The sequence below is a fragment of the Anolis sagrei genome, chromosome 3 (assembly GCF_037176765.1).
Source record: "Anolis sagrei isolate rAnoSag1 chromosome 3, rAnoSag1.mat, whole genome shotgun sequence".
NCBI lineage: Eukaryota > Metazoa > Chordata > Lepidosauria > Squamata > Dactyloidae > Anolis > Anolis sagrei.
Genome location: NC_090023.1, coordinates 78,909,118 through 78,981,206, shown reverse-complemented (window position 1 = coordinate 78,981,206; position 72,089 = coordinate 78,909,118). Strand labels below are relative to the sequence as shown.

Sequence of the window (72,089 nt, the reverse complement as noted above, 5' to 3'; positions counted from 1 at the left end):
ATTTTAACCAACACAGAATCCTTCATTTCTCACAGTTTTGCAACACTTATTGCATGGCAAATAGCCCTTTAGAAGTTACTGGGATCCAATATAGTGCAACCAGACAGGATACAAATCTGAAATTTATCTGCAAAATACTGCAAGCCAATATACTCTCACGCATTCATTCGTCCATCCTCCCCCATCTATACATGCATACACAACTTTCTCTGTTTTGTTTCCAACTGATATTTAACAGATCATCGTTCCTAGGGGGCACTTAGCATAATCAGTCCCATTTGGACCATTCTAATATTTTATATTCAGAGAAAGAGAGAGAACAATGAGGATTCATCAGCAGTCAACTGAAAGCCAGGACAGAACTACGCAGTTGTGATGAAAAATGTTTTGATTTTTGATTCATTGCCCCCTTGTGCCGAGCTCTCTGTGATCAAGGTACATCTGAATATGGCTCTTGTCCATCTGCACAGCACTCCTTGCAGGCAGATGCACACTGCAGATGTGCATCTGCATGTAATCAGCACTCTCTCCATTGAGCAACAAGATGTGCCTGGGTTAGATGATCCAAAGTGTGTGTTTCCTTTGTGCTCTTTCACAAAAGAAGGGAAACAATTTATTGTGTGTATGTTTTCTAAATGTAATACAGTGCATGCAATGTACTTCCAAATTAGGGGAAATTATTTAGGGTCCAGATCATGTTTGAAGCTGGTGGTAAGTTTCACCAGTATCCCCAGTTCAGATCTGGGCACTAGAGGAGGAGGAGGATGAAGACAATGACCCTGGCATTGGTGCAAGTGAACTTCACTGCACACCTCTGTAACCTACCTGGGGCCTTTTGAGTCAAGGGGCAGAACTATGCCCAGGTGGCATTTGGCAACTGTTGTAGCGACAAGCAAAGCCATTGCAACAATTAGACACGTTAGAGAAAGTGGGCCAATTTCACGAATGTAAAACTGCAAAAGGATTGTAGCCTTAATCTGCTTTTGGGGATGCTTTGTCTATAATTGGAAACCTATCCCAGAGACAAGAGTAGAGCCAAACGAGAGCACAAGTCTGACATTCACACAGGAAGAGTCTAAGCTCCCCTCTTGGTAAGATTTATTAAACTCATTCTATTTCATCCTGCCTTTCACCCATTGAGCTCAAGGCAGTCTAAATGGCTCTCATGTGTAACTGTAACCTCATAACAACCCAGCAAAGTAGAATCAGGTTGAGAGAAAGAGTCTGGACTAAGGTCATCCAGTGAATTTCATTTCCTTAGTGAGGATTGAAACTTGGCCCTCCTGAGGAGCTGGGAGATAAAGTTGGAAGCGTTCACTTTACGGTCACAGCTAGAATGTTTCATTTGATATGCTATAGCCAGATGTGAAGGGAATCTGGAATACCATTTCACTCTATGAATGTCGATGAGACTTCAAGTCACCTGTTGACTTTATCACAATCCCGTGGATTTTGTAGGATTATCTTAGATATGAGTATTCAGGTGTGGTTTTGCAGTTCCTTTCTCTGTAATATATCTTACAACACCTGGTATTCATTAGTAGTCCCCTATCCAAAAACAGAGCGCCCGGTGGCACAGCAAGTTAAACCACTGAGCTGCTGACCAAAAGGTCGGCGGTTCAAATCTGGGGAGTGGGGTGAGCTTCCACTGTTAGCACCAGCTTCTGCCAACCATGCAAATGTGAGTAGATCAATAGGTACCACTTCTGCAGGAAGGTAACAGCGAGTCATGCCAGCCATATGACCTTGGAGGTGTCTACAGACAACACTGTCTCTTCAGCTTAGAAATTGAGAGAAGCACCAACTCCCAGAGTCGGACACAACTAGACTTAATGTCAGGGAAAAACCTTTACCTTTACCTATCCAAAAACTCATCAGGGCTGACTATGCTTAGCCTCCAAAGTCTGATGGAATCTGGTATCTTTAAGGCAGAGATCTCCAAACTAAGGCCCGTGGGCTGGGTGCAGCTCTCCAAGGTCATTTACCCGCCCCCCTCTCTAAACTTAAGACCTAAGTCTGAAATGACTTGAAGGAACACAACAACAATCGTAATTTACTTGACTATCTCATCAGTCAAAAGCAGGCCCACACTTGCCATTGAAATACTGGTTTGTTTATGTTGGTTAGAATTGTTCATAGGTTTCAATATTGTACTGTTCTTTCAAAAAATGGCACTACAATTAAGATATGTGCAGTGTGCATAGGAATTCATTCATGTTTTTTTCAAACTATAGTCCAGCCCCCCAACAGTCTTAAGAGACTGTGAACCAGCCTTCTGCTTAAAAAGTTTGAGTATCCCTGCTTTAAGGGATAGAAGTAAATCCTATTTCACTATATACAATGGAGGTGGGGGGATGCATTCCTTGAGAATATCTAGGCTGGAGAAAAGAAAGAGAATAGACATCAGATGGAGATAATGTATCTGTACAAAGGACTGCAAGCTTGTTGGTTCCAAAACGCCCCTGTTAGCCAGCGCTGTTAGAGCTATCATCACTGCTCTTGCTGTGCCCCCCTCCCAATACTAGTACATCTCAAGAAGAAAGTCATTATCACTGGAGGAATCAGCACACCTCCCCTGAGGGTTGCTGCTAGCAGGTACGCTAGCATGTTGGCATACAGGGCTGGCTGCAAATGCAGCAGGACAATTGCTCAAGAAAGACAATTTTAGATGCAGCCTTAACACCAAACACACAGCAAAACACATTCAGGGGAACTGGAAGAGGACATCAAGCAGAACCTTGGGAATCATAAGAAGTGAAAACTAAAGGGGACAATGACATTATTCTCCCACCCCACTCCGTTCCTTGTTTTCCCTACGTTTGGTCACAGTTACTTAGTTAGGCGATTCCTCGTAGCCCGAGGATGATGGTCCTCTAAGTGTAGTGTCTTGGTGGTGGGTCCATAGGTAGCTGTGGGGACTGATTCTTGATCTGCATGTTCTTACACAATGAAGACATTGCTTTCCAGGTGGAAGGTGGTCCCAGTCAGGGTTAGCTGGATGCACCTTCTTCCTGGCATATTTCTCCCTTTTGCCCTCCATTCATGCCTTTTCTAATTCTGCAGCACTGCTGGTTACAGCTGACCTCCAGTTAGAGCGCTCAAGGGCCATGGCTTCCCAGTTCTCTGTGTCTATGCCACAATTCTTAAAGTTGGCTTTAAGCCCATCTTTAAATGTATCCCGTTCTTGAGTTGGGAGTATAGTAACTGCTTTGGGAGACAGTGATTGGGCATTCGGACAACGTGGCCAGTCCAGTAGAGTTGAAGGTGTCGGAGCATCACTTCAATGATGGTAGTCTTTGCTTCTTCCAGCATACGGACATTTGTCTGCCTGTCTTCCCAAGAGATTTGCAGGATTTTTCAGAGGCAACGCTGGTGGACTCATTCCAGGAGTTGAGTGTAGGCCATATTTTCCAGGCGTATAGCAGGGTTTGTGTGTGTGTGTGTGTGTGTGTGTGTGTGTGTGTGTGTGTATATATATATATATATATATATATATATATATATATATATATATATGCTCTGTGCATAATGAGTACCTTAAAAACAAAAGAACCAATGAACAAAACATCTCACAACACAAGGAGTGACCATCACTCAAAAAATGTGATTTTGTCATTTGGGAGTTGTAGTTGCTGGGATTTATAGTTCACCTACAATCAAAGGGCATTCTGAACCCTACCAACAATGGAATTGAACCAACATGACATACAGGACTCCCATGACCAACAGAAAATACTAGAGGGTTTGGTGGACATTGACCTTGGGTTAGGGAGTTGTAGTTCACCTACATCCAGAGAGCACTGTGGACTCAAACAATGATAGATCTGGACCAAACTTGGCACAAATATTCCATATGCCCAAATATGAACACAGATTGAGTTTGGGGGGAATAGACCTTGACATTTGGGAGTTGTAGTTACTGGGATTTATAGTTCACCTACAATAAAAGAGCATTCTGAATCCCACGAACGAGAGAATTGGGGAAAACTTCCCACACAGAACCCCCAAGACCAACAGAAAACCATCCAGTCCAACTCCCTTCACCAGGGCATGAAAACGTAATCAAAGCCTTCCTGACAAAGAGTCATCCAGCCATATAGATAGATAGAGATAGATAGATAGATAGATAGATATGATTCACACCCAGGGAGATATAGTATCATAGATCTGAAAGGGACCCCTAAAGAAGGACAATTATGTGTTGCATGTTCCAGAGTAGTAATGAGAACACTGACAAAGAAACAGCAAGAAATACTGTTTACCCACAAGCATAAAGAAATTACATATATCAGAAACCAACACTTTCTCGTTACTTTATTTTCACCTGACTGGGCCACAGCAACGCGTGGTGAGGGACAGCTAGTAGCTTTATAAATAAGCACCTTGGTATCTCTACAGATGCCCCAGTCCTCAAACACTCTCTCACAAAGAGTAGGGAGGTGACTTTTCCCAGCAACAACACATTGCTTCATCCTATCCCTGTGACTATGGGAAGCTGTCATGATGTAGCAGTTTGAGTGCCGAACTAGTAACCTGGAAAAATTCAAATCCCCACTAAAGAAACCCACTGAATAACATTGAGTTGGCCATGTATTCTCTCAGCCTCATAAGATTGCAGTTCCAAATACTCTCCGAATAAACCCTGCATAGCAAACTCAATAGTGTCTCCATCAGTCCAAGTGGACTTGACAACACACAGCAACATGTAATTATACAAGGTGTTTTGGGTGGTTTGGTTTGAATGGCCAATTAATTTAACAAAGGACCCATTCCTGTTGAAGGTTAAAACTGTTAGAACTGTGCTGTTGACATGGATCAATGCAACTGCCTGCATTTTGGATTCACCAGGAAGTGGGCCTATGGGGACTGCCGTAATTAACACCTGCACTTCAAATGTTGCCACTACAGCACTGATTGGGGCTGGAGGTCAAAATGTTAGTCAGATGCTACGACATGCACATTAAATGTGCTATATCCAGAGATGGGGGCAATTTGGAATACAATTTCAGCACAATCGGCCCTCTGTGTCTACGGATTCAGTATGCACTAATTCAAGCATTCATGCCTTGAAACGTTTTTTAAAAAATCCAAAAAGGAAACTGTGCAATTTTATATGGAGGTGGAATACCACTTACTAAGGCATTGTATGTAATGAGACTTGAGCATCCATGTATTTTGATATCCATGGCGTCCCGGAATTCAAAGATGTCACATACACTAAAGTAATTTGTGACCCTTGTAGATTAATTTTAAACTCTTTCCTTCCATGCTTCTCTACAATTCCTAAAATAATCAGTTTTAGTTGTTTTTTAAAGAAGCATCTGAATGCTACAAACCACTGCCTTAGTAAAAAAAAAAAAATACTGTTTTTACATTCACCTCAATATTACCTCGATGCATATGCAGCACAGCACTTGAACCATGTGCTATTCCTTCTCCATTAATTACTGAAGCCATACCACTGAAATTATGGGCATTACAAATTAAGTTACACTACAGAGTGATTTCATTCCATATTACCCATATATATTCAGGTATAAGCTGATCTAAATATAAGCCGAGGCACATAATTTTACCACAAATCACTGGGAAAACGTACTGACTCAAGTATAAGCCCAGGTGGGGAATGCAGTAACTACTGGTAAATTTCAAAAATAAAAATAAAAATAGATACCCATAAAATTACATTAATTGAGGCATCAGTAGCTTAAATGGTTTTGAATATTTACATAAAACTGTAATTTAAGATAAGACTGTCCAGCGCTGATTAAACCATTATTCTAACCTTTAGGGGTCCTCCTGGATTCTTCACTTACGTTTGAGGCTCAGGCGTCGGTGGTGGCCGGGAGGGCCTTTGCACAATTAAGACTCGTGCGCCAACTGCGACCGTACCTCGGGAAGGCGGATCTGGCAAAAATGGTCCACGCCTTAGTCACCTCTAGACTGGATTACTGCAATGCACTCTATGTGGGGCTGCCCTTGAAAATGGCCCGGAAATTTCAGATGATCCAACGGGCGGCAGCCAGGTTGTTAACTGGGGCTCCTTACAGGGAGTGGTCAACCCTCCTGTTCAAGGAGCTTCACTGGCTGCCATTCATCTACCGGACCCAATTCAAGGTGCAGGTTCTTACCTACAAAGCCCTGAACAGTTTGGGACCCGCCTACCTGCGTAACCGCATCTCTGTATACGAACCCACACGATCTCTTCGTTCATCTGGAGAGGCCCTGCTCTTGATCCCACCAGCATCGCAAGCGTGATTGGTGGGGACAAGAGAGAGGGCCTTTTCGGTGGTGGCCCCTCGACTCTGGAATTCATTCCCTAAGGACATCAGGCAGGCCCCAACCCTGGCAGTCTTTAGGAGGAGATTGAAGCCATGGTTGTTCCAGTGTGCCTTCCCGGAATAATGATCCCATAGCACAGGTCTTGTCACTTGGATGGCATAATGATCACAATCTTCACATACACAAAACAGTAGTGTCTTGAATGTTTTCTAAAATCCGTAGAGGGAATTATGCTTCTAAGGGGGGAAATCAGTAGCTGGTGGAAAACGCAATGTCATAACAATGATTTCTTAACTACTGTGCTTAGTGGCGAAGCTTTATGAAAGAAGGAGCCCCAAAATAGCATTAAACGGCTATCTTCCTTAGATGCCATGGGAATGGAATATTTTTGCCCATCTTGTTCCCTCTGCTCCCATGCCTTAAACTTAAATGACTGCCCAGCTAACTGGTTTTCTTGTTTTTGCCGCAGCTAACAAAAACTATCTCCAGCAAAGGATCACCGCCTTGTTGTGGCACTGGAGCTTGAGCACCTCAATGATGTCATGAGCAAAACCGTGAAGGGCCACCCAAGACGGGACGGTCGTGGCAGAGAGGTCAGACCAAGCGTGATCCCTGGGGAAAGCAATGGCAAACCACCCCAGTATCCTTGCCAAGAAAACTAAATGGACCAGTACAACCAGAGATATGTCGGTATGCCATTGGAAGATGGGACTCCCAGGTCGGAAGATGGCCAAAATGCTACTGGGGAGGAGCAGAGGATAAGTTCAACTAGCCCCAGATGTGATGACGCAGCTAGCTCAAAGCCGAAAGGAAGGCTAGCGGCCGACGGTACTGGAGGTGAACGACGAATCCGATGCTCTAAAGATCAACACACCATAGGAACCTGGAATGTAAGATCTATGAGCCAGGGCAAATTGGATGTTGTTATTGGTGAGATGTCAAGACTAAAGATAGACATTCTGGGGATCAGCGAACTGAAATGGACTGGAATGGGCCACTTCTCATCAGATGACCACCAGATCTACTACTGCGGACAAGAGGAACATCGAAGAAATGGAGTAGCCTTCATAATTAATAAGAAATTCGCTAAAGCAGTCTTGGATACAACCCAAAAAATGACAGAATGATCTCAATTCGAGTGCAAGGAAAGCCTTTCAACATCACAGTGATCCAAATATACGCCCCAACCACAACTGCTGAAGAAGCAGAAGTAGATCAGTTCTATGAGGATCTGCAGGACCTACTGGATAATACACCAAAAAGAGACATTATTTTCATTACAGGAGACTGGAATGCCAAGGTGGGAAGTCAAATGACAACTGGGATCACAGGCAAGCATGGTCTGGGAGAACAAAATGAAGCGGGACGCAGGCTGATAGAATTAACAAACACTCTCTTCCAACAACCTAAAAGACGGCTTTATACATGGACTTCACCAGATGGTCAACACCGAAATCAGATTGACTACATCCTTTGCAGCCAAAGGTGGCGGACATCCATCCAGTCGGTGAAAACAAGACCTGGGGCTGACTGTAGCTCAGATCACGAACTTCTTATTGCTCAATTTAGAATAAAACTAAAGAGATCAGGGAAAATACACAGACCAGTTAGATATGATCTCACTAACATTCCTAGCGAATATACAGTGGAAGTGAAGAACAGATTTGAAGGACTAGATTTAGTAAACAGAGTCCCAGAAGAACTATGGACAGAAGTCCGCGACATTGTTCAGGAGCTGGCAACAAAGTACGTCCCAAAGAAAAAGAAAACCAAGAAGGCAAAATGGTTGTCTGCTGAGACACTGGAAGTAGCCCAAGAAAGGAGGAAAGCAAAAGGAAACAGGGATAAGGGGAGATATGCCCAGTTAAATGCGCAATTCCAGAGGTTAGCCAGAAGAGATAAGGAACTATTTTTAAATAAGCAATGCATGGAAGTGGAAGAAGACAACAGAATAGGAAGGACAAGAGACCTCTTCCAGAAAATTAGAAACATTGGAGGTAAATTTCAGGCAAAAAATGGTATGATAAGAAACAAAGATGGCAGGGACCTAACAGAAGCTGAAGAGATCAAGAGAAGGTGGCGAGACTATACAGAAGATCTGTATAGGAAGGATAATAATATCGGGGATAGTTTTGACGGTGTGGTGAATGAATTAGAACCAGACATCCTGAGGAGTGAGGTGGAATGGGCCTTAAGAAGCATTGCTAACAACAAGGCAGCAGGAGACAATGGGATCCCAGCTGAACTGTTTAAAATCTTAAAAGATGATGCTGTCAAGGTGATGCATGCCATATGCCAGCAAATATGAAAAACACAAGAATGGCCATCAGACTGGAAAAAATCAACTTATATCCCCATACCAAAAAAGGGAGATGAGAAAGACTGCTCAAACGTCCGTACAGTGGCCCTTATTTCTCATGCCAGTAAGGTAATGCTCAAGATCCTGCAAGGAAGACTCCAGCAATACATGGAGCGAGAGTTGCCAGATGTTCAAGCTGGGTTTAGAAAAGGCAGAGGAACGAGAGACCAGACTGCCAATATCTGCTGGATAATGGAGAAAGGCAGGGAGTTTCAGAAAAACATCTATTTCTGCTTCATTGACTATTCTAAAGCTTTTGACTGTGTGGATCATAATAAATTGTGGCAAGTTCTTGGTGTGATGGGCATACCAAACCACCTTGTCTCTCTCCTGAGGAATCTGTACAAGGACCAAGTACCAACAGTAAGAACTGACCACGGAACAACAGACTGGTTCAAGATTGGGAAAGGCGTACGGCAAGGCTGCATCCTCTCACCCAACCTTTTTAACGTGTATGCAGAACACATCATGCGATGTGCGGGGCTTGAGGAATGCAAAGCTGGGGTTAAGATTGCTGGAAGAAACATTAACAACCTCAGATATGCAGATGACACCACCCTGATGGCCGAAAGCGAGGAGGAGCTGAGGAGCCTTCTAATCAAGGTGAAAGAAGAAAGTACAAAAGCTGGGTTGCAGCTAAACATCAAAAAACCAAGATTATGGCAACAAGAACGATTGACAACTGGGAAATAGAGGGAGAAAATGTGGAGGCCGTGACAGACTTTGTATTTCTAGGTGCAAAGATTACTGCAGATGCAGACTGTGGCCAGGAAATCAGAAGACGCTTACTTCTTGGGAGGAGAGCAATGTCCAGTCTCGATAAAATAGTAAAGAGCAGAGACATCAGACTGGCAACAAAGATCCGCCTAGTCAAAGCCATGGTATTCCCTGTAGTCACCTACGGATGTGAGAGCTGGACCTTAGGGAAGGCTGAGCGAAGGAAGATGCTTTTGAGCTGTGGTGTTGGAGGAAAGTTCTGAGAGTGCCTTGGACTGCGAGAAGATCCAACCAGTCCATCCTCCAGGAAATAAAGCCCGACTGCTCATTGGAGGGAAGAATACTAGAGACAAAGTTGAAGTACTTTGGCCACATCACGAGGAGACAGCAAAGCCTAGAGAAGACAATTATGCTGGGGAAAGTCGAAGGTAAAAGGAAGAGGGGCCGACCAAGGGTAAGATGGATGGATGGCATCCTTGAAGTGACTGGACTGACCTTGAAGGAGCTGGGGGTGGTGACGGCCGACAGGGAGCTCTGGCGTGGGCTGGTCCATGAGGTCACGAAGAGTCGGAGATGACTGAATGAATGAACAACAACAACAAACAAACAAAAACTATGCTCCTTAATTACTGTGCAAATGACTTGATGTGGGAAAATCAACAATGCAAGTCATGTAGTTCTATACATTGTCTTATCTAATAACGGGGCAGTCTTTAAACAATACTATCATTATGTATCATCTGGTAAAGATATGCTTCTAGCACAGGAGATGGAATTGTTTGACCCACCAGATGTTGTTTCATGGTAACTTCCATGAGCTATGCTGGATAAGTTGTAAGCTAAAAACATCTGGGTAGCTGCACTAAAATTTCTTTTGTCTTTTTCTTTATATTCTAACTAGCTGTACGCGGCGGCACGTTGCTGTGGCTCAGTCTGTTAAATGGAAAAAGAAGAAAGTGGTGGTTTCTAATATATGTAATTTCATAATGCTTGTGGGTATACAATATTTTTGTTGTTCCATTGTCTGTGAAATAATAATAATAATAATAATAATGGTGTAAATAATAATACTAGCCTATATAATCTATTATATATATGATATTGGTCTATATAATAATGATCAGTGTGTTTCTTTCTCTCCTATCCATCTCTTCCTTCCTACCAGTCAATCCTTTTTTCCTTCTGAGCCTCCAGTCTTCCTGGAGGTGCAGGCATGAGGCGGTACTGGGCAAAGCTGGGCAGGGCATGAGGCTATGGGAGCCCGGGGCTTGGGCTGGGCATACCTCCTTGCCTGCCTCCTTCCCTCTCTCCCCTGGGCCTGTGCCCAACCACACCTGGTTCTGCTCCGGCGGGAGGCAGGGTCAGTAGGGGTGATCAGGCCATGGATCCCAAATGGTGGCTCCAGCTGGACTTGAAGGCAGGGGTAGGGTGGCGGGAACTGGGGATGGAGGTTCAGAGGAGGAGAGCCAAGGACCAAGCACAGATGGCTTTAAAAAGAGCCAAGCTTACCATTCAAACCTTCCTTCCTTCTGAGCCTCCAGTCTTCCTGGAAGCATGGGTGTGAGGCAGTGCCGGGAAAGGCCAGGCAAGGTGTGAGGTTACAGGAGCCCGGGACTTGGGCTGGGCCTACCTCCTTGCCTGCCTGCCTGCCTCCCTCCCTTGGACCCATGCCATGCCCCTCTCTCCAGCCTGGATTTCCCTACCATCCAGCAGATGGCGCTGTTTTTGATGGCAAGCATGTTTTTACCTGTCACAGGTGTAACATCTATATAATAGTAGGTATGTGAATATATAAAAACTCTCGCGTGTTCGAATGCTTTGTTGTGTCCAAATTTTGAAGCAATTGGTGAAGTATTTTGGAAGATTTGAGGTTATTCTTAAACAGACATTTACATTTTTTATTTATAGTAGAGTCTTGCTCATCCAACCTCCACTCATCCAACATTCTGTATTATCCAACGCAGTCTGCCTCCCTCCCAGATCCACAACTGCTTCAATACATTGTGATGTTTGGGTGCTAAATTTGTAAAGATGGGAAGTTCATGACAACCTTCCAAAGTTTAAAATAACTTGTTGCTCATTGCTGGAGAGTGCAAATCCAAAAAAGTTGGCATATGTAATAACATGAAAGCAATCCCTTACTTCAACTTCAGTTGTGCTTGACTACAACTCCCATAAGCACCAAGGTGTATGTGGAGGAATGGGAGTTATAGTGCAGCATGCATCAAAGCTGCCCAATTAGTTTCATAGCTCAATTGGGACTACAACCTGGATGCCACAAGTCCAGCACTCTACCCTCTACTCCATAGTGGCTGAATAGAGAATACTCATCTGATCCATAATTTTAAAAAGAAAGAAAATGATGAGTAAAAGAGGAAGGCCTTTTCCAGATACTCCCTGACTCTGATCCGGCAGTTTTCGCAACAAGGAAGAATTATTAAGGCCTCATTTCAGAAGGAGCCTCCAAGAGATGGATTACCTGAACAAGAAATCGGGCCTCCCAGGCACATCTGTCTAAAGCCATTAGCAGGGCAGACACAAGCGTGCAGAGAACATTCGGCGCAGTTTGAGCCAATCTGCAGAGGCTGCGCTGTCAGGAAATGGGTCTTGTCATGCAGAACACACCGTCCAGGGCAGGTTCCTGAAATGGCCTCAAGGCTACATAAGGCTAGACAGGGCAAGGCTGAAATCAAAAGTCAAATATTCAAGTCCTATCGGGGAGAAGCAGATCCCGGAGGTGGAATTCGAGCCACGTTTGGAAGACGGTATGTCAAGCCAGGGAAGAAATGAACAAGATGGGACAAAGGAGAGCTGCTAAGCTGATCCCTGAACAATAGACAAAGACAGGGAGCTGGAGAGAGGGAACAAAGACAGGCAAGAGAGAAAGGGTGCTGGTTTCACAGCTGATGCAAGAGAGCATTTAGTAGAGGGAAAAACTTCCTGCCTAGAAGCCTGTCAGATGAAAGTGAAAGATAGGCAGGCAACTGCCACTCTGATTTGGGCAATAGATAAAAAGTGGAGAATGTAGAATGGGGAGCCAAAAAGGTATAGTAGGTAAGAGTTGGGCCCCATCTTTACTGCCATCCAATGCCATTTCAGACTGCTGTTTAACTGCACTGAACTGGATTATATGTGTCTCCACAATGCAACTGTATTCTGAAATTGCATTATATGGCAATGTAGATGGGGCCTTGGGGTATGACTTAGGATACCAGGGTTTGAAAATCTACTCAGCCATGGAAACTGACTGAGCGACCTTCGCCGGATCACATTCCCAGCCTAAAGACAAATGGCTGGAATACTCTGTGATAGGCTTGCCGTAATCAGAAATGACTTGAAGGCACACAACAGAAATAGGACTCTCTGGATGATAGTGAACTCCAACTCTTAACAGCCCTTGCCAGGAGACTGTGGCAAGGGATGATGGGAATCCCAGTCTAAAGCATGTTGAGAGCCACACATTCTTGTTACAATTTCACTTTTCAGATATGGTTGAACTGCAACCTTCAGCGGTCTTGTGCCAACATAAGCTAATGAGGCAGTGTAGGGAGCTTCAGTTCAGCAACATCTAGAAAGCCCTCAATTCCCACTATTCATCTGGATCAGCTTTTCCCTAATGTTTCAAGGGCCCTGGTTGAGAAACTCTGCTTTTGTTTTTGTTGTTTTGTTTTGTGTTGGTTTTATGTTGTTTTTGTTTTTTTGTTTTTGTTGTTTTGTTTTTGTTTTTCTTGGGTTTTTTTGTTTTGTGTTGTTTTGTCTTTGTTTTGGTTTTTTGTGTTGTGTTGTTTTATATTGTTTTCATGTTGTTTGTGTTGTTTTGGTGTTGTGTTTTGTTTTGTTTTTGGAAAATGGCATTCATAAACTTTTGGAAAAGGTCTTTTAAAGAAGAGCCAAAAACTCTTTAGAGTAGAATCTTCTCTTATGGTATACAACCAGATATAAGTATGCAAGGCAATGGTTTCAGTTGTTAGACTGATTAATCTGTTATCTCTGAGGTGTTAGGCAAACAGAGATTTGCCAGTGCATAAAATAGCATAGTTTTAGAAGTGTTTTTCAGTTGCCCAAAAAATATATTCTCCCATAAAACAACTTGATTTATATAATGCACTCAGGAGACAAAAATGAAGGAGACTTGGATTAAAATAACATATTTGGTTTACTCACAACCTTGATGTGTTCAGCATACACAGATGCAAAACTTATCTGTCCATTTCAGATATATTTGAGATAATTCTCTGTGCCATCTGGCCAGGGCATCTCTTATAACAAAACAGCTATCAACAGGTTACATAGGAACCATCCAGTAAAGGAAGCTACATAGCAGACCATACATACAGGAAATAGTGAGCAACAGGATCATGGATAAACATTACTAGAGAAGGCTTGAAGATGCCTGTCATTTTCAACAGGTTTAGATGCTCAAGAATTTTATTGATGGCAAGTGCTCTTTCCTTCCAGTTTTTAAACTGCTATTTCTTAATGTTTATATTATCATGTAATTTTAATTGTATGAAGTGATAATGGTTTATTGTTGTCTTTTTGTCTATTGGTTATATCATTTTCTGTATCTGTTGATTGTTGTAAGCCACCCCGAGTCCCTTTGGGGAGAGAGGCTGGGCTATAAATAAAAATTAGTAGTAGTAGTAGTAGTAGTCATACTGTAAACCATACAATCTTAGCACTCCCTTCTGTGGAATTCTAGGGATTATAGTTTTTAAGGTTTTTGAAATTCTGTAGTACAGTCCCCTAAAATGCAGTGTTGGAACTCTTTGCCAGAGAAATGTAAATAATAAATACCCCATGAAATTAAACCGCAAAATTCCATAGTATGGTGGCAGTGGCAATCAAAGTGGTATCAAACTGTTTTAATTGTGGGGTAGGTAAAGGTAAAGGTTTTCCCCTGACATTAAGTCCAGTTGTGTCTGACTCTGGGGTGTGGTGCTCATTTCCATTTCTAAGCCAAAGAGCTGGCATTGTCCGTAGACACCTCCAAGGTCATGTGGCCGGCATGACTGCATGGAGCACCGTTACCTTCCTGCTGGAGTGGTACCTATTTGTCTACTCACATTTGCATGTTTTTGAACTGCTAGGTTGGCAGAAGCTGAGGCTAACAGTGGAAGCTCATGCCACTCCCCGGATTTGAACCTGGGACCTTTTTGGTCAACAACTCAACAGCTCAGTGGTTTAACTCACTGCGCCACTAAGGGCTCCAAATGTGAGCTATGTATGCACCAATAATCAAGATACTCCTGGCGTGTGACTCTTGCTTTTCCCAGGACCAAGGGTAGTTGCAACAGTGGCCTCATCCCATTCTCTCCCTATCACCAACCCACTTTGCCCAAGAGAGCAAAAACAAAACCCTGTAAATTTGCCGAAGGTAGCTCTGGGAAGAACAAAGCCACATCCAAACATGCCTTCCTAATTCCCTTCATGTGTGTAGTAAGGTCGCTATTGCAACCTCTTTTTTTCCGTGTCAGGAGCGATTTGAGAAACTGCAAGTCACTTCTGGTGTGAGAAAACTGGCCGCCTGCAAGGACGTTACCCAGGGGACGCCCGGATATTTTGATGTTTTACCATCCTTGTGGGAGGCTTCTCTCATATCCCTGCATGGGGAGCTGGAGCTGACAGAGGGAGCTCGTCCGTGCTCTCCCCGGATTGGGACCTGCAGTCCTGCAAGCACAAGGGTTTAACCTTTGCAACCTCTGCAAGCTGGGGAAAACCTTCAGACCAAAGTGGGCGTTTGCCAGGAAGGATAAGGAAAGAAAGAAGCTCTTTTACGCCTCCATGCCTGCACTATCCGAATCCCCGGGTAAGCAGCATGGACTGGCCAGAGGAGAGGCTGATTTGGGGGGAGGGAGGGATCCAGCAGGCATGTGTTGAAAGCAGCGGCGGCGGGGGCTTCGCACCGACCCTCTTCTCGGCCGCGATGCTGCGGCTCCCGCCCCGCCCTGGGCGGACGGAGGGGGCTGCGCCGAGCGGCTGACACAGAGCCGGAAATCCATCAGAAGTAATTGAAAGAGAAGAGCCTCTCTGCAATCAACCAATTAGGACGCTGGAGCCACCAGGGGAAGGGGCGCCTTCTCAAGGCACAAGGGCCGGAGCTGCCGCCTGGATGGATGGATGGAGGGATGGGCGGACGAGGAGATGACATATCCAGAGGAAGACAGAGACGTGGCTGGCTCTGAGAAATGGAAGCACCTTCTCCTTATCCTCTGCCAGAGCCTCCGAGAGAAATTTGGCCAGGCGGAACTAGAATGCATTGGGACCCCAGGGTTGGAAGGAGACTCCTCTCAAAACTGAGCTTGAATAAAGATAATGATAGAACATGAACGTTGTATATGCCTTATGATACAACATGAACAAAGGTGTAACATGAACTTTGTATTTTTTTTCTCTCCTGGAAAGATATGGTTATGACAAAATATGAAGAAATTGGGCAGCTTTTAGTGCCAACACTTCACTCCTTGGCTTTCTAGATCCATGGACTCTTGGAACACTATTTATTTATTTACAATATTTATATACTTCCTCCCTCAACCAGAGGCAACTCAAGGCGGTTTACAGTCAGCAGTCAATGCCCCCAAACAACATAAATACAGTTAAAAACATTACATATAATATAAACCATATAAAAGCAATAAAACCATAAAAACCAAGTCCTCAGCGTCTCATCACTAAAATCATTTTTCTGTCGCATCGTCCAATCATTCCATGGATCTCAATTAGTCTGTTACATTGCATCTGCAAATGCCTGCTCAAACAGCCAGGTTTTGACTCTCTTTCGAAATGTTAGGAGGGAGGGGGCCGATCTAATATCCCTAGGGAGGGTGTTCCATAGTCGTGGGGCCACCGCTGAGAAGGCCCTGTCTCTTGTTCCTGCCAATCGCATCTGCGAAGGGGGCAGGACCAAGAGCAGGGCCTCAACAGATGCCCAGAAGTGCCTAGATCACTGGTTCTCAACCTGGGATCCCCAGATGTTTTTGGCCTACAACTCCCAGAAATCCCAACCAGTTTACCAGCTGTTAGGATTTCTGGGAGTTGAAGGCCAAAAACATCTGGGGACCCCAGGTTGAGAACCACTGCCCTAAATGGTTCATATGGAGAGATGCGTTCAGACAGGTAAACTGGGTCAGAACCATTTAGGGCTTTAAAGGCTAAAGCTAGCACATTGAATTGTGCCCAGTAGCAAGCTGGCAACCAGTGGAGTTGGCATAACAGAGGAGTTGTATGCTCTCTGAGTGCCGCTCCTGTTAACAACCTGGACCATTTGAAATTTCCGAACAGTCTTCAAAGGCAGCCCCACATAGAGCGTGTTGCAGAAGTCTATACAGGATGTAACCAGAGCATGGACTACCATGGCCAAGTCAGACTTATCAAGGTACGTGAGCAGCTGGCGCTCAAGTTTTAACTGTGCAAATGCTCCCCTGGTGACCACTGAAACCTGGGGTTCCAGGCTCAGCGATGAGTCCAGGATCACTCCCAAACTGCGAACCAGCATCTTCAGAGGGAGTGTAACCCCATCCAACACAGGCTGTAACCCTATTTTTCTCAGCCTTGGGTTGTTGTAGGTTTTTCGGGCTTTATGGCCATGTTCTAGAAACATTCTTTCCTGACATTTCTATGGCAAGCATCCTCAGAGGTTGTGAGGTCTCAGCCTTGTTGTTGTGTGCCTTCACTTCCAACTTATGGAGACCATATTACCTTGTCTCCATAAGTTTTTTGGGGGGGGGGGGGGGTCCATTGAGGGCCTTTCCACACAGCCCTATATCCCAGAATATCAAGGCAGGAAATCCCACATTTTCTGAGTGTGGACTCAGATCACCCAGTTCAAAGCAGATACTGTGGGATTTTCTGCCTTGATATAGGGTTGTGTGGAAGGGCCCTTGGTAAGATTTGCTTTTTCCTTTGAGGCCGAGAAAGCATGCCTGGCCCAAGTTCACACTGTAGAATCTATACTGTTTGACACCACTTGCAAAGCCATGGCTCCATCCATGCTATGCCATCGTGGGAGTTGTAGTCTTACTGGATCTTTAGCTATCAACGTGTATTAATGCCTCACTAAACTGTCAATACAATTAACCGGTACTTATGGGGTATGAGCTCCCGCTGTCAGGCCCAGCTTCTGCCAATTTAGCAGTTTGAAAACATGCAAATGTGAGTAGATCAATAGGTACCACTCCGGCGAGAAGGTAACGGCACTCCATGCAATCATGCTGGCCACATGACCTTGGAGGTGTCTACAGATAATGCCGGCTCTTCGGCTTAGAAATGGAGATGAGCACCAACCCCCTGAGTTGGACACAACTGGACTTAATGTTAGGGGAAAACCTTTACCTTTTACCTTATGGGGATTGTAGTCTGCCTGCTTGAGTGTTACTAGTAAAAATAGGCTTAATACTATACTCCATACTATACCATAGCAGAAACTCTGTTTTGACTTGATTGTAATATTGAAATTCAGTAACTGAAAGCTAATAAATACAAAAACAAACGTAACCGCCTTTTTTACAAAAAGACTATTTCGGTTTATTGCTAATTGCTTCATAGTCCAGTCAACTAAGAGTCTGTCTACAGAACAATCACCCCACGCCATTAAGTCAGGGCACTTAAAACTGGTGTCAAACTCCATTCATTCCATACACCCCCCCCCCCCCCCAAAATGGGTGTCTTTGGCTCATCGGGGATTCAGACCCAGATTGCCGAGCCATTTGCCAAACGCTGAAACCACTAGGCCACGCTGCCTCGGGCAGGCTCCATTTGCTTGTGTGTCTCATGTCTGAGAGGGGCACGTTTCGCATCCCATTGATGGAGAGGGGCTGAATGGGGTGCGTATATGGAAAAGCAGCATCGCCTGATGGGCTCTCCTTCCCTTTGGCCAAGCCGTGGAGGGAAAAGGCCTGGGCGGGAGGCTTGGTTTGCTGAGCTCGCCTCTTCCCACCGCCACCCCCAGGTTCCTCCCCCACCGCTTTGCAGGCCAACTGAGCGAGGGATCTGGCTCTCCCTCCCTCCCCCGCCCCACTTCGGCTCCTCCGGCCGCGCGCCCTTGCAACAAATCAGCTTGTCCACAAGCCAAGCCTGGGAGCCAATCCGGAGAGGGATGTGGGAAGCCGGCCTTGCTCAGGAAAGCAGGGAGGGGAAGGCATTTTGGGCCCGCTAATCGTTCGGGTCCGCCCGGCTCCTTCCCCTCCCTCCCTCCCTCCCTCGCCGCTGCTCCACAACCTTGTAGCTCTGCGCCTTCAAGGGGATTTACGCGGGAGACCTTAAATATTTCATCTCCATCATTAGGGCAGGGAAAGCAGCAGCAGCAGCAGCATTAAAGGTGGTCTGGAGGGAAACTTGGCCCGCCGTTGCTCCACCTTACCATAAGGGGCTTCCTCTCAGGATACCGCCAGCCCTCCTTACCCGCGGATCCGACCGTTCACGGCATGGGAAAATCCTCAAAAGAATCGCTTTTGCCATTTTATAGAAGGGACACCATTTTGCTATGCCATTGCATCTACTGGAACTTGGCCATCAGTATCCACGGGGTTCATTCTGAAGGTGTATATGCACTATACAATTATGTATCGCTTTAAGACAGGCATGGGCCAACTTGGGCCCTCCAGGTGTTTTGGATTGCAACTCCCACCATTCCTAACAGCCTCAGGCCCCTTCCTTTGCCCCCTCAGCCGCTTAAGCTGTAGTCCAAAACACCTGGAGGGTCCAACTTTAGCCATGCCTGCCTTTAAGGCCATTGGCCTGGCTTTATCCAATGATATCTTGAAATTTGTTGAACCAGAGAGGTCTACTGACACCCTGTGTTGGTGTCACTGGTTACACACAGCCCCAAGGTTCATCAAAACAGCTAAACATCTCTCAACAAAGGATTCCCCCAGGCAGTAAGAAGCCACACCTTGAAAACCACTAGGCCATTAAATGCTAATCAAGGTGGCCAGTTGCTAGATCCACACCTACCTCCAACAGATAGGAGTTCTTTCTCCCACCCTGGACATTATTCCACATGTATATAACCCTCACTTGTTTAGTGTCCCTGAGTAGCAACCACTGTTAAACCACTGAGCTGCTGAACTTGCCGACCGAAAGATTGTCTCCATGAATAAACTCTTGAATATGTTTTTGTCTTTTCTTTCTTTCTTTCTTTCTTTCTTTCTTTCTTTCTTTCTGTCTTTCTTTCTTTCTATCTGTCTTTCTTTCTTTTGGATCACTGAGCAATCTTCAGTTGTCAGGAACACTTTAAATTAGGACCTCCATAACTCATTTGTCCAGCTCTAGACAGTTTGCGGCCTGAAATTTCACAGTGTATCCAAATAGTAGTTGGAAGCCTATACAGTTATTTGAATGCTGTTGCCATTTATACCATTGTTCGCCTTTCAAAATGGTCACACAAATTATCTTCAGCAATAGCAGTTTGAACATTAAAAATAGAGAATCTTTGGCTTTTCACTTATTTTGAGATTCTTTTCAACCCCACCCAGTAGAAGAAGGGATTGTGAGAGCTGTTTTCCAAAACATCTGGAAGGCCAAATGTTCCTCACCTCTGACGCATACCGTCAAAACTGTTCATTCTCAAAGTCATCAAAGCACAGTGGCCAAGAAAATAGTGTTTGGCTAACTGGCAGACGCTGGAAAAGGAAATCCAGATCTTGGAAAGAAAAGTCAGCTCAGAATGTACACAGTGGATACTAACTTCTAGTACCTCTGTGGAAAGGATGGAAAGTGTGCTGTTTTGTGCCCTTTCATAATATTGTCACAGACTCTGCCTGGGAACAACTTTCTGCTGAGCTGCCAACACAAATACTGTGCCTGATCCTTTCCTGAAACTCTTTCAGAGGTTTGATTTGAGCTGGAGCATATTCTTCTTATTTTTCTCTAATGGTATGGAAATGTATTTTCCTGTGTGCCTTGAACCTGTTTTTTAAATCATGGCTCTCAGTAGCTGCAGCTTTAAACTGTGGATCCTCAAGGTTGCTCAATCAACTTCTCTTTGTCTATCAGAATCAAGGATTATGCTTGGTGTGTGTGTGTGTGTGTGTGTGATACAGCTATAGGCAAGGACCTGCTCTCCAAATGTGTAATAGTGCAACTCCCATGTATGATCCTTGTCACAGAAATTGGGGCATGTATTTCCTGCAGTCCAAAAAAAAACCTGGTGCATAGCTGTTTTCCTATTTTGGTGTAGCATGTGTTTATTACCAGAGTTATATTTATAGAGGCTGTCAAATATTAATATGAATAGGGGAAAAACTTAGCTGACATCATGAAGAACGTTGAGTGCTCTTTCATAATCTTTACCAAAATATTCCAGTTTTGTGACCACGTTTACCCCAATTATGCACATATATAGACTTCCTTCCATTCCAGCAACTGGCCTGACTAAATGTCTTGAAGGACATGTAGAACCTTTCCATGTGGAGCAAACATATGGAACCTCTGCCTTCCAAATATTGTTGGACCCATAAACTCTAGCTGGCATTCCTAGCCATCAGAGGTGTTAGAAGGTGTAGTCCTGTGACATCTGGCAGGAAACCTCTGTCCCACGATAACTAACATCTGTTCCAAACATATATGTAGACTTTGCTAAAGACTCCTGTCTCCTTTTTTCAGTTTTTAGGTTGCATTGCTTATAACCCTTAAAGCTACCAATATACATTTGGAGGTGGTAGTATAGGCAAGAGCAAATTTCACCCTTCCAGGTGTTTTGGACTTCAACTCCCATAATTCCTAACAGCTGGAGGGCCAAGGTTTGCCCATGCCTGAGGTAGCAGAAACATCTGCCACAGTTCTCAATTTGTCTGTCCCCACTTCCAGATCTGTCCGCATAATATATATAAAAAGACAGGAAGGAGGATCTTTGAGAAAGATTTTTCTGCCACTGTAAAAGTTCTTGATGTTACCATCATCTTTTGTTATAACAATTGCAGCATTAGATTATTGCTTGATCTTCCTGCTTCTTTTCTGAAATGTCTTTCATTTGTTTTGAACTCTTTTACTTGCTGGATCTATCATTCTCACAAGTTTGATCCCCCTTCTTCTCTTCTTTTGTTCGTTCCACTGGATTTCTCTTTCTTCTTACATTTTCCTTTTATTTTTGTTTCCCCAGCACCATGTGTTCTTATCTGTAGAATCACCTCTTTCATAGCTTGGTTGTGCCCTTTTTAAACCACTCCCTGTCTACCAGCAATGCAGGCAGAAAACACATATGGATTCTCATTTCAAGAGCTTCCTTTCTTCATATTGAAGCAAGATCTTAGATTTAAAGCACACCTAGAATAATAGAATCATAGAGTTGGAAGAGCCTTTGTGGGCCATCCAGTCCAACCCCTGCCAAGGAAAATCACATTCAAAGCACCCGGACAGATGGCCATCCAGCCTCTGTTTAAAAGTCTCCAAAGAAGGAGCCTCCACCACACTCCAAGGAAGAGAGTTCCACTGCTGCCCCTAAAGAATGAATCCTGTTCCACAAACAAGGAGCCAAGGAATTCATTTGTCTGTGTCCCTCTAAACAAGAAACATCTGGCCATACAAATACTTCTGGCGGGGACAAGAGACAGGGCCTTCTCGGCTATAGACCCCCGCCTGTGGAACTCGCTTCATCCCTCCTTTCTTTTAGGAAGGAATTGAAGTCATGGTTCTGGGACCAGGCTTTTGGACAGCAGGCATAAATAGAGCTTTGGATATGGAATTTGACTAGAATGGTGATGTGGCGGTTAATACTGTTTTTATTGTTTTAATTAATGTTCTATTTATTGTTTTAATTGTTGTTATACTGTTTTGTTATATTTAATGGCATCAAATTGTGCCAAATGTAAGCCGTCCTGAGTCCCCCTTAGAAGGTTGAGAATGACGAGGTACAAATGCTGGAAATAAATAAATAAAATAAAAGACAGTAATAGGGTGGAGTCAGGACTCACAGCATTAAAGACCCAGAACTTATCAATCAAGATTTTAGCTGCTTTTAACCACAATAGATGAGATGGAAATGAATGTTCCTGGCAATGGTATGTTATGAGTGATCCCTTATGTAATCCTGGTCTTGGATGGACAAGAGTTGTTAGCTTTCCAAAGAACACCACTAATGCTATAGTAGTTGGAGAAATAAATCTGAGAGGATGAGGTTTCTTGCACTTGTCTCCATCTTGATGCCACTGTTAATGCAGAGTCAAGGGATATTTCGTGATCACTATCCAGCCAGGTTTTAGAGCAGTGATTTCCTAACTTTGGTCCTTCAAGTGCTTTGGGCTTCAGCTTCCAGAAGTCCTACCTGAATCAGCCAACATTCAGGTATTCTGGAAGCTGAAGTCTAAAACATCTGTAGAACCAAAGTTTGGGAATCACTGTTCTAGGATCCTCTCCAGCTGATGTAGCGTGAGGTTGTAGGTAGGATGCTTGCACAGTGGACACATGTTGGTTTTGTTCAGTGTGCCCACTCTACTAGGGACTAAAATATGAAACTACAACCAAGAAAGCAGCAGGTCAGAGAAGACAAGAAGTAGCATCCAAGGGAACTCTGTCTTCATGTCTCCACCTCTCCTGTAGCTCCATAGCAGCTTGTACATATAAGGAAAACACCTTTCTGTAGGAGGAATACATTTCTCTTCCCTTTTAATAAGACCAACCTTCATTTTCATAGTCCACGAAGGAATGACTGACTTTTCACAATGACTGGATGCAGTGACAGCTGCCAACAGGAGCAAATTCTTGGCAGATTGTTGTGATCTGCCATGAATTCGGCTGCTCATTGTGATCGATATATTGGCTCTGCAATACCAAAGGTAACATGCTTCTAAGTGTCATTTCTTTCAGAGCATAGGTGGGTGGGGAGTGTCTCTTGTCTGGCTTGTGGGCTTTCCATGGTGTACTGGTTGTTAGTTCATCATGTGAATTCTGCATTAGATGGGCCTTTGTTTTGCACTGGCGCAGATTTTGTACAAAGCATCTGAGAGCTGAATGTGAGCAGAGAAATAAAAATGGTAGTGGGGTAGGATGGGGTAGACATTAATGTTGTTGTTTATTCATTCAGTCGCTTCCAACTCATGGACCAGCCCACGCCAGAGCTTCCTGCCAGCCATGGCCACACCCAGCTCCTTCAGAGTCAAGCCAGTCACTTCAAGGATGCCATCCATCCATCTTGCCCTTAGTCGGCCCCTCTTCCTTTTTCCTTCCATTTTTCCAAGCACCATTGTCTTCTCTAAGCTTTCCTGTCTTCTCATTGTGTGGCCAAAGTACTTCAACTTTGCCTCTAATATCCTTCCCTCCAATGAGCAGTCGGGCTTTATTTCCTGAAATATGGACTGACTGGATCTTCCCACAGTCCAAGACACTCTCAGAATTTTCCTCCAACACCACAATTCAAAAGCATATATCTTCCTTCTCTCAGTCTTCCTTATGGTTCAGCTCTCACTGCCGTAGGTTACTTCTGATTTCCTGGCTGCAGTTCTGTGACTGCAGTAATCTTCGTGCCTAGAAATGCAAAGTCTGTCACTGCCTCCACGTTTTCTCTCTCTATTTGTCAGTTATCAATCAGTCCGGTTGCCAGAATCTTGTTTTATGTTTAACCGCAATCCAGCTTTTGCACTTTCTTCTTTCACCTTGATTAGAATAAAATGGGTAAAATGGGGTGGGGGGAGGGAGAAAAACAGTGGCTACAAAAAACTGTCTGTCCCTAAGAGCTTACAGTCTTTTTTAACCGTTAAGAAAGCAAAGGACGGCAAAAAGAGGTGAGAGAGGGGAGAGATAAGTGTAACATATTGGTGAAAATTGTAGAGGCTGCAATTTCCTATCCGCCGAAATGCTCTGATGTTTTACTGGCAAATATGGTGTGTTCAATACTTGCTGCAATCTAATAGTGCAGGGAGTGGTTTTATTTTTTGTAGATGATTTTCTAACAGGCCACAGACTAGAACTCGTAGTCATGAGTTCAAGATAAGGTGGGTATCCCTTTGTCCTTGGGCCACCTGGTCCCAGCAGCAGGCGTGACATTTAGCTGCAGTAACACTGATGATGGAAGAGGGCAGACTGCTTGTACGTTTCCATCCTCAGTAAATTAACTAAGGAGCAAGACTGATGGAACTGAGGGCAGGAGAGATAGGAGCGATGCCTAAGCCAGCTATTCTGGCTGATATAGAACTGTGGCTGGTGAGCTGCAGGACAAATAATAGGGAGGGGGACATATATATGGCAGGGGCATAGGAGGAGAAATCAGCATTGGTATTGTATTTGCAGTTTCATGTTTGCCTAGATTCACATCTTTTCAAGTTGGGGGAGGGAGTGTTCTATGCAGTCTCTGTTGATATGCTGCCATCACCACCATCTATATTACCACTGCCTTTCTCTGCCTTTTAATAGTGAAATGCCTTTCTCCAATCTATCGTGCAGCAAGACTGAAGATGGGGAAAGAGAAGGGGAAGGGAGAGGGAGAGGCCATGCATGGCAGGGGCTAATCAGCCAGAGATGACTCCTATTTACACCAATGAAACCACTGTGTTATTTTTCATACTTTTTTCTGACCTTAAAGATCAGAGAGTCCTAACCATGCTGTTTTACCAAGGGAGTAAAAGCACTAGACCTGCTGGACTGGCATACTTGGAAAAGGAGGGAGGGAGGGAGGGAGAGAGAACCACAGACACTGGGAAGGGAGCTGTCAGCCTTCATTATTAATATCCCACTGTTAATATTTAATGTCATAAAACTGCAGCTCCCTCCGCAGCAGAATCATCAGACATGCAGGGGTCATACCAACCGAAATTCTTTAGACAGAAGATTCAGTGTCCCTGTTCGTGCTTCATGCCAGGACTGCTAAAGATGTTCGAGATGGCGATGATATGGTGGAAAGCTTAATCACGCCTTTCAAAATATATACATGTATTTAAAAACATAAAAGGGGGAGGGGAAAAGAGGTTATGTTATGTTTGCAGGAAATGAGCGCTCTGAACTCAGCATTCATTCTGTGAATCATTATAATCATTTGTCATCGTAGCTACGCTTTTCTGTAGACAGAGTGCTTTACAATTATTATCCCATTTGAAATCACTGCACCCTGGGAGGTAGATGAAGGCTGAACCTCAAGACACATAAACCTAGGGCCAAAGGGACTTGCACATTTTCAAGCATCATTGGTGATATTCTGATGTTGGTTCCCTTTTCTCTGCAGTTTGCCCACCTCACTGCTGCCTCCTTTGTTATCCTACTGTTGTTGAGGTGAGAATTCAAGTCGCTTCTGACTTTACAGAAACCCTAAGGTGAGTCTGTCATGGCTTTTTCTTGCTAAGATTTATTCAGAATGGACTTGAGGCTGAGAGAATGTGATTTGCTTGAACTCACCGAGGGATTGCCATGCCCCAAGATTCAAACCCTGATCTCCAGAATCATAGTGCCAGACCTCAGACTAATATACCGCACTGAGCCTCATCCTTATCTTTGATTAAATGGATAAAGAGCGAGAACTCTTAGAACCACCAGTTCCTTTTTCCCTCACCTTCTCTGGCCTGCAGCAAAATGTTAGTCTCCAGAAGATATTTGAAATATGTGTCAGTTTTGACTTTGTCAGGGTCTTCTTGTTGTTTTAATCTGTTATGAGTATGTACAGCAGATATGGTTACCAGGGGAAAAAATAGGAAAAAATCAAACAAATTAGGTCTTTCTATATTGGCAAGGTTTTCTAGAACTTTGTCAACGGTGCTGGGCTTGAGAGAGGTGGGAGAGAAAGACTGAAGGACAGTGTGTAAAAATGCTTTCCGGTTTGAAAAGACAGAAATTTAGTGAAACAACCATGCCTATTCTTGGAGGTCAAAGAGATACTTTGTGCAGAATGTATGGAAAACCATTCACACACAAATGCACATACAATAGGAGGGGGATGGAGGACCAAACTTCTGCTACCAACATACATCTGTTCAGATACAATTGAGAAATATATCAGCTGTTGAAACACCATTAAATATCCACCTTCTGGCATGCCCATCAGTAAGCCTCTTGATAGAGGTACATATGAAACCCATCACCATGCTGGCGGTCTTCTTTACCATATGCAAGAATAGCACATAGATTGATGTTGCAGAAAAGTATTAAAAACATCAGGGCAGCACTAACATAGTCAGGCACTTCCAGATTACAATCCAATATCCATTGCATTGAGCAGTGGGTCCCAACCTTTTTTTGATCAGGGACCACTTCACCAGGGACTACTTGACTGGGACCACTTTGACCACGGATCACTCTCCAACATTAGTCCCAAAAGGGTTACGAATCAGTTTTTGGTCAACTTTAGATTTGGGCTGGGGTCCTGATTCAGATAATTACATTGGATAGACCACATCAGCTCTAGTTTCTGATTCAGAACATATGCCATGGTCAGTGACAGGGGAGGAGGGACTAGTGGCATGAAAGGAGCAGAAATTAATTAAATAAAATATTTATTTATTTACGTTATTTGTATACCGCACTCTCTCAGCCCATAAGCGAAATATAATAAAATAAAGAGGAAGGAGGCTGGCGGACCAAATTTTCATCCTCGTGGTCCACTGGTGGTCTGTGGCCCACAGGTTAAGAACCACTAGCATAGAGCAACATTTTCAAACCAGCCCTGCAAAGCTTTGAAATGTTCTGAAGCCAAAGTCGGTGGCCCGCATCGCAAAGTTGGAAAAGGCAAAAGCCAAGGAATTGGCCACAAAGCTCAGGTAGAGGCAGCCGAGTGGACCTTCATTGTGTTTTTTTCTGTACTTACAAATAAAAAACCTGGACAGAAAAAAAAGGAAAATAGCTATGCTGTGGAGTGCCATAGTGTAGCAAAAATGTGACACAGACAAGGATGCATTTTTTAAGCCTCATTCATGCATTGTTTTGTCCCGAAGTTGAGCACAACCAAATAGAAAGCCAATCCTTTTATTTTGCAGGCAGGGAAGGGAAGGGAATGCCCTTGATTCTCCCTGGATGGATGCAGGAGTGAAGGGTTCTGCTTCAGAGAAAGGTCACATACACAAAAGTGCTGTTCCTGCAGGCTAGGTTGCATGCCTTTAGCTAGGAGACTGAGCAGCGCATCACCTTACTTGGCTTTCTGCCCGGGATGGAGACCAAGTCCACCTCACGGTATTGACTCTTCCTCCTTGCAGCATGCCGTGCTTTTGCCAATGTGCTACTAAGCTACCTGGCAGTGCTCATTCTTTTCAAATGTCTTCTCACTCCTTTGAGGGCAGAGATACAGCCTCCACTCCAAGAGTGTGCATAGTTGTTAGGGAGGGGATTGCTAAATGGCATATAAGCAGAGTGATGTTTTTAATAGAAATCAAGCATGTTCCTGTCCGCATCTGTTTCCCTACCACCAATTCCCTGTAAGGAGAGCAAAAGGCAATTCTTGGACTAGATCCAGATTTGGAGGGGGGGGGGCTCTGAAGGAGAAGATAAAACAGAATTATTATTTGGGGGATAGCATCCTCATTTTGCCTCTTTTGTCCCTGTAGTTACACCTCTGATTCCACTCTACCTCGCACCAAAGCCTATTCCATTCACTTGAGAAAATGCATTTTTCTGAATTGTAATTCTTGAGGATCTCCCAGCCACCATGGCCGGGGACTTCCTGATCCTCTGTGTAGCATGTGAGGGTGTGAGGTGGGAAAACACTGCTAGGACTAATAGAAAGAGGCAGTTGTGTGCTGCTAAATCAATACAGCAACTTACTACATGTTTTGTATTATTTTAATACCTCGCCTATATTAATTAGTGGCTTGTGCCCTGCTCCTGAGCTTCCTGTATATCCTAAATGAGCCTCTCTTGGAACTAACCTTTGGACTCATCTAGCAAAAAAGGAAAAGGACATTTTCAATGTATTTATTTTTTAGTGCTTTGCCATTCATATAGTGATGGTTTCCAGTGGTTCTCAACCAATGGATCCCCAGGTGTTTTGGCTGTCAATTCCCAGAAATTCTAACAGCTGGTAAACTGGCTGGGATTTCTGGGAGTTGTAGGCCAAAACACCTGGGAATCATAGGTTGAGAACCACTTATCAAGTTTTTATTCATGAATTCTCCCAGTTTTAAGTCTAGGGAGCCAAGTTTGTGAACCAAAGAATTGGCCAATGGCTATTCATTACACAGACAAGGTTAAACTTTTAGTGTTACTTTGAAAGAGAGGTGAAGAGAATTTGGTTTCAGGTTCTCTAGGATGAAATCCAGCATCATTATCCCACTGAGTCATTTTGCCTAGTGGGATAATGTCTACACTGTAAGCAAGATGAAATGTGTGTGTTGGCAGGCACAAAAACTGTGTCTGTATTAAAAGGGAATGTCCCTGTTTCGTGATCTTCAAGATAAATACATTCTTTCTCTAACTTTCACTCATACACATATACCCAAACCCTGATTAGAAACTGTTAATCTGAAAGTATCTTAACTTAGGGAAAGCAGCAACTTCTGAGTAGGACTCCAAAGTAGGCCAATAGGAGTACTTCACCAGTTAATTATAGTAAATATTTACATAATGGCAGGGCTCCTCGAATTTAGCAAGAAGAGTTAATGCAAGGACGTGCCCTTTAACTATCCCATTTTATTGCCTGAACCACTAGGGAGCCCAACACACTAAGATTTGCAAATGAAGTGTTTGATATTGGCTGAGACATTAAATTACTTATCCAGTGCTATAAAATGCATAGGTGTAGTATATCATCCCTGCGCAGAAATTTCATTTCGACATTTCCCAGTTAACTCTTCCCTGGCATTTCACACAAAGTTCCAAAACTTGGAGGAAGAGTGTGAAAAAACTCTGAGAAATCATCTCAGGCTTATTTCCAATGTGACTGATTTTGTTTTTGCATCTTGTTATGTGGTGAAATGGAAGTGCTTTTTTAGTAGTAACATCCATCTTGTGATATTTCCTGAAAGGTTGTCTGTCATCCTTCAGGAGACACAAAAATAGGTTTCAAAATTTCACGTCAGAAGCAACTTGAGAAACTGCAAGTCGCTTCTGGTGTGAGAGAATTGGCCAGCTGCAAGGACACCCTGGATGTTTTATCATCCCGTGGGAGGCTTCTCTTGTGTCCCCACATGGAAAGCTGGAGATGACAATAGGTAAATAAATGTATCTTTATATCAACTTGTACAGGAGTTGATATAAAGATGTAAGATCTGTTTTTCAGTATCTGAAAAGCCTTCAAGGTGTTATGCATTTTTTACTGGGAACCATTTCTGGTTACAGTGATGCAGTGGTCATTGCTTAAACTCTGAATCAGTTAAGTTCCTTTTAAGAAGGGCCAGCAATTTTATGGATTCAGGCAACTTAGAACCCTTACAGAGCTCTGCCATTTTTGGATGCCCCATGAAAACTTCAGTTTCATAACTACCACACAATATGCCCTTGTTGCAGTTGTTGTTGATATTCAGCTGTGACCATGACCAATCTCTATGGTGCAGGATGATGCTACAGTGTCTTCCTCTACCATAGAGTCCTTTGTTACGCTGTAGGGCAACGCATCATTTTCCCTTCCTAAAGTGACAAGAAGGGCAAGTAAGGATTCCAGCAATAGGGTTACCAAATATTTATTTATTTATTTATTTATTTATTTATTTGCTGCATTTATATATCACTTTTTTCACCCCAAAAGGACTCAAAGCAGTTTCCAACATAATGCTGGCAAAATTCAATGCCATATATACATATGAAAACCAAAAACATAATTTCTGCACGATGTTGTTATTGTTCATTTGTTCAGTTGTTTCCGACTCTTTGTCACCTCCTGGACCAGCCCTCGCCAGAGGTCCCTGTCAGCCGTCACCTCCCCCAGCTCCTTTAGAGTCAAGCCAGTCACTTCAAGGATGCCATCCATCCATCTTGCCCTTGGTCGGCCCTTCTTCCTTTTTCCTTCCACACCTATATAAATAATAATATAATGTTCATTTCTGGGATTAACATAACTCAAAACCCAATGGACAAATTGACACCAAATTTGGACACAATACATCTATCAAGCCAACAAGTGACCATCACTCATAAAACTCTGAAAAACACAGCAGAAGAGACTTGAAAAGCCAAAAAAACCAAAAAAATCACAACATATATGCAAAACCATACACACACACACAAATATACACAAATATATACACACACAAAACACATATACACACTGGGCCACAGCAACACGTGGCAGGGGACAGCTAGTATACCATAAATCAAGACCCATGAGTCTGGTTTGGCCAGGCTTTTCCTATACCCTAGACAGGATATTTGGTTCCTGTCTGCACCATTATCTGGCCCCAAAATAAAGTCTCTAGCCCTGGTAGGAGCAAAGATATGTAAGAATTGAGGAGGCACTCTTCTATGAAATTTTTAAGAAATAAATAAGTCCACCTTGGCTCTCAAACCTAAGGGATGGTTAGGTGAGCTCTGCAGGTGGTAGAGGAATACATTGCAAGGGCACGAGATAAGGTAAAAGGTAGCAAATGAAGGAAGGGGGAGGGGTGACGTCAGTGATGGAGTGCAAGAACAAAATAAGAGATATACTCAGAGGAAAATAATGGCAAACAACTTCTGAGCAAATCTTGCCAAGAAAACCCCATGATGTGGTACCTTAGAGCCGCCGCAAACTAGGCTCCTGCGGGAGCAAACCTTGCCAGCACGTCCCTGACGTCATGAGGCTGCACCTCTCGCCCCGCCCCTTTCTCCGCCTCTTTCTCCATGCCAGAGTGGTTTTTCCTTTGCTAGGGCAGCATTGCCAGCGTGCTCTCTCAGTTGGCAGAATTCAACTGAGAGAGAACGCTGGCAATGCTGCCCTAGCAAAGGAAAAACCACTCTGGCACGGAGAAAGAGGCGGAGAAAGGGGCGGGATGAGAGGCGGAGTCTCAAGACGTCAGGGACGTGCTGGCAAGGTTTGCTCCCACAGGAGCCTAGTTTGCGACGGGTCTTAAGGTCATCAGATGTGTGATGGCGCGAGTGGCGCCACCTATGTGTAGAACTGTTAGTTGCAAGATTTAAACTGTTGTATCATGCTTAATTCTGCCTTTTTACCCTGCTTATGGATAGTTGGATTGATTGGTTATTTATAGCTGTCAATCAGTGTTGTTTGCACCAGTTGAATTGCTTTCTCAAGCTCAATTGTTTAGCTCCACCTCTTCCTGGAGAAGGGGAGTGCTTCCCTTTTTTCATTCTGCCATCAGAGTGTCTATCAGATGGACATGAGTAAGAGACTTGACTCTAAAAGCCCCTGATTAAATTACCTCTCAGCACCAATTCTGAGGTTTTTTACCCTTGGGACTCATGCTTCATGTCCAGATCGTCCTGGACAACATTGAGGAGACCCAAGCGCCTTCAAACCGGTTCTTTTGGCACCAGAGGAAGGTCTTGTCCCTTCAACATAGGCCACTGGACTGGATTGTATTTATTCCCATATTCACAGCCATTGAGGAAAGAGGACACAGCAAAAGCTTCTCAGCTGCAAACTCCTTGGACTTCAGAGATTGTAAAGTATATTTCCTTTATCCCTGTGGAAACATCAAGCTTATGCCTGAGAAAGATAACTAATTGTGAACAATAAATACCATTTTGAGTTATCTGTTGTGTTTTGGTTTTTGGGAGTTCCAGTTTCCTATAGAAGGGCAAGAAGCAATCCCCTGGGGAAAGATGCCACATCCATGCCTCTTTCACAAAGAGCTATAGCCCCAGACACGACAGCACAAGATGTCAGAAGTGACTTGAAGACACCCAATAGCAACATTAACTGTGAGATCATAAAGGGAGGGAGAGTGAGTGGTGCAAATGACAGAGTGCAAGAAGCATGGGAGGGATGCCCTGCAAGGACAGCAGGGTGAAGCAAGCAAATGAAGAAAGAGAGCATGCAGGAGCAAAGGCAGGGTGCATTACAAGGGCACAGGTGGGGCAAGTGACAAGGCAGAGGGAACAGCACAGGCCAGAGTGCAAGAAGCAAGGGAGGGGCCTGTAATATAGGCTTCCTGAAATGTAAAGGTGGCTGGAGGTCACAGGGCAAATTCCATGACCAAAAAGGTTTGAATTTGGGTCTGCCCATTTGAAGTCCGGCACTTTAAATGCAATTCCATACTGCTTCTCTCAAGACAAGTGTAAAAAATGTTACAAAAGTTGAAACACAGTAGGGAAAAATTCAACAATTAATGTGCTGAATTAGCACCATTAGATTCCAAATTACAGTAATTTGTATAATAAGAATAATTTATATAGTATGCAAATTATATACCCAGGTTTGATGAAGTGGAGGGTGGCAGCCATGTGTGGATGTCAATGACAAGAGGGACAAATTGATGTGGGGGCCATGCGCAACCCCCGGCGGATGTGTTGCCCACCCCACCTAAGAGCTTAAGCAGCTCCTGGAGTGCTGTGAGCTATTTCAATGCTGCTTTTGTGTATGCAAGGAGGGATTTTGATGGTATGCAGCGTCTAATCACATGGGTATCTGCTTTGCATGCCAGTACGAGACACAATGGTGCATTCTCAGTGGCAACCACGTAACATAATGCAAGAGGAAAGCCAAACGAACATCTACTGGTATTTCAAAAATAATGATTGTTCTCTGGGGCCATCTCAGCAAAGATGTGTCACTTCTAAAGAGGGGACAGTTCCTAAGAAAATAAGAGCAGCCTTCCTTGGGCTGGTGCTAATCAATATTCCATCTAACACCCAGAATCTAAATTTAATTTGTTAACATAAGACTAATTGCTAATCACATTTTTAAAACCATTTACTTAAATGTTATATAATAATAGCAATGCTATGTTTTGAGTGATGAATAACAATTGCCCATTACTTTAATATGTGGGTTTAGAGCAGCGTTTCTCAACCTGGGGGTCAGGACCCCTGGGGAGGTCACGAGGGGGGTGTCAGAGATATCGCCAAAGACCATCACAAAACACAGTCTTTTCTGTTGGTCATGAGTGTTCTGTGTGGGAAGTTTGGCCCAATTCTATCATTGGTGAGGTTCAGAATGCTCTTTGATTGTAGGTGAACTATAAATCCCAGTAATTACAACTCTCAAATGTCAAGGTCTATTTTCCCCGAAACTCCATCAGTGTTCACATTTGGGCATATTGAGTATTCGTGCCAAGTTTGAGCCAGATCCATCACTGTTTGAATCCACTGTGCTCTCTGGATATAGGTGAACTACAACTCCAAAACCCAAGGTCAATGCCCACCAAACCCTTCCAGTATTTTCTGTTTGAGTTGTGTATGCCAAGTTTGGTTCAATTCCATTGTTGATCGAGTTCAGAATGCTCTTTGATTGTAGGTGAACTATAAATCCCAGCAACTACCACTCCCAAATGACAAAATCAATCCCTCACGAACTCACCAGTATTCAAATTTGGGCATATCAAGTATTTGTGCCCAATTTTGTCCAGTGAATTAAAATACATCCTTCATATTGTATATTTACATTACGATTCATAACAGTAGCAAAATTCCAGTTATGAAGTAGCAACGAAAATAATTTTATTGTTGGGGGGTCACCACAACATGAGGAACTGCATTAGGAAGGTTGAGAAACACTAGTTTAGAGAGATATGGAGGGGTATTTTTTATAATTTTGTTTTTATGATGAAAAAAGCATGTTTCTAGTAAAAGCTTGTAAGGCATTACTTTTCTAAAAGTAAAAAAAAATGTTAACATCAGCAGACTACCATTTCCCAATGTCACATTTCCAGGCTTTTCTAGCACTTGCAGTTGCGTTGGGAGAAACCTTCAAGAAACAAGGACAGAATAGGAACAACCTCCGGTGTCTGATGATTAAGTATTCATATCTTTTCTCCAATCTCTATAGGGACTCCCTGCCACTTGATGTATTTTCCAGCCCCACATAGAAAATTTATATTTGCAACTTCTCACACATCAGAAATGTTTCTTTTGGGATGCTTCTGCTTACCAATGGAATCTGCCTTAGAATTACATATAGGCTTGATTCGCTCCCTCTTAAATAATTCTTAGTAGCAAAAGTAGTAACTCTTATTATTGTCATGGCACAATATTTCCAGGAGCATATTTACAAAACATTATTGTAAGACAGGAAATAATCTGGGGAAGTATAAATAGCTTAAATATATTGCTTTATTACACTGAGTTAGGCCCATTGTCATTTTACAGTGACTAATAGGCTGAACAGATTCCCCAGGTTTCAGGCAAGGGTGTGTCCTGGCCTCTCTGTCTGAAACACATAAATTCAAAAACCACAGATGAAACCTTGGCAAAGCTGTCCCAATCCCAAAATTGGCAGAAGACTATGCCAGACAAAGCAAATATGTGGAACAGTTGAGGTCCAACAAATTTAAAATGCATGGCATTCAGACCATGGTATTCTTGAGTTCAAGCCTTGCAGTAGAAAGTACTTACTTACTTACTTAATTACTTACTTACTTAGGCGATCCCTCGTTGTCCGAGTAGGATAATCCTCCAGGGTGGGTCCGTAGAATCATAGAATCAAAGACTTGGAAGAGACCTCATGGGCCATCCAGTCCAACCCCCTGCCAAGAAGCAGGAATATTGCATTCAAATCACCCCTGACAGATGACCATCCAGCCTCTGTTTAAAAGCTTCCAAAGAAGGAGCCTCCACCACACTCCGGGGCAGAGAGTTCCACTGCTGAACGGCTCTCACAGTCAGGAAGTTCTTCCTCATGTTCAGATAGAATCTCCTCTCTTGTAGTTTGAAGCCATTGTTCCGCATCCTAGTCTCCAGGGAAGCAGAAAACAAGCTTGCTCCCTCCTCCCTGTGGCTTCCTCTCACATATTTATGCATGGCTATCATATCCCCTCTCAGCCTTCTCTTCTTCAGGCTAAACATGCCCAGCTCCTTAAGCCGCTCCTCATAGGGCTTGTTCTCCAGACCCTTTATCGTTTTAGTCGCCGTAGGTGACTATGGAGCCCTATTCTTGATCTGCATTGTCTCCCGCAGTGAAGGCATTGGTTTCCAGGTGGAAGGCGGTCCTGGTCGGGGTTGGCTTGACGCACCTTCCTCTTGGCACATTTCTTTCTTTCTCCTTCCATTTGTGCCTCTTCAAATTCTGCAGCACTGCTGGTCACAGCTGACCTCCAGCTGGAGCGCTCATAGGCCAGGGCTTCCCAGTTCTCATTGTCTATGCCAGAGTTTTTAAGGTTGGCTTTGAGCCCATCTTTCAATCTCTTTTCCTGCCCACCAACATTCCATTTTCCATTCTTCAGTTTGGAGTAGAGCAACTGCTTTGGGAGATGGTGGTCAGGCATCTGGACAATGTGGCCGGTCCAGCAGAGTTGATGGCGGAGGACCATTGCTTCAATGCTGATGGTCTTTGCTTCTTCCAGCACACTGACATTTGTCCACTTGTCTTCCCTAAAGAGTTGCAGGATTTTTGGGAGGCAATGCTGATGGAATCGTTCCAGGAGTCTGTAGATAGTCCACGTTTCGCAAGAATATAGTAGTTTTGGGAGGACAATAGCTTTATAAACCTGCTGTCTCTTCATGGCATGCATTGTTTGCTGAGCAATGTCGTTTGTACTATGCTAGAAATGCTATAACTGCAATGTTATGTGCCCAGGGCTAACAACCAGAAGTTATAGTGACATACGGTGCCAGACCCTGATAACATCCTCTTAAGCAAACTCTGGCTACATTCTGTGCTGGTCACAAGGTCCCAGATAAGGTTTACTGCATATGCATTAAGTATTGTTCATGTACATGTTGTTTTCTGTGTAACTATAAAGTAAAGTTGCTTTGAATAAACTTTATATGTCTCGCCAAGTGGCCTAAGTAGGTTAGATGAAAGCAATGCTGGGACTTGGTAGATTTTCTTTGTCGAAGTTACTGTTTGTCATCTGCTTGTTTTCCTGCTCAGCACCAGAAATCATTCCAGCTCCATATTTCACTTAGAGCTGGAATGAACAGTAGAGCTGATATTTCAGCCCAGCAACAACTTTGCAAAATTTCATGACTGGGGGCTGGACGTGGATCCTTTGGCATGCAAAGCACATGCTCTCCCACAGAACTATGGCATCTTCCTGCTGTCAGAAGAAGAGAAGACTAATTAAGAATTCAGACTAAGGGAGTGACTACTAAGTGAGATGAGCTGTCAATTGAGCCTTTTCCCACAGAGCAGTGAAAACTAAGACCAAGGCCAGCTCTAAGCACCAAACCACATACGTAAGGAGCACAATGCGGTCCGTTGCTGAGCTCAGCTCTCCCCCACTTTCCTATTTCCAATGGCCAAGTAATGTCAGGTTCTGTCTAGTTTAATTTGTGAACTATTTTTGGTGTAATTTCTATGAGATGAGTAGGAGATTGTGACGGACAAATAAAACCCAGGCGCCACCCCCCCCCCAAATTTCCCAAAAAGAAAAAAAGCTGAAGGTCCTACTAAAATGAACCCAGAAGTAATATCTGAGTCCACACTGACTTATAGTCCAGTTCAATGTGGATTTTATATAGCTGTGTGGAGGGGACCTAGGATGCAGAACAATGGCTTCAAACTACAGGAAAGGAGATTCCACTTGAACGTTAGGAAGAACTACCTGACTGTGAGAGCTGTGGAATTGTCTGCCTCGGGGTATCATGGAGGCTCCTTCTTTGGAAGCTTTTAAGCAGAGGCTGGATCTGTCAGGGATGTTTTGAATCTGATATTCCTTCTTCTTGGCAGGGGGTTGGACTGGATGGCCCATGAGGTCTCTTCCAACTCTGATTCTATAATTCTATGGTTCTAATTAGAGCCTACAGGCATGCAATACTGACATGCTGATGTCTATCTCTACACAGTTCTATAATCATCCAGAATTATCAATATGATCAAGAAAGCCCCAAATTTCTTAGATTCATGCTATTTGTAAGACTGTACCTCCTCATATGTCCCTGCCTAAACTCTCAGACCGTCAGAATGAGCTGTTCTTTCAGTGCCACCACCTTCGTATAGTTGATAGGGACAAGAGAGTGGGCCTTCTCAGTAGCTGTTCCTACAATTTGGAACTCCCTCCTTGAGGTCTTTCTGTGAGGAGTAGGAGAAGACCTTTTTTTCAGAGAGATTTTAGAACTGAAGGCTTTTGCAGCCATGTACATTGTTTTAAACTGGACTAATTTTTATTCTTTAAAGCAGTGGGTCCCAGTCTGTGGTCCATGGACTACCAGTGGTCCGCAAGAACTAAAATATGGCCTCACTGTTTCTACACCATTACAACAAGAGCAACTGGTCTCGCAAAACTCTCTTATAGTGCCAAGGCTTATTAAATATGGTTTTCTGTGGGCAAACAGATGGCAACTACTGGATGGCATATGTTCTCTATCAGAAACTAGAACTGATGTGGTCTATCCAATGCAATTTTCTGACAAATAATCAAACCCAATCTAAAGTTGACCAAAAACTGATTCGTAACCCTTTTGGTACTAATGTTGGAGAGTGGTCCCTGGTCAAAAAAGTTTGGGAACCACTGCTTTAAAGTGTATTTTTTACATTGGTTTAATGCCAATAATTGACTATTTTAATGTAAGCTTCTTGTATGTTTTGGCAATATTGGAGTAATTTTAAAGTCAGCTACCTTGAGTCCCAATCTTAGGAGAAAGGCAGGGTATAAATAGAGGAAGAGGAGATGGGGTGGAAGAGAAGTCCACAATGATGACAACTACAAAAATGCAAATTGATCAAAGAATAAACTATAGCTTTTAGTAATGGAGGGTTATCCTTGTGTGAGAGCACTCTAGACAGATATGCCTGTAGTGATAATTCTATGCTTTTCTTGCTATGTATAAAGTTTAATTAAAAATTTCACTGGTAGCATTTCTAGTGAGGGAAGTATTTCAACTCAAGTTTTAAAAGGCTGCAAGTTGAATTTCCCCCCTCCTAGTGATCATTTTTATCCCTCAGTGCAAGCACTAAGGTTCCCATGCTGAGGGTCCTGGTGCCCTAATCCAAAACACATTTCTCAACCTGGGAGTTGGGACCCTTCTGGGAGTCACAAGGAAATGTCAGAGGGGCCGTCAAAGACCATCAGAAAACACAGTATTTTCTGTTGGCCATGGGGGTTCTGTGTGGGAAGTTTGGCCCAATTCTATTGTTGGTGGGGTTCAAGGGGCTCTTTGATTGTAGGTGAACTATATATCATAGCAACTACAACTCCCAAATGCCAAGCTCTATTTTTCCCAAACTCCACCAGTGTTCACATTTGGGCATATTGAGTATTCGTGCCAAGTTTGGTCCAGATCCATCATTGTTTGAGTCCACAGTGCTCTCTGAAGATAGGTGAACCACAACTCAAAAACCCAATGTCAATGCCCACCAAACCTTTCCAGTATTTTCTGTTGGTCATGGAAGTTCTGTGTGCCAAGACTGGTTCATTCTGGAGTTCAGAATGCTCTTTGATTGGTGAACTATAAATCCCAGCAACTACAACTCCAAAATGACAAAATCAATCCCTCCAACCCCACCAGTATTCAAATTTGGGCATCCTGGGTATTTGTACCAAATTTGGCCCAGTGAATGAAAATACATCCTGCATATCAGATATTTACATTATGATTCATAACAGTAGCAAAATTACAGTTATGAAGTAGCAACAAAAATAATTTTATGGTTGGAGTCACCACAACATCAAGAACTTCATTAAGGGGTCACGGCATTAGGAAGTTTGAGAACCTCTGGCCTAAGCAAACCAATATGGTTTTTGTTGACTTAGAAATACCAACAAAACTCAAGGGGAGATGGTTCTCCATAGAGGGCATCTACATATTTAATTTAACGTGGAGATAAGGACTTTTTAAAAAACAACTACAGCCATAGTTCTGTGGCACATGTTTTGGATGTGATAGCTCTTCCTTTCCCCATTTCTGAAAAATCTTCAGCTGTAATATATGCTTGGTACCTGAACCTAGATTATTCTCTATGCTGTAGTATCAGGCTGCCCACCTATTATTTCTGAACATAAATTTATTTTATAGAGAAATAAAGTCTGCTGTGCTGAAAGGGAGGGGGAGGCCTTTCACACACCTGCTTCTCATTGAAAAGAGCCATGATTTGGCATCTCAGGTTAGAGGAGGAAATTATGACGCCAGAATTGACTTTAGGTGTTTCTGATGCTTCCTTGGATGATTGCTTCTATAACTTATCGAGACAGTGCAGCCTTTGTATACAAACGAGCACATAAATTAATATCCATAGATGAGAATGATGGTGCTTCGAGCCAGGCTGGGAGTGAAGGATGGCTTTTTGTGCACAACATTCCTAGGTGTCTGCCAGGACCTGTTTGCACCAGCTGCAGAAGGCAACCTCGTAGAGCTGGGTGGGCAACCTCTTTCAGCCCTAGGGCCAAATCCAGTTTCAGAGAGGACATTCCAGTGGTGGGAAGGGCCCAAGAAAATGCACAGAATGAAAAATGCCAGCATATTTTAGACCTTTTTGGCAGTAACTAAAGCCTTGGGAGAGGCATTTGAATTTGTTTGGAGTGTGGAGAAACCCATACAAGTGCTGGGAAGCCCCTAAACTATGGTCATTGCTAACTAGTAAGGCTGATCCAGTCAGATGGGGACCACAGGAAGATTGCATTTCACCCCAGGTCCCACACCCTCATTTTAGGGTTTTAAAACATAAGAGCAAGGGCTTAGCCACTCTGTCACTACAAAGAAAGGATCAAACTGGTGAAAACAATGGCAGTTTTCTTGATTTAATGTAATGACATGTGAGCATGACCATTCATCTCCCTGCAATAAGAGCCTCTTTTATTCGTGGTCTCAGAAGGCAGCCATGGCTGCAACCTTCCTGAAATGGAAATGGCATAATGGCCATGTTCTCAGCTTCTGAGAAATTTATTTCTCATCTGGAAACACTCCAGGCCTCATAGCTAGAGGAGCAGGGTGCCTGAAACCATGTTGCTGATTCATGTTATGTTTGAAATACCTGTTGGACATGCTATTTGAGATCCAACCATTACCTATGTCATGTGATGTGTAAGCATATACTTACTAAATGAAATAATTTTAATGTTATTATGGTTAACGTTATTATAATTATCATTATTATCATTATTTTCCCAAGATTGGAATCTAAAGCAGCTAACAACTTAAAAAAAACAATACAGGAAGGAAGAGGCCAGACTTTGAAACTGCTAGGCTATTAACTGCTAATCAAGCTGGCCAATTGCAACATTCACACCTACCTCAAACAGAGTTCTTTCTCCCACCCTGGACATTCCACAGATATATAAACCCCATTTACCTAGTTTCCAACAGAACTCACAATCTCTGAGGATGCTTGCCATACATGCAGGCGAAATGTCAGGAAAGAATGCTTCTAGAACATGGTCTTACAGCTCAGAAAACTCACAACAACCCAGTGATTCCAGGCATGAAAGCCTTTGAGAATACATTGATATAGGTTAGACGTGACTTATTCAGAATTCCAAATCTGAAGTATTCAAAAATCTGAAACTGTCCACATGGACACCTGAGATAGCGATACCTTTGCTTTCTGATGGTTTCTGGTACACAAATTTTGTTTCATTCAGAAAATTATTAAATATAATGCTTATAAAATTATCTTTAAGACATGTGTATAAGGTACATATGAAACATTACTGAATTTGGTGTTTGGACTGCAATCCCATCTCCAAGATATCTCATTATTTACATATATAGCCCTGCTGGTGAATTGGGTTAAACCCTTGTGCCAGCAGAACTGCTGACCAATAGGTCAGCGGTTCAAATCCGGGGCGAGGGGGTTTAGCTCCCTCTGTCAGCTTCAGCTCCACATGAGGAGACATGAGACAAGCCTCCCACAAGGATGGTAAAACATCAAATATCCGGGTGTTTCCTGGGCAACGTCCTTGCAGACGGCCAATTCTCTCACACCAGAAGCAGTTTCTCAAATCGCTCCTGACACACACAAAAATTACATATATAAAAATAAAAATAATCCCAAATATAGTACAGTCTCGCTTATCTAACCTTCACTCATCCAATGTTCTGTATTATCCAGCGCAGTCTGCCTCCTGCCCAGATCCACAGCTGTTTCAATACATTGCGATGTTTTGGTGCTAATAACATTGCTACATAATGTTACTATGTATTGAACTGCTCTTTCTTTTGATTTGTTGTAAAACATGATGTTTTGGAGCTTAATTTGTAAAATTATAGCATAACTTGACATTTAATAGACTTTTCCTTAACCCCTCATTATTATCTAACATTTTCACTTATCCAATGTTCTGCCGGCCTGTTTATGTTGGATAAGCGAGATTCTACTGTACTTCTAGTCCCAAGCATTTCAGATAAGGGATGCCTGACCCATACAAAAAGTCAATATTAAAAGAAAATTAAATTGGCTCTCATTATTAAATCAATTCAGTTAATATACAATTTAGAAATAAATAAAAAGCAATTAAAACAGATCAGGGAAAACAATGTAGCACGCCCAAGCCCATTCTTCAAAACCTTTTTTGCTTTAAAAACCTGTCTAAATAAAAATGGAATAGGCACTAAATTTTTGCCATAGTTCTCATTTGCTTTCTATCCCAGAAGTAATAGCTTCCCCACTGCGTGCACAAATAGTCTTAAGGGAGAATCACAAATGTTTTTGTTATCAAGTGAAAATGCCCTTGTCACTGTCCCCATGTCCCATCCTTAAAGCCCTTTTGAACCGCAGCAATAAATCATCATGAACAAGCGCCGGCAGATTGGTTGAGAAATTCTTATAATATAGGGTTTTGGTTGTTCCTGTTGCCAAACGGCCACACAAAATGAGTTTTGGCTCTTATCTCAGAGTGTAATTAAATTTATTAACCTTGCCACCCCAATTCTCTGCAGGTTTTCTCTGTTAATTGTAGCAAAGTAGAATGTTATCAATGACTTCATACAGTCGCATCTTTCCCTCTTAAAGAGTCTTATGAAACAATAGTGGAAAGATGATAGATAGAAGGAAGGGGAATTTCTGAGGCGTAAATGGGGGGGGGGGGACACCCTTCGGTATTTTTAATCAGTCCACTAAAACACAAAAGAAAGTAGAGAACCCTCTGATGTTCATTATTATCATTCTTTTCTGATTGCATCTGGTTTATTTTCAATTCCAAGTTCATGATTACCAAAACCGATCATGAAGCAATTGCTTCACCCAGTGGATTTTGGTACCTGAGCCTTTGTGTGTTCCTGAACACCTGTTGAGATAGAAAAGAATGTTTTTTTACCTTTTATTTTGATTGAAATATGATTATTTGATTCAACCAGATTAGATTTATAGAATCAATGGAACCTGGTGGTCAACACTTATGTAAGTTCCGTTATTTCCATGCAGTCACTCTAGTTAGGATGAACAACTGGATTTAGGTAATTGCAACTTATTCCAAGACATGACAGCAATAGCAATAGCAATAGCAATAAAACGGCTAAGAAATGTAAAATAGAAGGCAAAATATAGAGCAGAGCTGCAGAGCTACAGTGCAGCCGTGTTCTAAGCCAAGCTTCTCAGTGAAATAGTCAATCTGTGTCTGGGTTTTACTTCTTCACAGAGCTTAGAAAATTTGCTTTTTAAAACTACAACACTATTCTAGTTGGAGGATACTGGGAGTTCTAACATTGGGGGGGGGGGGTTCGGGTCAGGAGTGATTTGTGAAACTGCAAGTTGCTTTTGGTGTGAGGGCATTGCCCAGGGGACACCCGGATGTTTCGATGTTTTATCATCCTTATGGGAGGTTTCTCTCATGTCCCCTCATGGGGAGCTGGAGCTGACAGAGGGAGCTCATCCCCGCTCTCCCCAGATTCGAACCTCCAACCTGTCGGTCTTCAGACCTGCTGGCACAAGGGTTTAACCCACTGCACCACCGGGGGCTCCTAGTTCTAAAGTAACTCAAAGGCTCTACTAATTTAGGCTGCAGGTAGTACTCAAATAGTGTAATTCAGTATATCTTATAGCATAAAAGTCAGAGTGCAAAAATACAGATTATGTGCTGGATTTACAATTGTGCTTTTTTGTTCTTTAAATGAAGAGTGGTATAGAAGGCTACAATCAAGATCAGACAAGCAATTGGTTAGGGCATGCATAATCCTTTTTCTCCCTAATACCTTGCTATCCAAAATTGCCCTCTTCCTTGCTCCATGTAATGGTTAGATCCAAAGTTAGTCATATTCAGATTATGGGTTTCACTTGGTAATAGTGTAATACTGAAGAAAAATACAAACAAAATATCTAAATAGCAGAAATTGTGTGATATGTGTGTGCCTCCCTCTGTATATATATTTGTGCACTCATGTCACCTGCCAGCCTAAGGCAACTCCATTAAATTCATAGGGTTTTTGAAAGCAAAGAATAATCAGAGGTAGTTTGTTATTGTCTTCCTCTGAAAAGTTCTCTATCCTGTTCCTTTGGGTCCAAGTACTAACCATGTCTGGTCCAGCTTAGCTCCAAAGATAGGTAGGATCCAACGCCTTTGGGATAGTTAGGTATAAACCGGAAAAAGTAGCTGATGGCATTCTTTAAGGTAGAAGTTTTAAATATGTGGCCCTCCAGATGTTTGGGCCTCGAAGTCCCAGAAACCCTAGTCAATTTGTCCAATGGCCAGGAATTTTGGAGCTGAAGGGACACAAGTTTGACACCAGTGCTTTAAGTGATACAAACTGAACTGTGCAAAGTATCCCTGTCTGCTTTTGCCACTCCCACCTTTCTATTTTTTAATGATGTTAGAGGATAAAATGAGTAGAAGTGTGATAGGTTTTCAGAGATGGCCCAGCCAACTGCTGGGAAACAAGTGTCACATAGAGATGTATCAGGGGTAATTTTCCCCAAGGTCTACTCAAAGAGCACTTTCAGACTATCCATGCATGCACAACAGATGCAATCAGAATAGCAGAACACAATATCATCCCCATCATCAAGGGAAGAGACATACTGAAGGTTTATCATGTGACAAGAACTCTAGGGATGAGGAGGTGGTCAGCTTCAGAAAGATGCTGCTTCCATTCTTTCGATGCTTCAAATGCCTCAACCCTGTATCTCCCAGCTTAATGCCTTCTGGATGTATTGGACTACAAATCCACCATTTTCCATATTGGGTCTAACATAGTGTTTCTCCACCTTCCCAATGACGCAACCACTTAATACAGTTCCTCATGTTGTAGTGACCCCCAACCATAGCATTATTTCAATTGCTGCAACTGTTTGCAACTGTTATGAATCATAATGTAACCATCTGATATGCAGGATGTATTTTCATTCACTGGATCAAATTTGGCACAAATACACAATACTCCCAAATTTGAATAGTGGTGGGGTTGGGGGAGGGGTTTATTTTGTTATTTGGGAGTTTTAGTTGATGAGATTTATAGTTAACCTACAATTAAAGGGCATTCTGAACTCCACCAATGATGGAATTGAAGCAAACATTGACATACAGAACTCCCACGACCAACTGATAATCCTGGAAGGGTTTTGTGGGCATTGACCTTGAGTTTTGGAGTCGTGGTTCACCTACACCGAGAGAGCACTGTGGACTCAAACAATTATAGATCTGGACCAAACTTGGCACACATACTCAATATGCCCAAATGTGAACACTGGTGGAGTTTGGGGAAAGAAGACATTGACATCAAAGAGCATTCTGAACCTACCAACAATAGAATTGGGCCAAACTTCCCACACAGAACCCCCATGATCAACAGAAAATACTGTGTTTTCTGATGGTCTTTGACGGCCCCGCTGGAAACCCCTCGCAACCCCACCCCACCCCCTCACGGGGTCCTGATCCCCAGGTTGAGGACTTCTCTATAGCAGGTAAACACTACACCTCATTTGACAAGGTGACTACTCCAGGATATGTGTTTGTTGTTCATTCGTTCAGTCGTCTCCGACTCTTCGTGACCTCATGGACCAGCCCACGGCAGAGCTCCCTGTCGGCTGTCACCACCCCCAGCTCCCTCAAGGTCAGTCCAGTCACTTCAAGGATGCCATCCATCCATCTTGCCCTAGGTCGGCCCCTCTTCCTTTTGCCTTCCACTTTCCCCAGCATAATTGTCTTCTCTAGGCTTTCCTGTCTCCTCATGATGTGACCAAAGTACTTCAACTTTGTCTCTAGTATCTTTCCCTCCAGTGAGCAGTCGGCTTTATTTCCTGGAGGATGGACTGGTTGGATCTTCTCGCAGTCCAAGGCACTCTCAGAACTTTCCTCCAGCACCACAGTTCAAAAGCATCTATCTTCCTTCGCTCAGCCTTCCCTAAGGTCCAGCTCTCACATCCATAGGTTACTACAGGGAATACCATGGCTTTGACTAGGCGGATCTTTGTTGCCAGTCTGATGTCTCTACTCTTTACTATTTTATCGAGATTGGACATTGCTCTCCTCCCAAGAAGTAAGCGTCTTCTGATTTCCTGGCCACAGTCTGCATCTGCAGTAATCTTTGCACCTAGAAATACAAAGTCTGTCACGGCCTCCACAGTTTCTCCCTCTATTTTCCAGTTGTCAATCATTCTTGTTGCCATAATCTTGGTTTTTTTGACGTTTAGCTGCAACCCGGCTTTTGCGCTTTCTTCTTTCACCTTGATTAGAAGGCTCCTCAGCTCCTCCTCGCTTTCGGCCATCAGAGTGGTGTCATCTGCATATCTGAGGTTGTTAATGTTTCTTCCAGCAATTTTCACCCCAGCTTTGCATTCATCCAGCCCCGCACATCGCATGATGTGTTCTGCATACAAGTTAAAAAGGTTGGGTGAGAGGATGCAGCCTTGCCGTACGCCTTTCCCAATCTTGAACCAATCTGTTGTTCCGTGGTCAGTTCTTACTGTTGCTACTTGGTCCTTGTACAGATTCCTCAGGAGAGAGACAAGGTGGCTTGGGATGCCCATCCCACTAAGAACTTGCCACAATGTATTATGATCCACACAGTCAAAGGCTTTAGAATAGTCAATGGAGCAGAAGTAGATGTTTTTCTGAAACTCCCTGCCTTTCTCCATTATCCAGCGGATATTGGCAATTTGGTCTCTCGTTCCTCTGCCTTTTCTAAACCCAGCTTGAACATCTGGCAACTCTCGCTCCATGTATTGCTGGAGTCTTCCTTGCAGGATCTTGAGCATTACCTTGCTGGCATGAGAAATAAGGGCCACTGTACGGAAGTTTGAGCAGTCTTTCGCATTTCCTTTTTTTGGTATGGGGATATAAGTTGATTTTTTCCAGTCTGATGGCCATTCTTGTGTTTTCCATATTTGCTGGCAAATGGCATGCATCACCTTGACAGCATCATCTTTTAAGATTTTAAACAGTTCAGCTGGGATCCCGTCGTCTCCTGCTGCCTTGTTGTTAGCAATGCTTCTTAAGGCCCATTCAACCTCACTCCTCAGGATGTCTGGTTCTAATTCATTCACCACACCGTCAAAACTATCCTCAATATTATTATCCTTCCTATACAGATCTTCCGTATAGTCTCGCCACCTTCTCTTGATCTCTTCAGCTTCTGTTAGGTCCCTGCCATCTTTGTTTCTTATCATACCAATTTTTGCCCGAAATTTACCTCCAATGTTTCTAATTTTCTGGAAGAGGTCTCTTGTCCTTCCTATTCTGTTGTCTTCTTCCACTTCCATGCATTGCTTATTTAAAAATAGTTCCTTATCTCTTCTGGCTAACCTCTGGAATTGCGCATTTAACTGGGCATATCTCCCCTTATCCCTGTTTCCTTTTGCTTTCCTCCTTTCTTGGGCTACTTCCAGTGTCTCAGCAGACAACCATTTTGCCTTCTTGGTTTTCTTTTTCTTTGGGACGTACTTTGTTGCTGCCTCCTGAACAATGTCTCGGACTTCTGTCCATAGTTCTTCTGGGACTCTGTTTACTAAATCTAGTCCTTCAAATCTGTTCTTCACTTCCACTGTATATTCGCTAGGAATGTTAGTGAGATCATATCTAACTGGTCTGTGTATTTTCCCTGATCTCTTTAGTTTTATTCTAAATTGGGCAATAAGAAGTTCGTGATCTGAGCTACAGTCAGCCCCAGGTCTTGTTTTCACCGACTGGATGGATGTCCGCCACCTTTGGCTGCAAAGGATGTAGTCAATCTGATTTCGGTGTTGACCGTCTGGAGAGGTCCATGTGTAAAGCCGTCTTTTAGGTTGTTGGAAGAGAGTATTCGTTATACACAGCGAGTTTTCCTGGCAAAATTCTATCAGCCTGCGTCCCGCTTCATTTTGTTCTCCCAGACCATGCTTGCCTGTGATCCCTGTTGTCATTTGACTTCCCACCTTGGCATTCCAGTCTCCTGTAATGAAAATAATGTCTCTTTTTGGTGTATTATCCAGTAGTTCCTGCAGATCCTCATAGAACTGATCTACTTCTGCTTCTTCAGCAGCTGTGGTTGGGGCATATATTTGGATCACTGTAATGTTATGTAGGATATGTAGTAGACACTAAAGAATCACTATTGCCTCTCTGTAAATTATAAACCACATTTAAGAAACGTTGTGCCCTCCGGATGTTTTGGGCTATATCTCTCTGTGAAAGTGATCAATAGCTAGATATTATAGAAGCAGTACTTCCAAACAAATGGAAGGGTCTATGAACTAACCTGTTATAGACCTAAAAACCTCAACAGCAAACTACAGTTGTTCAATAGGTTATAGACTTTCAATTTGTTATACAGATGTCCCTTTTGTGGTTTCAACTTTTTACCATTTCATTAAAATCTCTCTAGGAATCTCCAAGTCCTCCAGTATGACTCTGTGGTCAATGCTCTATGGTCATGCTGAAGGATCTAAAAAATTATAGAGAGGACATTTCTCTAGCAATCTCTACGTCCTCTAGTGTGATTCAATGATCAACGTCCAGTAGAGGTTGACCACAGCGTTTCTTTATTTGTGGTCTTTCATTTTCATGGAAGGCTTGTTCCCCAAAGCACAGTGGATATGAAGACCTGACTAAAATTGTTTTGGAATAAAATAGTAGTGATAAACCAGGGACTGCAAGTACATCTGCCTCTCTGAAGAAATACAGATTATTACAGATCATTGTTGTATACATGAGTCAGACATATATGTGCTAATTGCCTTCTTCCCGTCTCATCATAGCAGGTATTCTTTGAGATGTGGACACAGTAATCTGCCTTCTACTCAGTCAGACCATGGTCCATGTACTTTTGTCAACTGTGATTGGCAAAGGTTTTAGATGGGATTGCTTCTGAGAACTCCTTGAAAGTCCTGCTTAGCTTTTGAGACTGGGATGAGGTGGTGTGTTCCATGTATTAGAGTGGACAACATGGAAGAGCTGAGCCCCTTAGAAATGTTGTACTAAAATAATAAAAAGAAGCTTGGAGGAGTGTGTCTAATTTCAGCTTCTTGAATTTGAATGTAGACATGGAGTAGAGGTGGAAATGAAAATTTCCTTTTGAATATTTTCTACTTTTGCACTTTACTACAGTCTTAATCTTGTAGGAAGCAGATCTGCGCTAAGGGTAGATTGTTCCTTTACACCAGGAAGAATTCGTAAAAAATCTGACTTTGAGTTTCCTCATCGTGCCAGAGAGAAAACTGCAATATACTGTCAATTGGCAGCATCAGGAAGTTGGAACTCACGTGCCCTTTCTTAATGGACATCACGGACTCCTCAGGAAAGGATGTGGCGTGATGAAGCAATTCCTCTTTGAACACAAGATGGCAGCCTTAAATTCATGCAGCCCTACACAGCTTTTAATCTTACAGATCATTAAATTCCTAATTTACACATTATGTTTTCGTGGGCCTGCCCATAACTCATTAGTGTTAAACTCATGAGTTGTAAAGATCAGCACATATGACAGGCACTGGTTTCTTTACCTGATTTTTTTTACCTTTGATGGAGCATCACATTGCAACAGGAATGCTGCTCTTTACTTACGAATTCATTCCACTGGAACGTGTCAAGTGTTTGGAAGAGTAGATACAGCTCAGGCATACTCCATTTTGAAATTCAATGGATGATTTTCCTACCTCTATCACACACTAGCAAACAATCTGTTTAATTCAGGAGTTCTCATTTGATTTGCCATCACATTGTAGAGAGTTATTCCCGCCCACTGTCCCTCTCCTGTTTTCTTTGTGAAAAGAATCACCTCCTCTTCTGGACTCCTGGGTCATAATTGACATTTTCTAATTGTTTCTATCATAAACACATAGCAAACATTTATTAAGTTGCAAAAACTTTGTCTTTGCAGGAGGGACATCCTGCTATAGCACATTTTGCTCTAATTTCTCAATGATTGAATGTTATAGAGTCTCCACCAATTTAACATAGTTTGTGGGCACAAAAATGAAGTCTCTGGAGCACAACAAGTACTTTCAAAGTACGAACTACACAATTAAACAGGAAATAACTCTTACAAACTAGGAACATATTTCTATTATTATTATTATTATTATTATTATTATTATTTAAAACACAACAAGATGAGTCCACAGCAGACTCACTGCTGGCTGTTGTATTGGATCACACGTCGGACACTTCCCAAGTTTCTAGGACTGTGTGATGTATCAGTGAATAATGCATGCAGATCCCAGTAAGGTGGCCTTCTGCAGCTGGCAGATGGTAAGTTTGTCAGCGCCAATTGTGTTTAAGTGCAGGCCAAGGTCTTTAGACACTGCACCCAGTGTGTCGATCACCACTGGGACCACCTTGACTAGCTTGTGCCAGAGTCTTTGCAGTTCGATCTTTAAATCCTTGTATCGTGTCAGCTTATTATTCTTATTATTCAGAGGCAGGATGGCCATCTGTCATGGGTGCTTTGATTGTGCTTTTGCTACATGACAGAAAGAAGATGGTTGAACTAGATGGCCCTTGGAATCAACAGAAGGAGGAGGGAAGGAGGCATCTGGGGAAGGTAACACATGGCACACATAACATAGAGAAGGAAGAAATAATAATAATAATAATAATAATTATTATTATTATTATTATTATTATTATTATCATTACCCTGCCACCATCTCCCCGAAGGGACTCAAGGCGGCTTACAAGTGGGACCAAAATACAGCAAAATAAACCAACTAAAAAGACAATTAAAAACATAATAGCATATCACAATCCAATTAAAACAATTAAAACCACAGCAGGGTATAAAAACATCATTAAAAGTATATCAAACCAAATGGAAGAAAGGAAGGAAGCCCTCCAGAAAGTGCATGAGACAGAAAGGAACACAACATGCTGATCTTTCCTCCTCAATGAGCAAAAAGTAATGGTGGAGCTTTTTCTCAAAGGGGCATTTTGACTCTTCCCACTAATTGCCTAACTGTATAATTTTAAAGCTGAGAATGACGAATACCATCACATTTCAGAATTGGCCATTTTGCCCATCTCTAGCCTGATAATTTGCAAAAAAAAAGTCACTTGCGAACCAGCTTAGAAAGCATCTGAAAAGATAACCCTTTACAGCGTTCTTTTAACCACTACTGTACACGTGAAGCCTTATATCATGAGATGAACACAGATGAATGCAATTTCTTAAGTGTGTGGTTTAGTAGTATTTAATAAATGTGAAGTAGCTGGTGTGGTGTCAGTTTTCACATCCAACATCTGTAAAAGGTGAGGGGGAGGTCTTGTACTTTGTACTTGTGCAGCACTTTAAAAGAATATAAACATTTTTCCTTTCTGCAAATTGCCCCTGAGTTTTTACCAAGTGCACACACAAATGGGAGCCATGCACGGTGTCTAGCCAGATTTTCACTGTACCCAGGTTCTGGATTTTTTTAAGCATTTGTCTAGTGAATTCAAATGAAGAGTAAAGATGGGAAATAAATGGATGACTCACACATCATGAAAATGCTTCCCTTCTTTCTTAACCACCTGGAACATTTAATTCATTCTTTGCCTTTAATGTAACATGCGAACCAAAGTTGGGGAAAATTACAACTTCTAGAATTCCTTCTAACCAAGGTAAAAGAAGAAAGTGCAAAAGCTGGTTTGCAGTTAAATATAACAAAAAAAACCCAAGATTATGGCAACCAGATTGATTGATAACTGGCAAATAGAGGGAGAAAACATGGAGGCAGTGACACACATTGCATTTCTAAGAGCAAAGATTACTGCAGACACAGACTTCAACCAGGAAATCAGAAGACATTTACTTCTTGAGAGGAGAGCAATGACCAATCTCGATAAAATAGTGAAGAGTAGAGACATCTCACTGGCAACAAAGATCCACATAGTTAAAGCAATGGTATTCCCTGTAATAATCTGTGGATGTGAGAGCTGGACCATAAGGAAGGCTGAGCGAAGGTAAATAGATGCTTTTGAATTGTGGTGTTGGAGGACCATTCTGAGAATGCCTTGGACCGCAAGAAGATCCAACCAATCCATACTTCAGGAAATAATACTTTAGCCACATAATGAGAAGACAGAAACGCTTAGAGAAGACAACAATGCTGGGGAAAATGTAAGGAAAAAGAAAGAGGGGCCAACAAAGAGCAAAATGGATGGATGGTATCCTTGTAGGAGCTGGGGGTGGCGAGCTCTGGTGTACGCTGGTCCATGAGGTCATGAAGAGTCAGAGGTGACTGAACGAATAAACAACAAGAATTCCTCAGCCTGTATAGCTATTATAGATTATGGTTGGCAAAATCTGGGAATAGAAGGAAAAATAGTAACTTTACCAAACTTCAGTGTGAGTTCTCTCTCTCTCTTACTCACCCTTTTCCACATATACACTTTAATCTCACTTTCATCCAAGGAGCAAATGCACAACCCTATAAGATAATTCAAGTCATAAGACTGAATTGCTGAAGGCCACCAAAGATGTCTGTGTGCATAGTGGAAATTTAGCAAGCTACACAGGAAACTCTTCCATGGTCACATTGTGCACAGCTGGTTAATGTTTTGGAATTTATTTTCAGATAGCCCCTTGTAATTCTTTAATGTGTTCTTTATTTTTCAAGAGTCCATCCAGGCAATGTCTAAAAGTTCATTGACATCAAGAGTCTTGGGAATATTGAGTGTGAATTCAGGAGTTTTAAGTAAAAGGCAGATCTGCATATTCTATGTAGATTATTTAATATCAAATACAGGGCTAAAAGCCATTGAACTTAAATGGAGTATCCGTTCACTGGAGAGGTTTTTCTTCCAAAGACTCATGAAAGATAAACATTTGCAACGCAGAAAGTTGTCCTTCAGCACACTGATAAGGTGGTGCTGAGACTCTGCACTCAAAAAAAGAATCAGCAGTAGCTGCAGAAACAAACAGAGCAGACTTCCTCCCACTAGTGCCTTCCAGATGTGTTGGACTAGAATACATCTGGGGCTCATTCACACAATAGAATAATAGCACTATTATCCCACTGTAGCTGCCATGGTTTCCTCCTATGGAATCCTGGGATTTGCAATTTAGGCAGGAACATTTTGAATTCTCAGCTGGAGAACTCCAGTGCCCCGATAAAGTACAAACCATGGGATTCTGTAGTGAGCCAAATGTTTCAAATCCAATTATCACAGGGACAGAGAATGAGGTGAAATCTTCTGAACAGGAGCACAGACAGCAAAACAAACACCACAGGGGTGTTAACCCTTCCTTATGCTATCCAAAGATAGATAGATAGATAGATAGATAGATAGATAGATAGATAGATAGATAGATAGATACTGTAGACAGACAGATTGATGGATATTTGGCTGGAGTTACACTTAAAAATGTACCTCTTCCCTGCCCCAATTGCCTCTTGCCCTCACTAGACAGTAAAGATTCACTGGGCAAAGATACAACTCTCAATATAAAACTCAATATACAACTCTCAATATAAAACTGCATTATATGGCCAGTGTAGACTCATATAATGCAGGTCAATGCAATTAAAATGTGTTATATGATTCTACACTGACCATTCAAACTACATTATATAGCAATGTAAATTGGGCCCCCATTGCTTGTCCTGACTACTGGTGGGAACTTTTGATTCAGGCAGAAAAGTAGGATTACTAAGGTATAACCTCCATGGAAAGCTAACCAACTCCAAAAGAGCCATTTCAATCTTTTTTGCCCCAAAAGTGGCCCTCCAGATGTTCTTGGGCTGCAATTGTCAGCATTTCTCTCCTTCAGCTAAGTTGGCTGGGGCAACTGGGAATGGGAATCCAACCATACCTGGAAAGCTGCATTTTGCATCATCACCCCCACCCCTATTCTGCAAGTTGTTTGGAAGCCAACTGGAAAAATGGGGGTCCTGGAAAGAATATTGAAAAATTGTAAAGTAATGTGCCTTGATTTCATTTGTTCTAGATTAAAATTAGTAGAAGATTTTGCTGTGCAGCATGATGAGGGCTATAAAAACAACTACTTCAAGCACAACTTGTCTACACCACACAATTGATGGATGGTGGCGAGACACTAAAGATGTTTCTCATCCAGGGTAGTATTTATCCCAGGTCTACCCCAGTAGGTATGTATTTTTAATATTTAATTTAATCAGGGGTTAATTAAAAAGAAATCTGCTGAAAGCCACCCAAAAACTTGAGTGACATAGATATGTTTTAGATGAGGGGTGGCGAATCCTTTTTCTGTCTAAGGTCATTCAGATATTTATAGCATTATTTGTGGGCTATACAAAATTAGAGGGAGAAGAGGTCCCAGATAGATAGATAGAGGGGAGAGGAGGGGGCCTTGACCATTGAGAATGGCAAGGGGCCTAGGGGAGGAAAGCCATGCTGCGGTAGGAGCCTGGCTGGAGATCATGGCCTTGGAACACCCAACCGGTTCTTGGTGACACCATTGCAATCCAGTCAAAGAGGTGGAAGGAGAGGATGGCTACCAGGCACAGACGGAGAGGGGTACACAGTCAAGGGGGTATCTGGGTGGGCAGCAGTGAGAAGTCTGCCTGGACCAAGGGTCAAGCTCCAACAGGTTGGAGTGCCTCCTTCTAGCCATATTCCCAGAAGAGCCAAGCATTAAGCAATGGAAGAAGGACCAAAGGGAGACCGACAGCTCTCCGAGGCTTATTATGGCTTGTATCGCACAGAGAAGGAGAAGGAGAAAGAGGGATGGGCAGACGTGGACACTGCAGATCCAGATCAAATGACTTCACAGGCCATATACGGCCCATGGGCCAGATGTTTCATGCCCCTGCACCATGACCATCAAATGTGACTGCTGTTGTTTTGTATCAACACTGGACACTTACTTAGGCGATCCTTCGTAGCCTGAGGATGATGGTCATCCAAGTGTAGTGTCTTGGTGGTAAGTCTGTAGGTGGCTGTGTAGCCCTATTCTTGATCCGCATATTCTCCCGCAGTGAGGACATCATTTCCAGGTGGAAGGCGGTCCCAGTCAGGGTTGGCTTGACATGCCTTCCTCTTGGCATGCTTTTCCCTTTCGCCCTCCATTCGTGCCTCCTCAAATTCTGCAGCACTGCTGGTCATACCTGACTTCCAGTTAGAACGTTCAAGGGCCAGGACTTCCCAGTTCTCGGTATCTATGCCATAGTTTTCAAGGTTGGCTTTAAGCCCATCTTTCAATCTCTTTTCCTGTCCACCAATGTTACATTTCCCATTCTTGAGTTGGGAGTATAGTAACTGCTTTGGAGACAGTGATTGGACATTTGGACAACGTCGTCTGTCCAGTGGAGTTGATGGCATAGGAGCATTGCTTCAGTGCTAGTAGTCTTTGCTTCTTCCAGCACGCTGACATTTGTCCTCCTGTCTTCTAAAGAGATTTGCAGGATTTTTCGGAGGCAACACTGATAGAATTATTCCAGGAGTTCAGTGTGACATCTGTAGACTGTCCATGTTTTGCAGGTGTATAGCAGGGTTGGGAGGACAATAGCTTTATAAACAAGCACCTTGGTCTCCGTATGGATGCCCCAGTCCTCAAACACTCTCTGCTTCATTCAGAAAAATGCTGCATTCGTAGAACTCAGGCAGTGTTGTGTTTCTGTGTCAATGTTGACTTTTGTGGAGAGGTGGCTGCCAAGGTAGCGGGAATGGTCAACATTTTCTAATGTTACACCATTAAGCTGTATTTCTGGCATTGCAGAGGGATTGGCTATGACTTATGGGCAATCTGAAGCATGTCCTCAACCCCCTCTGTACCAAGAGCAGGTAAAAATGTGGCCTTCCATCTGCAGGTTCCATTGCCTTGAGCCTGCATAGCCAATCAGAGTGAATAATAATGATAATGATAATAATGATAATAACAATAACCTTTATTTATAAATGTATACTTTTTAATACTTTATTTCTATCCCAGTCTATCTCACCCCGAAGGGGACTCAGAGAGGCTTACAAGTTTTTGGCAATATTCCATGCCACAATTATACAAAAAAATCATTAAAATTCTACAAAAATCAAACAATACATACCACAATTAACTGTTAAAATAAATGAGACATATATATCCCACCGTATTGTTATCAAGCAGAAGGGACTCAACTGCAGTCCAAAATAATCTTGTTTTAGGAAGTTTTTGCTGCAATCCAAAATATCTATAAGGTTGCGTGTGCATACGTGCCTTCAAATCACCTGTCAACTTATGGCAACCCCGTTTATTTTATAGAGTTTTATTAAGCAATAAATACTCAGAGGTGTTGAACAAAACAGAAGTGACTTAATTAAAGATGATGTATTTAAAAATGGCATAATTAAAGACTGTATGGCTAAATGAGAGCAGAATTTTGGTTATAGTATAAAATTAGAAAAATTGTGAAAATGTGGCAGAAGGGTTTAAAATTTACATTATCAAATAATCTTAAAGATAATTTCTATAAATTATGTTTATATGGCATTTAACTCCTCCCCCACAAATCAAAAATGTATAAAGGGGAAAATAATACATGTTGGAAATGTGAAGTTCATGAAGGACTTATTACCATATGATGTGGTGGACCTGTAAAAAGGCCAAAAAGTTCTGGGTGCAAACTTATGGAGTAATCCAAGAAATTATTTTTAAAAAATCAACCTCAAGACAGAACTTGCAATATTATGACTACTGGATGATCAAATAAGAATACAGCAGTACATGTTAACAGTAGCAAGAATATTATATGCTCAAAAGCAGAAAACAACAGAGATGCCAACTATAGACAAGTGGGCAGTCAAGATATAAGAAATAATTGAAATGGACAAATTAATAAGTATTGTTGAAGCATAAATCATTATAAAAAATTAAATAAATAAATAAATAAATAAATACAGAAAGAAAGAAAGAAAGAAAGAAAGAAAGACCTGGTATCTCATGCAAATACTAACCGAGGTGACCTTATTTAGCTTCCATGAATATATAAGATCTGGGTTATTTAGGGTATTTAGGGCTTGTTCTATGTGCTTAGAGGATGAACGTGGGAGAAAATCAGAGTAGAACTCAACTAGACCTCATTTCTGGTATGCAGAAACCAAGTGAAGTGAAGTCAAGTGATAGTCATAAATAGATGACCTCGGGCTACTTTTGAGGGGGGGGGGAATCAAATGAGAACCATCTGGAATATAGATTTTAATTCCCATTTAACCTTAATGTGTTTCCTCTCCCACCTGTGAATTAGTGTTGCCAGCTTTTCAAAAAAGCAATATGGGACAATTGAAATTCATGACATTTAGGACTGACAACCAGGAAATAGCTATGAATAAAATTGTGCCCTACCTAAATACTAAATGCAAGTATTGATTCCAGTTGACTTAGCCATATGTTTTTCTACAAAATTACCACTTTTTTCATTCATAAATTACATGATGCCACAAACACTACTGCCTTTATGAAAAACCCACACCACAAAAAAATGTGATTTTTAGCATCTTGTTCAATGTATAGAAGATTTTCCAGTCCTCAAATGAGGGACATTCCTTATAATAAAAGACACCTGTTAGTCCGAGAAAGACAAGCTTTCTGGATCAAATAAGGGACATATCTTTAAATGGGGAGACACCTGGAAACACGACTGTGAATCCACACAGTCTGGAACTTAAGTCAACCTCCTTCTCATGATAGTAAAATGGGGCGGCCAGCTGAACAAATAGCAGAAATGTGGCTTCTCCTAGACTGAAAATAAACACAAAGGGGTGCTGAAGGAAGGGGGACAAAAGCAACTTGTAATATTTGATGTTTGCAGAAGCTGAGAAATAACTGCTTTTCTGTTTGACAACACCCAGACAGCTTGCAGGGCCTGTGGAAGTTGTAGTCCAAAAAGAAAAGCAAATTTTGACCTCATTGTGAAGGTGCCTTATATTTTGAAAGCAGATTCTGTACTATTGGCCTTTCAAGCACTCCAAAACAACAAGGTTGGCCACCTCTCTGCTTCGGAGAATGCCTTCCACAGCTTCAAGGAAATTTAGACAAGAGAACCAAAAGAGTCCTCCGTTGCTGTCACTCAGGCAAGACCCACCTCCATAAGCATTTTTGACCAGATTTTTTTTTGACAGCACCAGAAACCAGACAGGTATGATGGGCTGAACTGAAACAGGGTTTGCAGTGACAGGGACACTGCTTGGAGCTGTCAGAAGAAAGACATGCTGGCTAGAAGAGGGCAAGTGTGGGAATACAAGGCATTCTGCAGGCAGAGGTCAATGTCACCAAGAGAAAAGAATGGCAAGGAGTGAAACAATGATGCTTCTCACTATGACAGCAGAAATACCTGGCAGCCACTTCTGTGATTTAGGGAAAGAAGCTTTCATTCATGCCCATCACCTGGAGACATTAAGGCCCAGTTCCAAGTAGAAAGTGACATCTGGGGATGGGGAAAAAATGACCTGTGAGCAATTGAATTTGTGAGTCACCTTTTTAATTAACAAGCCATTTAACCTAGAGATTGGAAATTATCTCAGAAACAATGTCTTCAGCGCAGGCAGCCTATCCCTTCGGAAAGGGTTTCTCTGCAAAACATTATAGCACATTATGGAACAGGAAATTATTTGTTCCAGCGAGGAGCGGAAACAACAGAAGTGGGGGAAATAAAGCCATCGAACCTTCTAAGATTTAAGGAATGGATTCCTGAGCTGGTTTAAGGAGGTCATTATTTTGCGCACTAGAAACATTTGAAAGCGGCAATGTTTTCCTCCTCTGTGGTGAAACAGCTCGTCCTAGTCTGGCAGCGATCTCCTCATAGAAACAGATATGCATAAATTGTTTCTAATGAGACCATCTGCCTTTTATAGCCCCCTTGGAACTAAACAGTACCCAAAGACCACTCTGTCTTGAACAGATCGATGGCCCAAGTGCCTGCTCTTGCCTGTTTAAAAAAATGGAGGAGAAAGTGAATTGGATTTGCTGAGAAGGAGCAGGTTTTGATTACTATCATTCATAATGTTTGGGCTGTGTTAAGGAACAGTTGTGGAGGAAGATGAAATAGGCAAATATCACAGAATCATAATGTTGGGAGGGTCCACAGGGGCCATCTAAACCAATCCCCCAATATGCAGAACACACAACTATAGCATCCCTGTAAGATGCATACCATCATAGAATCACAAAGCCCAATGGTTTTCTGCCCCACAATTCTTTCCAGAGCAGAGTCAGCTTGCTTCTCTTTGCATTAAAAGATGTCTTTCATTCTCATCAAGTGCTCATAAACTGGTTCCTCACAATACAGCCATGCTTACTATGGCCGTCTTTACCATGGGCAATTTCAGTAAACCCAAAGCTTTTCCCAACCTGGAATTTTTCAAATGTAAAACTACAACTCCCATCATACTATAGGCAATCAATCTGGGGATCCACATGGTCTGTGACCATGAGGACATAGGTTAACAAGTTGAAGGCAATCACAACAACAGTTTGTTTGAAATGCCTTTCTCTCAGCATGTTTCTCCTTTTCACCCTCTATTTGTGTCTCTTAAAAATCCATAGTGCCATTGGAAAGAGCTGACCTACAGTTAGAACACTCAAAAGCCAGGGCTTCCCAGTTCTTGGTGCTTATTCCACATTTTTAAAGGTTAGCTTTAAATCCATTTTTAAAATCTCCTTTATTTATTTATTTATTTATTTATTTATTTATTTAAAACATTTCTATTACACCCTTCTCACCCCTGTGCCGTCCTGCCTGGGGTCTATAGATCTTAGTGAAAGTAATATGGACATGACACCTCTCCCCAGGGGATTGCTTCTTGCCCTCCTTTAGAGAACTGGAACTTCCAAGGACCAAGACACTATAGATAACTCAAAATAGTCTTTATTGTTCACAATGAGTTATCTTCCTTAGGCACAAACTTGATATTCAAAAGAGATAAAGAAAACATACGTTACAGTCTTTGAAGTCTTGGGTCCAAGGAGTTTTGCAGCTGAGAAGCTTTCCAAGTTCCCTCTTTCTCAATGGCTGTGAAGGCCTGAGCTTTCACAACCCCAGCCCAATGACTTATAATTGAAGGCACAAAGTCTTCCTCTTGATGCCAAGAGACTGATTTGAAGGCGCTTAAGATTCCACAACGTTGTCCAGGTGAGCTGGATATGAAGAATGAATCTTAAGAGTACAAACTTAAGAATTGGTGAAGAGAGATGACTCAACTGAGGGCTTTTGAGCTAAACCCTTTCTCATGTCCATCTGCTGGGATGTTTGATGGTAGAATGAAAAGAAAGCCCTGGCCTCTTCCCCAGGAAGGGGAGGAGCCAAACAATTAAGCAGGGGAGGCAATTCAACAGATGCAAACAACATTGATAGAAAGCAGTAGATAGCCAAACAATTCATATACAAGTGGGGCCTGACACACCATCACAAATTACAGGGAATTACACCAACGGAGCAGATAGCTCTTTCCAAGATCCTAAGCTGATTCCAACAGAGCCTAGAGTCCAAAGTTAATCCAAAAATACAAATGCCAGAGTCCAAAAGACAGTCCAAAGTTCACGAAGCCAGATATCACTAACAGTCCGAGGTCACATCTCCAAACACTAAAGTTGCTGCCAGCAACAAGGTGCCACTCTTGAGCACTTTTTATGCTAGCTTCTCAGGTGTTTCCTTTCTCTTACAACTTGAAGGACTTGCAAAGTTGAATCTTCTGTCTTCACAAGTCTAAAGGAACCAGAACAGTTAACCCTTCCTCCGTCTGGTCAGATGAACTTGCTTGTACTTGCTCTGCAGACTGAGGAGTGGTAACTTCCTCTGCACAGTATTCTTCCAAGCTCAGCTGAGGATGCTGCTGGCCTTTCAAACAGCACCTCTTCACCTTTGCTATCAAAGCTATCCACAACAACACACTATGTTATCATCAGCATATTGGAGTTCTATAAGAGAACTTGTTATCTCATGTTTGGCTTTCAGCCTGCTCTGGTTAAAGAGCTTGGTCCAAAATGTGATTTTCACACTGATAGGAAGCTGCCCATCAACAAGGTGTGGAATCATAGCAATGAAGATAGAATATAATGTTGGGGCAATAACTTTGGGAGTCATTGTTGCCCAAGTCTGTTATTATCATGGAGGAGTTCACAAATTTATCAAAGCATCTGATTTTCAGGAGGATGGTTCAGAGAGCATTATGATTCACTGTGTTGAAGGTCTTCGCACAAAGGTTGATTTTGTTCCCTGCATTTTTTAAAACTGTTGTGCAGTGGAAATCAAGTCTACTGTTCCCTTGGAGATGTGGAAGCCATTCTGGGATTCAGGGAGGATGTCTTCTGAGACAGGTAGAAGACGGTTTGTGATTATTCTTGTGAGGCTTTTTCTGGCAGAGGTTAAAAGGGAGATATCTCAATAGTCTTCACAGTCTGTTCTTTCTCCCTTTTTGTAAAGAGTGATGATAATGGCGGCCTTGAAGCCTGCTGGGATCTTCTCAGTCACCCATACTTTTTCAATAAGCTTGTGAAATTGTGTTAGTTTGGGCCTGCCTTCTTTAAAGATTTCCATAGGGATCCCTTCAGGTCTGCTGGCTTTGTTATTTTTTAGTTGATTGATGGCTTTACTGACTTCCTCCAAAGTAGACACTGCTGCAAGCAGGCAACTCCCATCATACTAATGCACCCACATGGGATTTGGAAGTTTGCCCTTAGGGGGAATTTGAAGGCAGAATGAATTTTTCAAATATTCTTTATTTATTATGAATTCGTAATTGTTTTCCTTTCTAATGTGTTTTTAGTAATGGCAGTCAGCTTGGCTTGAGATGTGTTATGTATACATCCCTTCAAGTTGACTCATGGCAATTCCATAAATTCTATAGGATTTTCTTAGACAAGGAATATTCAGAGGTAGTTTTACCAGTTTCTTTCTTTGAAATGTACCCCAAAGGCACTAGATCTTGTCTGGTCTTAGAAGCTAAGCAGGGTCAGCTGTGATTACTACTTCAATGGGAAACTGCCAATGAATACCAGGTTCTGTAGGCTACATTTCAGAGGAGGGTATTGGCAGAATTCCAGCTGAATATTCCATGCCTAAGAAAAACCCTATGAAATTCCTGGAGTTGCCATAAGTTGACATGTGACCTGAAGGTGTATACACACAGAATAGAAAGAGAGCAAACAAATCCCTACCCCTAAAAGTAATGTGGTATAGTAGTTAGTGTTGGACTAGGACTAGGCATACTTGTCTTGTGAGCCCCGCTCAGTCATGAAACCCACTGCAGCAGTCACTCTTTCTTTTGCAAGGTGGTTAAGAGGCAAGGGAGGACCATGTCTTCTGCCTTGAGCATCTCGTGAAAAAATCAGGACATAAAATACATTTTTAGACATCTACATATAACAGAGCCTCTGATCCCACTACCAGCTCTACTATATTTGTATGGTTATGGGTGCCATTCAGCTTTATTACTACAACAGTTCAACTTGCAATGGGTTCCATTCCAGGCAAAATTCAAAGTACTGGTTTTGTCCTTAAAAGCTTTAAGTAGCTTTGGTCCAGGCCATCTGGCAGACTGGTGAGGCATCCTCACAAGAAGTCCTTTTCTCATTCCCTCCTTTTTCACAGTAATATCTTGTGAAGGCCTACAAGACAGGCACCCCAGTGGCTGCCTCAGGCCCAAGATTACCCTTTCTGTCCACTTATCAGGAAGCAAAGACTTCTTTACGCCATACGGGGCTTTTAATAGTATGATGTACTGTTTTCTAATTGTACTATTTTGAATGATGCTGCATTTAAGCTGATTTTTATTATTCTAAATTATATTCTATGTCATAGATTGATTTTCATAATTTAATTCCATTTTAGTATTGACCTTTTGCATGTTTTCACTATGTTGTTTTTAATTCTAAGCCACCTTGATCCTGCTTTCTGGAGAAAAGGTTGGGTATGAATAAAGATTGCCGTCTGTGGTTCACCATGCAGGGTGGAAGCAAAGGAAAGGAGACTCTGAAGAGGAATACAGATTGAAATTCTATGCATCTGGGAAGGCTTTTCAGAGGCTGCAGCATGGATGGAGGTCCACAGCTCTGCGTTGAATTCATTCCTTGCGGCCACACAGTCTATTGTGCTAGCTGAAAGCCACTCCAAAGAAACTGAATGGCACGTCATCCCCCGCACCCCTCCGCTTCCTGCATTGGCAAAAAGAAACCTTGCGCAAGCATTAAAAGGTGTATGAATCATTCATGATAAAATAAAAGCACCGTGCGCCATAGTCAAGAGTTTAGGATCATGATTTTTTAGGGTAACAGAACATGAATGGTACAAACAAATGCAGAGTTTGGAAAAAAGATGCTGTTTGGTAACTCCATGTTGAGAGGTATGGTCCACAAAGGTAACTTTTCCAAGCTCTTACATTTTAATTAAGTCAGATGTGATGACTGTTACATTTCATATTTTGTTCATTCTCATACAATTTCTTAGAAATTATTTTTCTCCACTCTTTCTTGTTCAAAGATGGAACACAGAATATGAATTCTGAAAAAACATGAGCAGCATAATGTTTTGCATGTGAAAGATGTTGTGTGGAAATGGTCACATACATTCCAAAAGACTAAATGCCTAATAATGAATACAATATGCAGAGGGATAATGATCATCTCTTGGCAAGATAGTAAGTGTTGTACATTGGCCTTCCACCATCACTATCTCCACCATGGAAGAAAAAATATTTACTGGAGTGTTCCTACTCATGAGTTGTTGTTTGGATAAACATGTCTCTTACATTTTAAACTGCAGACTGTTTGGCTCAAAGCCTGAGAGCAACTATGGTTTAATGGACAAAGCACTTGGACTCTGACCAACGAAGCCCAAGTTCAAATCCCTGCTTGCCTTGAGGCTTACTGTCACACTTGGATGAAGGTAGACAGACAGATATACTGTCCTGTAAAATCTTTAGTTTAGATTTCTCATCATTCCAACCCAGCACACCCATTGTGTTCAAAATATTTCAAGCTTTTTTCTTCACATAAAACTTGAATTACAAATTGAAAATAAAATTGGGGGTAAACATTCTGCAAGCCAGCATGGTGCAGTATTTAAGTGTTGGGCTAACGACCTTGTCACAAGGACTGCCAGAATCTCCACGAATCATGGCAAATCCGGTGACCATCATCTTGGGATGTGAGGAACCCATCGCCCTACGCCCCATATTGCCCATCTCATGAAGCTGCTTCCATGGGAGGAAGCATCAACCATGTCATGTGGCTTCCTCCATTGCTTCTTGTACAACATGGGAAGCTTCCCGTGTTGCTGCCCTGATTCCATATACTGGCTCCACTCTAGATCCTCAATGGAACCTCACCAAAAGTTTCTGTGCAACATTTGATGGGAGCTGGTGGGATCTGTGGATGGTCTAAGGCTTTACCAGCATATACCACCAGAAAAAGCCCCATCTGATGAGGTGGTAGGACTCTAGAGACCAGTCTTTGAATCCTTGCTCAGTCATAGAAACCCACCAAGTAATCTTCGGCAAATCATATTAGCCTCAGAGGAAGACATTGCAAACCCACCTCCAGATGAATCTTGCCAAGAAAACTTTATTATTACATCCGCTACTAAGTATAATTTTCCCTTTTTCCCTCACCTCATATGCCTCCTGATGCACATCTCAGCAGGGAAATTGGGAGGGACTGCATTCTCCAGCAACTGTCAATCACAGATACTGCGCATTCTGGAACCAGTTTGAGGTCACCTTCCATGGTTAATGATAATCATCTTCCTGGCCTCAAACCTGTTTCAGAACTGTCAATCTAATAATCTGCATAGCAAAACCAGTTTCTGCCAAACCCGTTCTAAACTTACTTAAATATATAAGAGCCCCAGGTGATCTTATAGAGGCCAGACTGATCACACCAGATAATATTGCATCTCATGGTGCCAGAGCACAGTCTGTTCAGTACCTTCCAAGTCGCCCAGTCTTCTGTGTGCCCAGGAGAGAGTCTTTCATTCAGTATCAACCATGGCTTGCAGTTCCAGGTTTTAGCCTGCCACTTTTGGACTTTGGCTTGCTGAGGTGTTCCTGCAATTATCTCTGTAGATCTTAGAAAAACTTTATTGATTTAAGGCATTGGCATGCTGACTGATATCCGAACAGGGAATGAGCCAGAGATGTCACTGCCTTGGTCCTTTCATTATTTATTTATTTATTTATTACTTTACTTGTATACCGCAGTTTCTCAGCCTAACAGGGCGACTCTACGCGGTTTACAACAAGAATAAGAATCAACAACGATATACAATATAAAACCACAAAAGCATCATATACAATATTAACACAACAATAGATAACACAATACATCTCATAACTAGAATCATGATCCAATTCGTCATCCAATTTTCCAATTCCTGTAATCATCACATTGATTGCACTGTTTAACCGAATGCCCGTTCAAACATCCAAGTTTTTAATCTTCTTCGGAACACCATCAACAAGGGGGCTGTTCCATAGCCGGGGGGCCACCACAGAAAAGGCCCTGTCTCTCGTCCCCGCCAGCCGCACCTGTGAAGCAGGCGGGATAGAGAGCAGGGCCTCCCCAGAAGATCTTAGGGTCCTGGCGGGCTGATAGGCAGAGATACGTTCGGATAGGTAACTTGGGCCAGAACCGTTTAGGGCTTTATAGGCCAACGCCAGCACTTTGAATTGAGCCCGGTAGCAAATCGGCAGCCAGTGGAGCTGGTGCAGCAGAGGAGTTGTATGCTCCCTGCGCTCCGCTCCTGTTAGTATCATGGCTGCCGAGCGTTGGAATAGCTGGAGCTTCCGAGCCGTCTTCAAAGGCAACCCCACGTAGAGAGCGTTGCAGTAGTCTAAACGGGATGTAATCAGAGCGTGGACTACCGTGGCCAAGTCAGACTTCCCAAGGTACTTATTGGTTGCTATGTCCCAGCAGATGTCAGGTGGTACAATACCAGCTAAACAATATAATTTATCCTGTGTTGTAGGGTGTAGACATCCTGTGATAATGTGACTTGTCTCATTAAGAGCCACATCCACTGTTTTAGTGTGGTGAGATGTGTTCCACAATGGGCATGTGTACTCAGCAGCAGAGTAGCAAAGCCCAAGGGAAGATGTCTTCACTGTGTGTGATTGTAATCCCCATGTTGTGTCAGTCAGCTTTTGTATGATATTGTTTCTATCACTCACTTTTTGCTTGATATTCAAGTAGTGCTTCTTGTAGGTCAGAGCCCAGTCCAAAGAAACTCCTGGGTATTTGGGTGGGCTGCTATGCTCCAGTGGGATTCCATCCCAGGTAATCCTGAGAGCTCAAAATGCTTGTCTGTTCTTAAGGTGAAAACACACGTCTGCCTTTTAGATGGATTAAAAGTCAGTTGGTTTTCCCTGTAACAGGCAGTAAGAGCACCTAAAGCTTTGGAGAGCTTCTGTTCAACCATTTCAAAGCTCCCTGCTTAAGCGGTGATGGCACGATCGTCAGCATAGATGAAACTCTCTGTTCCTTCTGGCAATGGCTGGTCATTTGTGTAAATGTTAAACATTGATGGAGCAAGCACACTCCTGAGGCAGGCCGTTCTTCTATTTTTGTTACCTGCTTCTCTGGCTCTGAAATTCAACAAAAAAGTTCATGTTTTGTAGCAGATTTCCTATGAAGCAGGTGAGGTAGTAGTCCTTTGTGATATTATAAGTTTTTCTCATGAGAAAACGATGATTTACAGTGTCATAAGCTTGAACTACATGGCCAAATAACCTGGCCTATTGTCTCCTGTACTTAAGCTATCTGATGTATAAATATGTGAGAGGAAGTCATAGGGAGGAGGGAGAAAGCTTGTTTTCTTCTTCCCTGGAGACTAGGACGTGGAACAATGGCTTCAAACTACAAGAAAGGAGATTCTATCTGAACATGAGGAAGAACTTTCTGACTGTGAGAGCCGTTCAGCAGTGGAACTCTCTGCCCCGGAGTGTAGTGGAGGCTCCTTCTTTGGAAGCTTTCAAACAGAGGCTGGATGGCCATCTGTCAGGGGTGCTTTGAATGCAATATTCCTGCTTCTTGGCAGGGGGTTGGACTGGATGGCCCATGAGGTCTCTTCCAACCCTTTGATTCTATGATTCTATGTGGAAAACCATCAGGGCTTTTCTCCTAATGTTCCAGGGACTGGGACCATATTTATGTCCATTGACTACAACTATTCCTTGGAACCTCATCCTGGATCAGGAATCTCTAGGTTATGGGCCGATGGGCCAGAGAGCACTACTTTGCAAAGCCTAAAATCAGCCTAAGGGCTAAAATCAGCTGGTAGTTATGGTGGTTATATATCAGCTCCAGAGTAAAGCAAAAGGGGCTTCCCTCTTTCAAACCTGACATCAAATAATGCAAAGCTTAGAAAAGTTACCCTAATGACAACTTCCACAATTGCTCTCCACTTGTCCCAAAACTACTGACCATGCTGGCTAAAGAGTTTTGGGTGTTGTAGCCCAAACAGTATTCTTTCTAAGCTCTGAAAAGGTATCAGCTTTGGGCAGGATCTGGTAGCTCAGCGCATTAAGGAATTTCTCAAGTTTGCTTGTCCTACTTAAGCTTGCTTCTTGATTTAAGTAGGGCAAGAAAGGGGAGGCCAGGAGCCTCTAGCTATGACTCACATTTTAAAACAAAGCTTCATGCAGCACCTCTTTTGTAAAGTTCCCTACAAACCTATGAAGTTCCCACCAGCCACATGGCAGAGTCCATTTCTGACAGCTCTTCACACTTTTTTCCCTTGTCCCAAAGTCCTGATATGGCATTTTAATTTCACATAATGCTCCTACCATAGTGTCCCTCCAGGACATCATGCAAATTTAAGCTGTCATCTGTCAATTACCTATCTTCACAGCTCTCTGCCACTGCTTCTGGGGAAGCCCACCAAGACATACAGCTCCAACTATTCAGATTCAGCAGAGACTGAAATCAGTGTTTCTCAACCTTCCCAATGCTGCAACCTCTTAATACAGTTGCTCATGTTGTAGTGACCCTCAACCATAAAATTATTGTCGTTTATTGTTGTTGTTCATTTGTTCAGTCGTTTCCGACTCTTCGTGACCTCATGGACTAGCCCTCGCCACAGCTCCCTGTCGGCCGTCACTTCCCTCAGCTCCTTCAGAGTCAAGCCAGTCACTTCAAGGATGCCATCCATACATCTTGCCCTTGGTCAGCCCCTCTTCCTTTTTCCATTATTGTCAATACTACTTCATAACTGTAATTTTGCAACATTTATGAATTGTAATATAACTATTTGATATACAGGATGTATTTTTATTCACTGGACCAGATTTGGAACAAATACCCAATACGCCCAAATTTCAATAGTGGTGGGTTTGGGGGGATTGATTTTGTCATTTGGGAGTTATAGTTGATGGGATTTATAGTTAACCTGCAATAAAAGGGCATTCTGAACTCCACCAATGATGGAATTCAAGCAAAATTGGCACACAGAACTCCCATGACCAATGGAAAATCCTGAAAGGGTTTGGTGGGCATTGACCTTGAGTTTGGAGTTGTAGTTCACCTACACCCAGAGAGCACTGTGGGCTCAAACAATTATAGATATGGACCAAACTTGGCAGAAATACACAATATGTCCAAATGTGAACACTGGTAGAGTTTGGGGAAAATAGACCTTGACATTTAGGAGTTGTAGTTGCTATGATTTATAGTTCATCTACAATCAAAGAGCATTCTGAACCCCACCAATTATAGATTTGGGCCAAACTTCCCACACAGAACCCCTATGACCAACAGAAAATACTGTGTTTTCTGATGGTCTTTGGCGACCCCTCTGACACTCTCCTCACGAACCCACAGGGGTCCCAACCCCCAGGTTGAGAAACACTGCTATAAATCTTGTTATCCCCGCTGCTTTTTAAATCCCCAAATTTCTTTCTCCAACTTTCCCTTTTCATCTTCAGTCTATTTAAGCTGCTGCTGTCAGAGTTCAAAGTGTATAAACAATTTGCATTCAGTTAACCCAGAGGAGGATTGGATGGAAGGGTCAGTATCTTGCCCTTCCTGGCAGACTCAGTCAAAAACAAATCCAGTAATAACAGTGCCATCTTGATCACACTCTGGTCTTGATTGGCCATATGTTCTCCAATTTTTTGTGTGTGAAATGTTGGAGGATATGCCCAAAGAGGAGGGCTCACAAGAATGGACTTTTATCAGGGCCTTCCCAAAGTCTTGGGTATTCAGATTGACTTTGTCAGAAACAGGATTCAGGGTTCCTTCTCACTACACAATTACAGCGCTGGGATTTTACTTTAACTGCTGTAGTAGTATATTTTGGGATCCTGGGATTTGTAGTTTGATGATTCACTTAAGGTGCTCTCTGGCTTAGAATTGTAAATACCTGTTTCTAAAACTGCACATTCCAAGATGTCACAAAATGTTGCCATGGTAATTAAAGTAGAATCATAACGTTCTAGTAGTATGGTATGAAAGGTCCCTGGACTAAATAGGGACTCAATTCGTCCACTTTCATTCTTTTCCTAGTACTTTACAAAACCCTGCAACATCTGTATATTGCATAAAACAATGTTCAGGGTCACAACAATGCTTAAAATACATAATTGTCATGAGGTGAGATGACAGCTTTGCGTCCTTCCCCATGGACTCTTTATGATGCAGCAAACAGGTCCCACGCAGCTGGGTGCAAGAAGAAGGCAGGCACACAGGCAGCAACTCGTCATTTCTGTCTTGTCCTGGTGATGAGTGCTTTGGGCAGTGTTGTTTCTCTCACACCTCTCTCGCAGATCATGAAAAGCCCAACCACAATGCCACTCCCAACCACAATGCCACTCCAAAAAATCCTGCCTGAAATGCTGGACAGCTGTTGCCAAGCAGAGTTAGAAAACACTGAGCTAGATGGATCTTTGGCCTTAAGGCAGCTTTCTATTTCACATGGCTGTGTAAAAGCACCAGATCCCGTTTGATCTTGGAAATTAAGTACTTAGTGCTTAGATGGGAGACAGCCAATGGATACTCTGGGCTATATATCAGGAAAAGAAACCAGCAAATCGTCTATTTCTTGTACAAGAAAGCCCTGCAAAAATTATAGAGACACAATCAAGTTAACAGGCAACTTGAAGGACATACAAAAATACATATGGCATGGGGAAACTTTCTAACTTCGGGGCCACATGGCGGGCCAGTGCCGGTTGGGCAGGCTGGGAAGGGGGTTCTCCCCAAGTCCCCTCCCTGCCCTTTCCTCCCCTTCCTCTTCTCTTTTGGCGGCAAAAAGTGAAGGAAAGATGGAAAACATTTGCATACCAAAAGGGTTGGCCTTCGACAGCATGAGATGGTGGACAGAGGGGAAAGTGTATCTGTTACACTCCATATTGCCTACTCCTGTTATAGAATTCTAGAGCTGAAAGAGACCCCAAGGGCCATCCAGTCCAATTCCCTGCCATGCAGGAAGGCACAATCAAAGCACTCCCGATAGACAGCCTCTGCAGAAAAGCCTCCAGAAAAGGAGACTCCAAGGCGGCCTATGCCACTCTCCACAAAGTTCTTCCTAATCTTTTTAGTCAAATCTCTTTCCTTGCCATTTGAAACCATCAATCCTTTGTGCCCTGGTCTCTAGAGCAGTAGAAAGTCAGTTTCCCTCCTCCTCCTCAACGGGACACCCTTTTAAATCTTGAAACATGGTTCTCATGTTCCCTCTCTACCTTCTCTTCTCCTGGCTAAACATCCCCCAGGAGGAAAGGAGGAAGGAAAAAAGAGAAGGAAGGAAGGAAGGAAGGAAGGGAACAGAGGGAGGGAAGTAGGGAGGAAAGAGAGGAGGAAGGAAGCAAGGAGGGAATGAAGGAGAAAGAGGGAAAGGAGGGAGGAGGGAGGAAAGAGGGAAGGGAAGGGAAGGGAAGGGAAGGGAAGGGAAGGGAAGGGAAGGGAAGGGAAGGGAAGGGAAGGGAAGGGAAGGGAAGGGAAGGGAAGGGAAGGGAAGGGAAGGGATGGGATGGGATGGGATGGGATGGGATGGGATGGGATGGGATGGGATGGGATGGGATGGGATGGGATGGGATGGTGAAAGAGAGAGAGGAGAACCTGAGAAAAGAGCCCAAGGGCTGTATCTGGCCCCCGGGCCTGGGTTTGCCCATACCTGATATATATACACACGCAATGGAATTTTTAATACCACCATATAAACCTGAACATGCCAGATATGATTTGTTTTTGGAAGCTTAACAGGTTTGGATATGGAGATCATCAGAGAATATCAGGGTGCTCCATTTGGGACTAGGAGATTATCCTAATTCAAACTCTGGAGAATTGCTACTAGTTGATGATGACAATATTGGGATAGCTAGACCAATTGGTTTCACTGAGTAGAAAAAAAGCTCCCTATATTCTTGTGTCACCATCACAAAGCACATTTGTTCTCTCACAATGCAACAAGGGAGGAGTACATTTTAGGTACTGAAGCGGATGACCCCTTTCCTAGGCTGCAAAATCGGCGGGCGCAGGAACAACAAGACAGACAGTCAGTTTCTTTCAAGAAAGCAGTTTACTCAGAAGTCAAGCAGCTGCCTGGGTCGCCTCCTACGCAACATGGCGCCTCGTGGAAACGACCCAGGCCTCAAGCCATGTGGCCTTTTTATACAGTCAAAGGGGTTCGGTTTAGGACCGCCCCGGAACAAAATCATTGGTTCAAAGTTATGGTGCAGTTTAATAAACATCCAATCACCACCCGCCACCCAAACATCCAATCACCACCCACCACCCTTGCCAAATCCCTCCCTAACCCCATACTGCCCCCTATCCCATGTGTACTGGTAACTTCCCCAAGTTCCATTTTGTAGTTCCGCCTTATTCCCCCATTATTATTTTTTTCAAAACCCGTCTGACCTCGAGAGTCCAATTTTCTAGGGAAATTGGAAAAGCTCCCAGTAGACCATCCTATTAGACCAGTGGTCATTATCCTTTAAACGAAATATCAAACAACCCTCTTAACTGTCCTACAAATGTGAAAATGACATTATCATTTGAATAAAACAATATAAACATTTTATGGATCCCTCCAAGTCTTGCTGGGTTGAAACATAGTAACTTTTTCCACTGTTGGGGTCTGAACCATATACTTGGTACACATTTGCATAACTATGGGAGAACAACATAGTATGATGAAAAATACAAACAAGCCTAGCATAAAAATCATCAAAATTTCTTTTATCCATGTTCCTGAGGGCAACCAATCGGTTAACCACGAGAAGGGGGACCACCTCAGATCTTCTTTTACATTGTCATTTATTAAGTCATGTAACGTTTCAAGATCATCTTTAATGGTAGAATTCAAGTTATGGAACCTAACTATGCACTGGGGCCCCACCATCTTACAGAAACCTCCTTTTGCAGCCAGCAAATAGTCTAGAGCTACCTTTTGCTGCATAATCATCTGACTTAACTCTTCAACTTCAGTCTGTAAGGCCCTTACAATCTCCCCAGTGGCGTTTACACTCTTCTCCAATCTACAGGTGAGGCCTAAAATACTTCTCCTATTTTCCTGAGAGATGATCCCTGGATAGGACCCGAGCGTCAGAGTCCCAGTGAGTAATCCTCCAATCACCCTTGCCCCCTCTGAGTAGGA

The 72,089-nt window shown here is 42.7% G+C and overlaps 1 long non-coding RNA gene across 1 annotated transcript; it reads left to right on the top strand.

The window, feature by feature from the left end:
• The first annotated feature begins 12,055 nt into the window (after window positions 1-12,055).
• LOC132770001 (uncharacterized) lies at window positions 12,056-62,739 on the top strand. Its single transcript, XR_009630972.2, has 4 exons — window positions 12,056-12,123; window positions 25,509-25,596; window positions 53,504-53,663; window positions 62,451-62,739. It is a non-coding gene; the product is annotated as an uncharacterized lncRNA (long non-coding RNA).
• The last annotated feature ends 9,350 nt before the right edge of the window (window positions 62,740-72,089 follow it).